The sequence below is a fragment of the Phoenix dactylifera genome, unplaced genomic scaffold, assembly GCF_009389715.1.
Source record: "Phoenix dactylifera cultivar Barhee BC4 unplaced genomic scaffold, palm_55x_up_171113_PBpolish2nd_filt_p 000057F, whole genome shotgun sequence".
NCBI lineage: Eukaryota > Viridiplantae > Streptophyta > Magnoliopsida > Arecales > Arecaceae > Phoenix > Phoenix dactylifera.
Genome location: NW_024067671.1, coordinates 103,108 through 173,662, shown reverse-complemented (window position 1 = coordinate 173,662; position 70,555 = coordinate 103,108). Strand labels below are relative to the sequence as shown.

The following is a 70,555-nucleotide window of genomic DNA, read 5'->3' as shown; positions in this document are numbered from 1 at the left end:
GCTTCATACTCTGAAAATTAAAAACTACTTGTTGTTGCTTCAGATGCTGGTGTATAATGTTAGTAGCTACCAAAACTATTTCTGGTGGTCTTGTGGACAATTTGAATATTGGAGTTACGAATAAATTTGAATTTAGTTAATACAATGGCTTCAACTGGCAAGCCAAATGCCAAATCATGAGTGAATAGAAATTGGATAATGTACATTTTCCTTGATTGGCAAAATGCTTTTCTAGTGAGAGAACAGGCTCAGACAGGAGTAGAGCCAAAAGCACATCCATATGTTGATCCAGTTACAGAGCTAGTGAACCAAGGTAGTCCCCTATTTGCCCTCGCCCAAGCCATCTTCCACTTCTGTTGTTCCCTCTCCCTCCTCGATGATCACAATGCCTAGAGTTGTCACCCTCTCGACTCTCTCCTCACCCCCCTCCTTATTGTCGTATCTTTTTTTAGGCACCGCCATCACGGACGATCAGGATGGTGGAGACCACGGCCGTGGTCCGCCCTGCAACTCTTCACCCGAACACTCCTCGCTACTGCCACAGGAGCGCAGGGCTGAAGTGGTGATTGAGGCGGCAAAGCGGGTCAAGGTGGAGGGTGACTAGGCGATGGAGATGGTCCCCAAAGAGGGTGACCGGACCATCATTGCCAATGCTATGGTACTAGCCCTGGGGATTTGGTCCGATCACTCCTGCTGCGACTCCTCTCTCTTTAACAATGGTCAGATTTTCGATTGGAAGATTTATTTATATATTTTATATTTTTTTATATTTTTCCCTCACATGTGGACCGAATTTTTTTTTAATGGGCGAGCCTAACATGTGAAATTTTTAATAATGGAGTTAAAGAATGCGGAGACAGAGTTCGAACTCAGGACTTCTGCTCTGATACCAAGTTGAAATCACCATTTGTCCCAAAAACTTTCTTGTTGGATCAAGCGCTTACCACCATACCAAAAGCAATTGCTATTAGTAGAGGCGCAACTTTATTTTCTTAAGCCGAGGCTGACCACCGCAGGGCACCTCCCACGGCTATCAACAGCAGAGCTGAGTTCCGTACTAAGCGACAGATGGGCAGAAGGGGCTTCACAATGCGCCTCCATAAGCGCATCGACAGGCTGGTCTGTCAAGCATCGATGCCACCATATGGCCCCCATAAGCCACACGTGGCAGAGAACCCCTAAAGGGGGGCTTGAAAAAATCTCAATAATTCTCCCCCCCAAGTGATACCCCGACGGTTCGAACTTGCAACCTCGCTCTGATACCATTTCAGAAATCACCATTTGTTCCAAAAGCTTAAGCTGATAGGATGAGGTAGATTTATTTATATATTTTATATTGTCCTTTAGAAGGAAAAACATGAACAAAGGATTGGAATGGAATGTGATAGTTGAGGAGAAGCGGAAAGGACTTCAAAGAAGATCTTTCACGAGGGCGTCCTAACAACGTTGGGTGGTGGATAGGCCTCAAAAATATATTGGGTCGGTATGGTAACTCAAGAGATCCAACTAAAAATTTTTGAAGTAAAAAAGGTATGAGTGCAAATCGGTCATAATGGTACTCCTGTAACTTTGCCTTGATATATTTACCAAATTACATCATGTTTGTTAAAATTTGAAGGATGAAAAGTGAGGACCCACTACAAAAGAAAGGATATCTTCCGGCGGTTTTTGGGTCTCTACCGACGCTTTTAAGCGTCGGCGAATTTCCAGCCCATATACCCCAAAGCGTGGGTCAGACGTCGGGCAGGTGGGCGTGGGTCCGCTTTTTGCCGACGCTAAGAGAAAGCGTCGGCAAAAACATGGATTTCCCGACGCTAATAAAAGCGTCGGCAAAAACGACATTCGCCGACGCTTTAAAGTGCCAGGAAAGCCCAAAGCGTTTTGGGTTTTCGCTGACGCTTTAAAGCGTCGGCAATTGTATTTTGGCCGACGCTTTTCTTAGGGTCGGCGTAGGCTTTAAAGCGTCGGCGTAGGCGTACCACAACTTTTATTTACCGCGTATGACTCTGTTCTAGTGGAAGCCGGCATTGTTGTATTACTAAACCGAGATAGGTTGACTTCTTAGTTAGCATCTTGAGATTCTTCCTTAGAAATCTCAACATGTCATCGATCCTGCCTGTGAATTTTCTGTTAGTTCAACGGCGAAAGATTGTTTCTGTTGTATCTTAGGAAAATCATATCCTGTGGAAGCATCGATGAACAGTGCGCTGAGCCACCAAGATTCCTTGGTGCAGAGAACTGATCAGAACATTGGAGCTCTACGTCTGCACCATTTCTGTGCTTATTAACTTGTGAGATTTGTTCTTTAACCAAACAAGCAAAAATTAGGAAGAGCAATTGCTGAATGCTGGATTGTTTTCCTAGATGCAACATGTAATTGTTTTCTAAATATGCTTACCATTCTCTTCCACCAAACATGCCTAATTTTCATGTAAATGTTATTCCATCCGAAACTGCAAGCTCTTCTACAAATCTAATCAACAATCCACCATACCACCTGGCACTTGCTGCATAATCTTTTTTACCATACAAACACCATCTTCTCTCAAATCTGGAAGTAAAAACAGTGATAATAAATGTAATGCACTTATAAATAAATAAATGATGGGATAATTTACTTCTCGAGCCTCAACACCATATCAAGACAGAGGTGCCAGCCAGCAAACTAAAATACAATTGGTCATGTCCAATTCATCAATCATAATTTTCTCCGAATTGTATTAGCAACACAATCACATTTCCATCATTGTAGTTTGTACTGGCATGGTCTAAATCAGATTTCCAATGAATGAGTCGATAAAAGTAACATTTATATATGACCAATCATTCATTCGAGCAAGCTCTAAAAAACTCTTTAACCGGTTTGCAGGAAATTTATAAGAAAATGAGTTCATATTGAATAAAATAAATTGCCCTACACAAAAACTATCTATAGCTTGATTGGAAAACATATTTGGGCATCATTGTCTAGAATTTACATAGTATTTTATTACATCAACCACAGTTACTGAGACAAGCAAAACATTTACTTGGAGTCCTTCAGATGTTTTGGTAATGATCTCCAAATAAATGGATGGTATACACCTACAATAAAATGGCACATATTAGAGGTTCTAAGCAATTTAAAACAATCAATTCAAAATTCACAAGAATCCCCCCCCCTTTTTTTTAGCAAAACAGAGGGAAGGACCACAATACATAAGAGTTCCAGATGTTTGGAGCACTTAAGAAGCTTCATTACCTTAGGCATTTCAAAGCCAAGTAGCTCAATTTCCCACTGAACATAAGCTCCTTCAGGAACACTAGAAGGCCTGTTCATGAAATCTCATTAGTATTTTCAAGTGTTTTGTTCAGAAACCAAGATAGCCAATTGGTTTAGAAAATTGACCTTGTAAACTTATCATATGCATAATCTGGAGGGCAAGTAACAAGCGAGATCTCTTCAGGAAGCATTAAACGAACACAAATCTCCATACTGAAAGTAACAAATCTTGCGTTAAGTTCCTAGGAATACTCTTGACCACTCCTATGAGTAGTGAAGCCAAGGGAGAGAGGTTAAAATGTTAGGACTCAATTCCCTCTTTACTTACCAAAAGTGCAGGTGTGGGAGCAGATTCAGGTTCAAATGTGGGGAACCAGGTCTTTTATAAAAAAAATAATAAGAAGATGGAGGGACAAGTTTCCAAAGGATATCAAGAAGCAGGTGCAGTATCCCACGTGAAGACTTCTACTACTGAGGTTCCCTCTTTGAGACTATTCTTAGTGTTTTACAGTAAAGATAAAGAATCAGGATAAATCTCATGTCCATGCTGCATATTAATCTATGCTACAAGCCTATATAGTGTATACATGGTACATAACTAAACATTATCCCAAACTAGTTGGGCCCGGCTAACATAGTTTATACCTATATTAAAACAGAATACGATCCATACAGATACAGTGGGATGCATTGCAATCATAGAATACCTATATTAAAACACATTCATCAACCATCTCTGACAATAAAAATGGGTGTTAATATTCGTAAGATTATAGTTAGAGATGACTAACAAAATATTGGTAGATGTTAGAGAATACTAGTTTTCAATCATAGAAACCAACATGATTCCAAAAATATTATCACCACACACATACACAAATAATTATCCTTCATACGTATTGGGAGCCCAAACTACAAAGTCCTTATGAATACCTTGGCATCTTAAATTGATCGTAAGGACATTCTTGAGGAGATAAATTTGCTTCAATAAACTCGCACTTCACATCCTATCCCCATTCCATCCGAAAACAAGCCACAGATTTCATACCAATTTGGAGCCTGCCCTAACTATGATAATTTCCGTTCCTCAAATATGTCTTTGTTTCTAGACCTGCTCAGATCTGTAGATATAATCGAAATGTGGAGAAGGATATCGAGTATAAATTGAACTAACCTTTCTCCACCATTTACTTTTCAAACAATTTGAGTTCTCAGTCAAGGGAAGGGGCGAAAAGAAACTGGCATATTAAAGAATCAATTAACACTGGAAAAAAATGGTACAGAAGAAAATGATACCTCCAGCAATTCCACGGAGCTTGGGGATTCGACGGTAGAGGGGCAACTGTCCACCCTCGAAGCCCTTACGGATGCCGAGCCTTCTCCTGACTGGCGGCGGAGAGCTGCAGAAGGCGGAGGATGGCTGGGGTGCGGGCGGCGGCGAGGGCGCGGAGGCAGGGGAGGGCCTCGGCGATGCTGCCAGAGCCGTGCTCCATGTCGACGACCACGTAGTCGTAGCCGACGAGGCCGGCGATCTCGGCGAGGGTCGGGGAGGAGCGCAGGAGGAAGAGGCCGTAGAGGGTCTCGCCGGCGACGAGGCGGGACTTGAGGATCCACGGTTCGGGGGAGAGAGGGGCGGAGTCGGGATCCAAGGAGGCGGCGAAGAGGCGGGCGAAGACATCATCGCCGGAGCCGTTCTTTTTCTTGAATCCGGAAGGGATTAGGGAAGGGGGGGCGATGATGATGAGAAGGCACCTTTGATGGGTTAGAGAGAGAGAGAAGACGAGGAATGGGCGAGAGAGATGTGGGTAATACTACTGGTTAAATAGAGAGAGGAGGGCGGTGGTCGTGAAAATGGAAACCCGGAGAGAGGAGGGAGGAGGGATGAGAGAGATGAGGCTCAAGGGTAGAGAGAGAGAGAGACTGGTGTGTGAGGGTGGCTTCCGACGGGGGCCTGCGACGACGCTTTTTAGCGTCGTCTTAGGTCGGAGACTACACCGACACTTATTAGCGTCGTCTTCTGCCGACGGTTTTTACAAGCATCGGCAAATTTTGACGCTAGACCGAAAATTGCCGACGCTTGTAAAAAGCGTCGGCAAAAAAGCGTCGGTAAAACTAACTTTTCCTGTAGTGACCACCTAATAAAGAACAAAAAGAAATAGCATCTTATCAAAAATTATTAGTATATTTGGATGGCATCTCATCCTAAGGGCTTGTCCTATAGGAAATCTAGGATTCAAAGACATCATGAATAAAGGCATCAAGAAAATTTTGTTATTAGTGATCTGACGTGATGATTCTGCTCGCAGAATTTTTACTAGCTCATTCGTCTAGTCATGGTCGCCTCTTACAGCAGGGGAGAGAAATTAAAATTAGCATCCAGGGGAACTCTAAAAAACCTGGGCATCTGCAACATTGAAACATGGATTGGGATGATTCCTAGTTTGGAGCGTTTTAGTCGAGTTCCGTGGTCTGCCATGAACCTCATGGAGTCGAGAACGTAATCCTTTTATCTTGGTCTTTATTTTCATTTTTGGGCAAGATTTACCTCTGATGAGAGCCTAATGTAGTGGAGAACGTGATCCTTCTAACTTCATCTTTATTTTCATTTTTTGTTCTTAAATTCCTTTTTTTTTGTGGAGCGCTACTTGTTACATGAACTAATTCTCTCTTGGGAAGATGGAGATATAAGGAAAATATCATTTCCAAAGAGGAGCCTGCATGTTGCCTTATCAGTTTGAAATAATTTGTGTTGGTAGCCCTCTTTACAGAAGTGGTACTATTTTCTAATGGGATGAAGAACAGGAGACATGAATGGAAATTGAGGTTTTCTGAATTAATTGGAGCAAAGAAGAAAATTATATGATGCTTATAATGCCTACTGAATATAAAGAGTATATTTATATTCCAAACAATTGGTAAGATATCGCAGTCATCTAACGGTGCATGTTAAGGAAACATCTGCAATGAATAGAGAAGGATTTTTTTTCTGGAAAAATCTATTTTCTTTGCTATATGTTCACCTCTGTCTACAAATGGATATACCTGTTGCTGGAAATTGGACCCGGGGGCAATCTTCGGTCGAGGGAGAGGGAGCTGCGGGTCACCACGGCGGGGCGGCGACTAGTCGGCGGGCGGCGTCCTCCGTTTGGGGTGGCCGGAGAGAGGGAGTAGGGGGTCCTCACGGCGGGGCGGCGATCCGTCAGCGGGCGGCGTCCACCATCTGGGGTGCCTGCAGGCAAGCCGGTGGCCGGGTTTTCCGGCGCCGGCCCTCCGACGCTCAAGTCAGGGAGGGGGCAAAGTGTGTAGAGAGGAGATAAACAGTGTTTGTAGGGCACGGAATCTCCCAACCCCCTCCTGAGAAGCCAAGGCTCCCTTTTATAGGTGGGGGTCGGTTTACCTGTGATGTAACAGGGCGAGGCCATAGTACGGCTCGGCATGTGGCTCAGGTCGGCGCACGGTCAGGCGAATCATTGTGCTGATGTCGGCGGTGAGGGCGTCGTACGACCCGAACCAGTACGCTACCAGGCGAATCATTGCATTGGTGTCGGAGGTATGGCCGAGATCAGAGACTTATCATGGTTGACCAGACTCTGCTGGGCTAACTTGCCGTGGAGAGCTGAGAGTCCGTAGATGACAGGAGCCATACGCATTAAATGTGGAGTAAGCCAGAGATCCGCATTAATTGCAGAGTAGGCCGGAGATCCGCATTAATTGTGGAGTAAGCCGGAGATCCGCATTAATTGTGGAGTAAGCCGGAGATCCGCATTAATTGTTGAGTGAACTGGAGGTTTACAGTAGCCATGCGCAATAAATGCTGAAGCAGCGGCAGGATATGGTCCTCAGTTGGACCTCGGAGGAGTACGGCCGTAGTAGGTGGCTGACAAGGGTAGACCTTGAGCATCAGGATTTTTCTAGGTCGGAGGTCTCGAGGTCGGATGTCTTGAGGTCGGGCGTTCCGAGGTCGGACGCCGACTTTGGCTGTTCAGGGTCGGCGATTGTGCGGCTTCTTGGGGGCATTCGTGTCACTTGGGGGGAAAAATCTTATTCCCCCAACACTACCCCCCGACTTCCGAGTTCGAGCGGCTTACGGGCTCGGACGTGGGAAGTAAAGTCTATCATTAAAATTGGGGGGCGAATCTCGTCCGCGCCCTCGTGTTTCTCGGAGTTTTTATGGCGAGACCTGCGCCCTTGGGCGTTTCGAGGTTGCTTTATTCAGCGAACTTATGGTGGAGCTCGTATCCTTACGTTTCTCGGAGCGGATGTAACGGGGGTGGCGTCTCTTGGATCGCCAAGATCGCTTCGTGCGGCGGACCCATGATGAGGGTCCTCGGGCTCAACAAGGCGGCGCCTCGATCCCGTAATCGAGACTCCCCGCTTATCAATGAGTGTGCCGTTACGGGGTTCAAAACAGACACGCGGCATGACCTAGGGTCGGACGCTTCCGATCTCGTATTACTGGATCATGGATCCGGCGAGGTGGAGGCTACATCGGGGCTCCACGTGCCCCAGGGCCTTATTAAATGAGGGGAGCGGAGGTGCCGTCCGCTCGTTCTTCAAGGCGATTCGATGCTGCGGACCCATAATGAGGCCCCGAGGTCCGATGGGACAGGGCTTCGATTTCGTACCCGATTTATTGATTCGGAGTGAATACGGTGCCTCGGCCTCCGAGGTCGACACGTGGCGCAATCTGGTCGGGGGATGGGAACCGACCCTGCCGATTTGGGCCGTCAAGGGGGTCTATATAAGCCCCTCGAGTTTGCCCTAAAGGTTTTATTTGGCTGCCTCTTATTTTTGTTGTCTTTCTCCCTTGCTTCCTTCCTCAACCAAACCTCGCCGTCGGTGCCCGGAGCGATTTCCGGCGATGTCCCGTAGGTCCCTACCCTGTGATTGCTAGGGTTCCTCTTCTCTTTTCCTCCCAGTTTTCATCCTCTACTTTTAATTTTATTTCGCTCTCCTGTGAAATGGGTCTTGGTCCGGAGGAGGTAGGGTCAAGTCTATCAGGGGAGGAGTTGGAGTTAATCCACTCCCGGTTTTTCTTCCAGCCAGGGTTTCGTCTCGAAACTGCGGGGCCGGAAGACAGGGTGACGCAGCCGCCCCCAGGTCGAATCGCGGTTTACCGCGAGACGCTTTGGGCCGGCCCACGGTTCCCTGTTCACGAGTTCGTGAGCAACTTGCTGGTCGAGTACCAACTCGTCCCAGCACAGCTCGCTCCGAACTCGTGGAGAACCATCATCGGGTTCCTCTCCCTGTGTCTCGGGCATGGGATCCCGATTACCGTGAGCGTCTTCCGTCGGTGTTTCTTATTGAAGAAGAACCCGGCGGACGCGGAGTGGCTATACTTTGCCTTCCGAGGCGGTATGTCGCTCTTTCACGGGGCCCCTTCCTCTATACATGAGTGGAAGGGGAAATTTTTCTTCCTCGCGTCCGAGGCGCCATGGGGGTTCAATCCGAGGTGGGGACATCCTCGGTTGAAGGCCCTCAACAAGCTCTCCGAGCCCTCGAGGAGGGAGCAGAGGACCCTGGACTCTCTCCGAGCCCTCGGGAAGGGCTACGACCTGACCGAGCTCCTACGGGAGGACGCCCTGGCGAGCGTGGGTTTGAGCTCGGCGCGCCCCGAGGGTAAGGGTAGTTACATTACTTTCTTTCCTTGTCCTTTGTTTTTACTGCCACTGGTCTGACACTTGGTGAAATTTTTGATTTTAGATATTCCCCATATGCCGACCAGCAACACATCACTTTTTTCCCGCCTGAGGAGGCGAGAGGCCGAGGCCGGGGGAGCTATGCCCCAGCCTCGGAAGAAGGCGAGGTCGGCCGGCGCTTCCACGTCGGCCGGGACGAGTGGCCTTGAGGCGGGGGCCTCCACAGCCGACCCGAGGCGGGCGCGGGTCGTCAGCGATGCGGGCCCAGCGGCCCCTCCTTGCCTTGCCCCCATTGCCCAGCAGGAGGGCCCGGCTTCGGGTTCCTCACAGCGCTCGGGGCCCGAGCCGACCAGGGGCCCTGAAGCAAGCGGCCCCGAGATCCCGAGGCCGGACGTGCCGAGCTCCTCAAGGTACTTTCAAGAGGAGTCGGATGAGCTGGACTCCCCTATCCCCGAGGGGAGTTCAGCTATTCATGATGCTGAGGTCGCACGCGCCGTGTTCCGGCGTGCGATGCTTCCGGCGGACCGGGCCGAATTTCGGAATATTTCGCTGGAAGAGGTCGTTGACAGTACCTACTGCAACACCGCCCGGGTAAGTCCTTTTCTCGATTTCCTTAAAGTTATTAGCGAATCCATATGTTTTTAACTCACGATCATTTTGTCTCTTTCTTTACAGCATGTTCACGAGCTCGACACCCTGGTGTTCATCGCCCAGGGATGTCAGGAAGAGACCCGGCGGGTCAGCCGGCAGTTGGAGCCGGCTAAGAAAAGGATCGCCGAGCTGGAGGCGGCGTTGGCCGAGGCCGAGACTCGGCGAGAGGCCACCGAGGCCAGGCGCCTCTCTACGGCGGAGGCGCTTGAGGAGGAAAGGGCTGCTCACGCCCTGACCAGGTCGGCCTTGCGCGCTTCGGAGGCGCGCTTGGGGGAGGTCCAGTCCGAGATTGCGGGCCTCAAGTACGAAGACGGAGTCTCCCGCCTTAAAATCGAGCAGCTCGAGGTTCGGGAGAGGAGGGCGCTCGAGCGAGTCGAGAACGCCGTGGATCTCTTTAAGGGGTCGCAGGAGTTCCGCGATATGCTCGAGGAGGAGACGGTGGACGGGTTCCTCCGGGGCTTCGAGAATTTTCGGCTGCAGATGGCCCGGTTCTGCCCCCAGTTCGACCTTTCGACGGTCCGTCCGAGGATGAACCTGGGCTACGGGTCCGACACGGAAGACCTTCCTGCCATTTTGACATCCGAGGCAGGATTGTATGAACAAGACCCCGCCGAGCCTTCGACGAGGGCGGCCGAGACGGACGGCGTCCCGGAGGCGGCACCGGCGGCCGAGACGGACGGCGTCCCGGAGGCGGCACCCGAGGCCCCTGCCCCCGACCCTGAGCCTGTGCCGGCTGAAGGTCCCGAGGTCATCACTGTGCCAGACGACCCCGCGGATGTTGCTGCCGCCGCTTAAGACTTGGCGTATTTTTTCATGTCAGCGGACGAGATTGTGGAGGCACAGGCGGAGAAGATGGATCCTTCCCTGATAGAGATGCTAAAGAAGCGTGGGCAAGACAAGTTAGGGAGAAAGAAAGGTGCTGACTTGAAACGGGAAGGGGGATGGCATGATCTGGAAAGTGCTAAGCCAGTTGGAGAAGACCCCGAGCCTGTGCTGGCTGAAGGTCCCGAGGTCATCACTGTGGACGACCCCGCGGATGTCGCTGCCGCCGCTTAAGATTTGGCGTATTTTTTCTTTTTCATTGTATCCGAGGTCGGCTCTTGGATGGCCGACCTCCAATTTTGTAATTGGCCTTCCGGCCCTTTGTCAATGAAAAAATACTTTTGTCATTCTGTGCTCGTCTTTTCCTTTTTTTGTCGTGAATGAGGCTAGAGCCTTAGCTAACCGCCTCGACGACCTCTAACTTTGTATTTTAGTTTTCGGGCTGCTTAACGAAGTTGCCCTTTTTCCTGAGTTATATCTTGGCCTTTTCGGATTTTAGTTATTCCGACCAAAGGGAGCTCCGAGCTTAGGTTTCTAGAAAATTTCTCTAAGTCCTATAACTCGGATCTTAGAATCGCAGAATCTGCCATGCCTGGCCTTTAGGCTACTAAGGCATCAGAGTCGGGCCTTAGCCCTTCAAGTAAGACCGGGCTAGGTCTGTGCGTGCCGTTATTCGGGGGGTCTAGTCGGGTTCCCGAACTCAACTCCAGATCCTTCGCGGGGAACGTGGGCTAATAATCAAGTTATTGCCGAAGGTTTTCATAGTTATCATTCTCGGACTCTGCCGAGATTTCGGTGAGCAAGGCTGGGATTTTCAAAGATTGCCTTGGTATCTGTGTTTGGCTGGTACACTCGCGGCCGGGACCACTTTCTCAGCTAAACATCGGAGTTTACGCATGGGGGCCGTGTTGGGCCCTAATTTATGAAGACTTTGTACAAATTGTGGAGACTTGATGAGCGGAGCATGCATAATGTGGTTAGGAGATCGGTCTTAAGCCGACCCATTGGAGAAGCTCGGCTTTGGGGCGAGATAAGACTCCAACGTTGGATGAGATTCCGCTTAGCAGTATGTAGATAAAATTTGACAAGGAGGGCGTCGAGTTAGATGTACCTCTTGCCTTCTCAGAGTTATGCTTCACATGGTGGAGTAGGTTGCCTCCCTTCCTCGTCGACCTCCGGAGTCATTTTTGACTTTAAGGGGGCTCGGGCTTCTCACGGACCCGACGGCACCCGCTGAGGTTGAGAGGATTTGGGGAGACTTTATTGATTTGTAGCTTTTTGCGAGGTCGAGGGAGCTTGAGACCCTATGGTCGGACCTCGGGGCGCCCCAACCTTGGTCGAGGGATCTCGCGTCAGGTCGGCGGGTCTGTGGACGCTTTGCTGACCTGTGGTGCCTCCCGAGGTCGAGGGAGTTTGGGACTCTACGGTCGACCCTCGGGGCATCCCGACCTTAGTCGAGGGATCGTTCGTCAGGTCGGCGGGTCTGGGCACGCTCTACCGACCTGTGACGCTTCCCGAGGTCGAGGGAGTCTGGTTCTCTACGGTCGACCCTCGGGGCATCCCGACCTTAGTCGAGGGATCGTTCGTCAGGTCGGCGGGTCTGGGCACGCTCTACCGACCTGCGACGCTTTCCGAGGTCGAGGGAGTCTGGTTCTCTACGGTCGACCCTCGGGGCATCCCGACCTTAGTCGAGGGATCGTTCGTCAGGCCGGCGGGTCTGGGCACGCTCTACCGACCTGCGACGCTTCCCGAGGTCGAGGGAGTCTGGTTCTCTACGGTCGACCCTCGGGGCATCCCGACCTTAGTCGAGGGATCGTTCGTCAGGCCGGCGGGTCTGGGCACGCTCTACCGACCTGCGACGCTTCCCGAGGTCGAGGGAGTCTGGTTCTCTACGGTCGACCCTCGGGGCATCCCGACCTTAGTCGAGGGATCGTTCGTCAGGTCGGCGGGTCTGGGCACGCTCTACCGACCTGCGACGCTTTCCGAGGTCGAGGGAGTCTGGTTCTCTACGGTCGACCCTCGGGGCATCCCGACCTTAGTCGAGGGATCGTTCGTCAGGCCGGTGGGTCTGGGCACGCTCTACCGACCTGCGACGCTTTCCGAGGTCGAGGGAGTCTGGTTCTCTACGGTCGACCCTCGGGGCATCCCGACCTTAGTCGAGGGATCGTTCGTCAGGCCGGCGGGTCTGGGCACGCTCTACCGACTTGCGACGCTTCCCGAGGTCGAGGGAGTCTGGTTCTCTACGGTCGACCCTCGGGGCATCCCGACCTTAGTCGAGGGATCGTTCGTCAGGTCGGCGGGTCTGGGCACGCTCTACCGACCTGCGACGCTTCCCGAGGTCGAGGGAGTCTGGTTCTCTACGGTCGACCCTCGGGGCATCCCGACCTTAGTCGAGGGATCGTTCGTCAGGCCGGCGGGTCTGGGCACGCTCTACCGACCTGCGACGCTTTCCGAGGTCGAGGGAGTCTGGTTCTCTACGGTCGACCCTCGGGGCATCCCGACCTTAGTCGAGGGATCGTTCGTCAGGCCGGCGGATCTGGGCACGCTCTACCAACCTGCGACGCTTTCCGAGGTCGAGGGAGTCTGGTTCTCTACGGTCGACCCTCGGGGCATTCCGACCTTAGTCGAGGGATCGTTCGTCAGGCCGGCGGGTCTGGGCACGCTCTACCGACCTGCGACGCTTTCCGAGGTCGAGGGAGTCTGGTTCTCTACGGTCGACCCTCGGGGCATCCCGACCTTAGTCGAGGGATCGTTCGTCAGGTCGGCGGGTCTGGGCACGCTCTACCGACCTGCGACGCTTCCCGAGGTCGAGGGAGTCTGGTTCTCTACGGTCGACCCTCGGGGCATCCCGACCTTAGTCGAAGGATCGTTCGTCAGGCCGGTGGGTCTGGGCACGCTCTACCGACCTGCGACGCTTTCCGAGGTCGAGGGAGTCTGGTTCTCTACGGTCGACCCTCGGGGCATCCCGACCTTAGTCGAGGGATCGTTCGTCAGGTCGGCGGGTCTGGGCACGCTCTACCGACCTGCGACGCTTCCCGAGGTCGAGGGAGTCTGGTTCTCTACGGTCGACCCTCGGGGCATCCCGACTTTAGTCGAGGGATCGTTCGTCAGGTCGGCGGGTCTGGGCACGCTCTACCGACCTGCGACGCTTCCCGAGGTCGAGGGAGTCTGGTTCTCTACGGTCGACCCTCGGGGCATCCCGACCTTAGTCGAGGGAATCTTGCGCCAAGCCGATGTCTCATCGTCCTGCGATACTTCCCGAGGTCGAGGGAGTTTGGGACTCTACGGTCGAGCCTCGGGGCATCCCGATCTCAGTCGAGGAATCTGAGGATCACAAAACGACCCAACATTAGAAGAGAATTGTAATCATTGAAATAGGCGATTCATTCGCAGAAAAGAGATTGAATCTATGGTCCCGATCGTCTTAAACCCCATGGGGTTTCATTGGTAGTACACTCGTAGATTCTCAGAGTTCCAGCTTCGTGGGATCAGAGTCCCCTCCAGGGACTTCAATTTGTACGCCCCTGGTCGTTGTACCCGGGCGATTTGATACGGCCCTTCCCAATTTGGGGCGAGCTTTCCTTGCTCGGTCGGTTGAGAAGCCTCGGCTCTTCTGAGGACGAGGTCCCCCACTTTGAAGAGCTTGGGCTTGACTCTGGAGTTGTAGTATTGGGCCGTTCTCTGTTAGTATCTTGCCATACGAACCCGGGCGACCTCTCGTGTCTCTTCGATGAGGTCCAAGTTGCCCCTCAGCTGGGAGGAATTGGTGTCAGGGTCGTAGTGCTCCACCCTTGGAGAAGGAAGGCCGATCTCTAGCGGGATGACGGCTTCAGTGCCGTATGCTAGGTTGAAGGGGGTCTCTCCTGTGGGCAGTCGGAAAGTAGTCCGATACGCCCAGAGGACGTTGTACAAGTCCTCGACCCATTGTCCTTTGGACCGATCAAGCCTAGCCTTGAGTTCCTGCAAAATAGTGCGGTTAGTTACCTCGGTTTTCCCGTTTGTCTGGGGATGAGCAACCGAGGTGAAGCGGTGGTCGATGCCGAGCTCAGAGCAAAATTTTCTGAAATGGACATTATCGAATTGCCGACCATTGTCGGATATAAGGATACGGGGTAGTCCGAATCTGCAAATTATGGTCTTCCACACGAAGTCCCGCATCTTTTGCTCGGTAATCCGGGCGACGGGTTCGGCCTCGACCCATTTGGTGAAGTAGTCGATGGAGACGACGAGGAACTTTCTTTGTCCGGAGGCTAGGGAAAAGGGCCCCAGGATGTCGATCCCCCATTGGGCAAACGGCCAGGGGGCGATGATGGAAGTCAGCAGGGCCGAAGGTCGGCGCTGGATATTGGCGTTTCGTTGACACCGATCGCACCTCCGGACGAAATCCGTCGCATCTTTCTGGAGCGTGGGCCAGTAATATCCTTGCCGCAGGATCTTATGGGCCAGTGCCCGACCCCCCAGGTGATTTCCGCAGATCCCTTCATGGACCTCTCGGAGGGCATAGTCCGCCTCGGAGGGGCGGAGGCATCTGAGAAGGGGAGAAGTAAATGATCGTCGATAAAGCCTATTCTCGTACAAGACATACCGGGGGGCTTGGCGCTTGATTGGGCGAGCCTCCGTCTCGTCATGAGGTAGGGTCCCGTCTTGGAGGTAGCAGACGAGCCCATCGATCCAGCTTGGCTCGGAGTCGATGCACATGGTGGGCTCGGGTTCCTCCGTGCTGGGAATTTGAAGATACTCGAGCGTTGTTCCCTTGGGAAGCTCGCTCATGCGGGAGGTTGCCAATTTGGACAGCTGGTCTGCCCTGAGGTTTTTCGCTCTGGGAATGTACTGAATATTGAAAGAATTCAGGGCAGACGTAAGTTCCCGCACCTTTTGGAGATACTTTTGCATGGATGGCTCTTTAGCTTCAAAGTCTCCTTGGATCTGGTTCACTACCAGCTGGGAGTCGCTGAAGGCCGTCAGGTCTTCCACTTTCAGTTCTTTCGCCAGCTTGAGTCCGGCGATGAGAGCCTCATACTCGGCTTCGTTGTTCGAGGCCGGAAATTCGAGGCGCAAGACTTGCTCGGCCACCCCTCCATCTGGACTGGTGAGGATAAGTCCAGCTCCGCTACCCCCCGAGGTTGAAGATCCGTCCGAGTGCAGGACCCATGGCTGCCTCGGGGCTTCCTCCGCGGATACGGGTGGCAACTCGGGGTCGTCCGGCAGGGTACATTCCATGATGAAGTCGGCGAGTATTTGGGCCTTGATAGCCGGCCTGGGCCGATATTCGAGGTCGAATTCCCCGAGCTCGACCGCCCATTTGGCGATCCTCCCCGCACGATCCGACCTTTGCAATATTTGCTTCATAGGCTGGTCGGTCAATATAGCTATTGTGTGGGCTTGGAAGTAAGGCCTGAGTCTCCGAGCCGAGATGATGAGAGCGAAGATGGTCTTCTTAAGTTTAGAATATCGGGTCTCAGCATCCCTGAGAACCCGGCTGGTGTAATAGACCGGCTTTTGGAGCTTGTCCTCTTCCCGGACGAGGACTGAGCTCACCGCGGTCGGGGAGACGGCCAGGTATAGATAAAGAACCTCGCCCTTCTGGGGCTTGGTGAGCAGCGGGGGAGAGGCCAGAAGGCTCCGGAGCTCTTCAAAGGCTCGCTGGCATTCTTCTGACCACCGGAAGTCTTTCGGCCGTTTGAGGCTTTTGAAGAAAGGGAGGCAGCGCTCGGCTGACCGAGAGACGAACCTTCCCAAGGCGGCAACTCGCCCTGCGAGCCGCTGCACCTCCTTAACTGTCTTCGGAGGCGACATCTCTTGCAGTGCCCGGATTTTCTCCGGGTTGGCTTCAATTCTGCGCTGGGTCACTATGAAACCCAGGAACTTGCCCGAGGTGACCCCGAACGCACACTTCGCCGGGTTGAGCTTCATTTGGTATCTCCTGAGCTTGGTGAATGTCTCGTTGAGATCGGCTATGTGGTGTTCCGCCGCTCGGCTTTTTACCAGCATGTCGTCCACGTAGACTTCCATATTTCGGCCGATCTGATCTTTGAAAATTTGGCTGACCAGCCTCTGATAGGTGGCTCCAGCATTCTTCAGGCCAAAGAGCATCACCTTGTAGCAGTAGGTGCCCTTGTCGGTGATGAAGGCCGTCTTTTTCTCGTCTTCCGGCGCCATTCGGATTTGATTGTACCCTAAAAAGGCGTCCATAAAAGTTAGCAGTTGGTATCTTGAAGTGGAGTCGACGAGCTGGTCGATGCTTGGGAGGAGGAAGCTGTCTTTCGGGCAGGCCTTGTTCAGGTCGGTGTAGTCCACGCACATACGCCATTTTCCATTGGCCTTCTTTACGAGGACTACGTTGGCGAGCCAGTCCGGGTAGGAGACCTCCCGGATGAAGCCGGCTCCGAAGAGTTTGTCCACCTCCTCAGCAGCAGCTCGTTGCCGTTCCGGGGCGGAGCCCCTTTTCTTCTGCTTTACAGGCCTGCTGGTTGGCCTCACCTGGAGTCGGTGGACCATGACCTCAGGGTCAATTCCCGGCACGTCCGCAGGCGACCAGGCGAAGACGTCAGTATTGTCCCGCAGGAAGCTGACGAGGCGATTCCTCTCGCGGGCGCCGAGGCCGGAGCCGACCTGCACAGTTAGCTCGGGAAAATTTTGTTGTAGTGGAACTTGAATAAGAAGCTCACCGGGCTCTACTTGCTTCTTCCAGAGGGTGTCCCTCGCATCGAGGGTTTCTATGGGCAATGAGGGGCCTGTTGGCTGAATTGTCGCCTCGGTCGGTTGCTTTACTCCGTGGGCCGCCATGTAGCATTGCTTAGCGACCAGCTGGTCTCCGCGGACCTCGCCTACTCCTTGGCCGGTGGGGAACCGCATGAGCAGATGGTGGGTGGAAACCACGGCCCGAAGGGCGTTTAGCCCTGGCCGCCCAAGGATGGCGTTGTAGACCGAGGGCAGACGGACCACCAGGAAGTCCGTCCTCACAGTGCTCTCCCGGGGGGCGAGGCCAACCGTAACAAGGAAGCTGGCCTCACCTTCAACCGGGACCGAATCTCCGGTGAACCCGACCAGCGGGGCATTGATTCTCCGGAGATGTCCTTCTGGCAACCCCATTTTTTGGTAGGCATGATAATACAAAATGTTGGCTGAGCTTCTATTGTCAACTAGGACACGCTTTACACCAAACCTATTTACAATCATTGAGATGACCACAGCGTCATCGTGAGGGGTCTCAACCCCTTCTAAGTCCTCGTCCAAGAACGAGATGACTTCATCAGTGCGTGGGCGCTTCGGGGGTGCTCCCTGGGCGGCCGTTCCTGCCGAGGCCCTCCCAATCATGTTGATGGTGCCGGCAACGGGCCTGTTGTCGTCCGGATTTTCGGACGGTATGGTGTTCTCCGCCGGCCTCCTTTCCTCACGTCGGTTCCTCACGAACCGGTTGAGTACTCCCCGACGGATGAGCGCTTCTATCTCGTCCCGGAGCTGGAAGCAGTCCTCCGTGTCGTGCCCACGGTCTCGGTGGAAGCGACAGTACTTCCTGGGATTACGGAAAATTCCCGTGTCTCGCATAGGAGGCGGGGGTCGGAAGAAGTCCCGACCCTCGATTTCCATCAGGATCTCGGCCCGGGGAGCATTGATGGGTGTGTAGTTATCGTACCTCCCTGGGTGCGTTCGAGGCCGTAGCGGGGACCTCGGTCGGGGAGGTGTCCTCTGCTGAGGTCGCCCCTGCTGACGGGGCGGGCTCCTCAGTCGGGGGAGATTCTTCTCATGGCGGGGGGATCGGCTCCTCTGTCGGCCGCGCTCCTCGCGGCGCTTCTTCTGCTTCTTCGAGGCGGGCTCAATTGCTCCCCGCCTAGAGGCGACTGCCTCCTCGGCCTTGGCATACTTCCGGGCCCGGGCCAACATCTCAGTGAAGTCGGCCGGGAAGCTCTTCTCGATGGAGAAGAGGAATCGGTAGGAGCGAACCCCAGTCTTCAGAGCCGACATGGCTATCGACTGGTCGAGCTCGCGGACCTCCCATGTGGCGGCGGTGAAGCGGTCCAGGTACTCTTTGAGGGACTCCCCCTCTTTCTGTTTGATGTCCAGGAGGGAGTCTGACGTCCGTCGCTGGCGCCGGCTGGCAGCAAAATTGGTGGCGAACTGCCTGCCGAGCTGCTCAAAAGAGGATACCGTGTTCGGCTTCAGTCCAGAAAACCAAAGCCGAGCGGTCCCTCGGAGGGTTGCTGGGAAGGCTTTGCAAAGTATGGCCTCCGAGGACCCTTGTAGGGCCATGAGGGCCCGATAGCTCTCCAAGTGGTCGAGGGGGCCGGTAATTCCACTGTAGGGCTCCACCTGAGGCATTTTGAACCTTGCGGGAACCGGCTCATCCTCGATCTGGCAGGAGAAGGGGGACTTGGTAGTGAACTCAAAGTCTCCCTCCTGCCTCGCCTTCTTACTGTGGAGCACTGTAATTTGGCGCTCCAAGTGCTCAACCTTTCTGTCGAGCTCCCTCACCCGCGGGATTGTCGCCGTGGTTTGCGCCGGCTCACGGCGGTCCGGGGCTGACTCAGCCTCAGAAGGCTGGAGTCTTCTGTTGAAATCTTCCCCCGGTAGCTCTCTCTGGGGGGAAGTCCGCTCTTCGTTGTTGGCTCTGGAGGAGCCATGTAAATTCTGGCCGGGGAGAACCGGGCCGTTGGGAGGAAATTCCGGCGGGACCTGGGCCCGCGGGGGAAGCGTTGGTAAAGCTTCCTCGCGTCGCAGGCCCTGAACGGCGGCGGCCAGGGCCTGGACTTGTTGTACTAAGGCATTGAACTGTTTCGGCTGGACCTAAGGAACTGGGTCAGCCGGAGTTGGAGAATTCTGGACGGAGCGTCCAGGACTTTGCGGGGGACGCCGGGAGACGTTGGAGGCTCCCTTACTTCTCAACTTCATGACTGCTACTCGGACCCTTCCTCTAGCGCCAACTGTTGCTGGAAATTGGACCCGGGGGTAATCTTCGGTCGAGGGAGAGGGAGCTGCGGGTCACCACGGCGGGGCGGCGACCAGTCGGCGGGCGGCGTCCTCCGTTTGGGGTGGCCGGAGAGAGGGAGCAGGGGGTCCTCACGGCGGGGCGGCGATCCGTCAGCAGGCGGCGTCCACCGTCTGGGGTGCCTGCAGGCAAGCCGGTGGCCGGGTTTTCCGGCGCCGGCCCTCCGACGCTCAAGTCAGGGAGGGGGCAAAGTGTGTAGAGAGGAGATAAACAGTGTTTGTAGGGCACGGAATTTCCCAACCCCCTCCTGAGAAGCCAAGGCTCCCTTTTATAGGTGGGGGTTGGTTTACCTGTGATGTAACAGGGCGAGGCCATAGTACGGCTCGGCATGTGGCTCAGGTCGGCGCACGGTCAGGCGAATCATTGTGCTGATGTCGGCGGTGAGGGCGTCGTACGACCCGAACTAGTACGCTACCAGGCGAATCATTGCATTGGTGTCGGAGGTATGGCCGAGATCAGAGACTTATCATGGTTGACCAGACTCTGCTGGGCTAACTTGCCGTGGAGAGCTGAGAGTCCGTAGATGACAGGAGCCATACGCATTAAATGTGGAGTAAGCCGGAGATCCGCATTAATTGCAGAGTAGGCCGGAGATCCGCATTAATTGTGGAGTAAGCCGGAGATCCGCATTAATTGTGGAGTAAGCCGGAGATTCGCATTAATTGTGGAGTAAGCCGAAGATCCGCATTGATTGTTGAGTGAACTGGAGGTTTACAGTAGCCATGCGCAATAAATGCTGAAGCAGCGGCAGGATATGGTTCTCAGTTGGACCTCGGAGGAGTACGGCCGTAGTAGGTGGCTGACAAGGGTAGACCTTGAGCATCAGGATTTTCCTAGGTCGGAGGTCTCGAGGTCGGATGTCTTGAGGTCGGGCGTTCCGAGGTCGGACGCCGACTTTGGCTGTTTAGGGTCGGCGATTGTGCGGCTTCTTGGGGGCATTCGTGTCACTTGGGGGGAAAAATCTTATTCCCCCAACAATACCTATGATGAGTCCTAATCATTTCAGTGTTTTTAGGTTTTCTTTGCCAGAATTTCCAGAAAGTTTTTACGGAAAATATCGACTTAGAAAATTAATATTGAGAAGCTTTCGTTTATGTTCGTAGATCCATCAACTGCACATTTAGCATTAAATTGTTTATTTTGTTGTCCAAGTTGAAGGCCTATCTGCTTGCTGGTGAAACCGGGGTATACCGGCCAAGACCACGGCCCTTTTAGTATGATGCTTTTTTTGATGAGAGAGGAGCAAGTTCAAGCTTAGCTTATCAGATACCATCCGTAACCAAGTTGGACAGACTGAAACTATTCACAGAGGCAGGAATTTTAAGTGACCTATCAAAAATTAACAACTGCTCATGTAGGGTGCCTTCTTGACTCATAGGTCATGCTGTTTATGATGTTTATAATGAGTTTCTCTTTGATATATATTTTTCCAAATATGTATTTTATTTATATGCACTTGAATTTCTCAAATAGAATTTGTAGATCCGTTATCTGTTCGTTATCAGTCGTTTCTACGCACTCACATAACTTGTTGGAACTTTAAATTGTTTTTTCCTGTAGCCAACCTGAAGGATACGCTGTAAGCACTGAGAAAAACCTATGTTTATCTCAAGTAATTTATGCGATCAGCGTCTATCATGAGAAACTGCATCTTTTCACTGCTCCATAGGTGTTTTAATTTGATGCCAATTTCCATCAACATTTCCTATTGGCAATGGTTCTGTGCTGGTAGCATAGACTTTTGTTTGCGTGGTCCGGATCTAGATTGGTTTTGAGACTATCTTTGTTGTTTCTGGGTCAAAGTCTGCTCATAAACCAAGAGAGAAATATTGGACTTTTTTTTTGATTTTAGGGTTATCAAAACCTTGTATTTGATGATTAGCATTATTTTTTAGGTTTGTCAGGATTTTGTGGGCTTTCTTTGCAAATATCTGCCTAAATAATCTTTGATATAGAGATATTTGAATATTTAGAGTTTCGTTTTTTTTTTTTTGGTTTTTAGTTTAATTTTTCTTTGAAGCTTTTGCTTTGAGTTTTCTTACTACTTGTTCATTCTCTTCTCCCTTTTTGTTTGATTTCTGTTTTCTGTTCCAGTTTCTATTTCTTTTGTATGTTAGAGCTAATTAATATAGATGGACAAAAAAAAAAAAAAGCTCATTCTTGGAATTTTCATTTATTTATTCCTAAGATACTTCTTTTTGACTGTTTTGTGAATCCTAATTTCGGTCGTAGCCTTATATTATCCCATCTCTAATGTTTTTTTTGGAATATCTACGGTGGCCCCAAGAATAACTAACAAATAAGTCCAATGCCTGGTACCAATACAAAATACAAAGAGACACATAACTACTATTGACAGTCTAGTTGTGAAATTTGTGATTATTTTTTCAGTGATATTGTCACAGTGTAGGATTTTTTTGGTAGTTATTAGACTAGTCATTCCAGGTGATGTGCCTCGTGGAGCTTACAGATTGAGCTTGCATCTTGACCTTATAGAAGTTATATGGAACTGAATATTCCCCCTTTTTCATCTTTATTTGGGAGCATTATTTCAAGGATCAGTTCGGGTTCGTTAGTTTCCATATAAAATGTATTTATTTTTTTAGGATACTTGGCATATCCAAAAGTTTATATTTAGTTGGAGGGAGTGTCTTAAATTCCTCACTGCTGTGAGTGTGCTTTCTGACCTTATTGAAGTTTTTAATATGGAAACATAATATTCATCTTTAATCAGGATTTCTTTGTGTTAAGTAGTTTCCTCAGAAATGGAATTTATTTATTTAAGAAACTTGAGATATCAAAAATTTTACAATTACGTTTTGGAAGTATCTTAAAGGACATAAAGGATGTGTCCTTGTTCTGCAAGGAATCTATTTTTTTCAAGATTAAAGAAATTTAGTACCTTATCTGGCAAAAGGTACATGCAAATGCATTCTTTTCTTAGTAAAGTCAAAAAACGTTTTCATCTAGATTGCAACGCCCGCTGCGGTCCACATAATAGATCTTCAGTATTCTCTTGGCAGGAAGTACAGCTCATATGGTGGAAGCTAAGAGTTTTCTAAAATTCAGTCGTTATAATTTCTTTTTTGTTCTTTCTTCTTCAATCCTTTGTTTCACTTTTGACTTTTGTGAATGGTCATACAAAGGTTTATGATGATCCCATATAAAGTTGAAAGGTCCACCTTTCCACTTGAAGAAAGGTTTAAACACTTGGCTGTGCTTATATTGCGGTAATTCTTATTGTTTCTAATACCTCTGGTATCACCAAACAAGCAGTTTTGGTGCACAACAATTTCAGTCTTCTTTATATTACACCCTTGTATTAGTTCCTTCCTGGGATGTTAAAATATGAGTCATATACATAAAACCTTGGTTCTGTACTCATCTCCATTGTAAAGCTTGAGGATCACCCTATGATGCTTCATGCTTGTTGAGAAAAGCAAACTGCTGAAGAGGCTTACGTGACATAATCTATATAATTGGTTTCAAAATTTGAATTAAAAGACATGAGTGCTTCACCATGTATGGAACCGTTATGATGAATACAATCTGCAAGTTTCTGGGACCATTATATGAGATTTTATCTCACAGTTACACCTGATATAGGAGAGTTATCCAACCTGAAAATTTATTACTGGAGCGCATAGAAACTAATTGTTAGTTAGATTACTGCAGGAGCATGCAAGCTTATGACAAATGCTCGTTTTGCACTTCGTGGTAGGAGAACGGTTTCTATTTTTTGATGATAAAAGAATATTTATCTTCTGAAAAATGAAAGGCTGGAAAAAAAAATTTTAAGTTTCTTTAGAGGACTTGATTCCCTCACATAACATGATTGGATCTTGTTTACATGTGCCAAAAAGCAACCTACACTTGAATTTAAACTGGTAGATTTTGTGGATCAGAGGCCATAAGAGGCTTGTATCTTTTCCAGATGACTACATTATAGGCCGTTGGTGAGATCCTTTAGATCAACCTTTTTCAGGGCTTCTTACTTGCACCAGTTCAGGATGCCGTGGCGGGGCTGGATTTCACAGGCCACTACCAAGCTTTGAGCAAATTAGGAGCTACAAAACTGTTACTAGATTCCCTTATGGTTCCTCTCTCCTGTCGGGGGCATCCCAGCCAAAGGTTTCTCCCATTGGAAGCCGAGGCCTCCATGCAAGCCGGGTCATTTATGAGTCCACAAAAGTTTCAAACCGTCCATTGTCGCCTCATCTGCCTCTGAAGAAGCCACAACTTAGTGCGACATATTCAATTTCCCATCGTATATTTGGAGCTTCTGTAGCGTCACTAATCCTTCTAGTTCCTGTTGCTATGAAGTTCAGCCACATGTATGATGTATGAAAGCCAATGCTTGCCGTAGCTTCTGGTGCCTATGCCGACTGTGGAGCAGTAAACTCGTCTGATTCCCAAAGAAAAGATAGGTTTCCTAAAAGATGAAAAATGGAAAATGAGTGTTCTTGACTCCATTTCAAGGAATCAATACCGATTTAAGTGGACACTCCAAATGATAATGATAGTAATGAAACTCTTTTATTGTGGCCATTCATACAGGAGTTACCCCTTTCTCTCTCTCTCTCTATCTTTTTTTGGGAGGATAGAATATGGGTGCAACCAATAAAATTAAAAAAAAAAAAAAAGAGACAACTTAAAAGATAAGATGCAGGCATGCGGCTCTTCTAGATGAAACTTTCAGGAACATGTGCTTCGAAGGAGGCAACTTTCACAAGAAAGCATATCTGTTCAACAAATAAAATTCTAAGCAAATCCGGCCTGGCCCACTTGGCCTGGCATGGCCTAATGTTGTACGGGGATTGGAAGTCAACTTAGGTTCCGGCAGACTTCAACTTATAAAAATCAGCGTGAGTTCGGGATCCAATCGCAAAGAAAACGTTCTAGAGACTTTTAAAGTCAGTCCACCCCCTCCCCACTTTTCATGGGTTTAAAATGACAATTACGCGTTTCCCCACCCACCGTCCCAAGTTCCAACGGGAGATTCCTCACTCTTTTCCGCTATTCTTCACGAACTCTTTACTTGGGATTCTTCTGCAAGTGGCCAAGTCGAGCCTGAGCTCGCCACCAACTCCCTGCATCACATCAATCCCTTCGTGCCGCGTGGGATGAACCCGAGTTCCTCGAGTCTTCGTCGAAGACTCCACCCAAGTCAATCATGCGGAGTCTCTAGCCTCTACCCAAGGCCTCTCCTCCTCCATTCCTTCCTTCCCCCTATAAACTGAAGCTTGTTCCCTCCAAAAGCCAAATAGCAATAGATGGCGAAGCGACGAGAGGAGTCCGAAGGCGGCGGACCCATCGGCAAGTTGCCGGAGGGCTGCATCTCGCACGTGCTCTCCCTCACGACGCCTCCTGATTCGTGCAGGTCGGCCCTCGTCTCGGCCGCCTTCCGCTCCGCGGCGAACTCTGATGCTCTGTGGGAGCGGTTCCTCCCGTCCGATTACGAGTCGATCCTGTCGCGGGCCGTTGATCCGGTCAAGTACTCGTCGAAGAAGGAACTCTATTTCCGACTCTGCGACTCTATTCTCGTCGATGGCGGCACGATGGTGAGTTATGTCACAGTATGATTCCGAAAGTCGTATCACTATGTGAAGTCATATAGTTACAACAGAAAATATTAAAAAAAAATATGAATTTGTTTTGTCTTCTTCTGCAGAATTGGAAAAAATATATATTTTTGCCTAATTATAGTGTTACCCTTTAATTATGGTGTTACCCTTTCGATTATTTCTTTTGTTCAACAAAGCAATTTTGCTCCTGTGGCAAAACGGCCTAGACGTGGACGACGCCTAACTTGTCATCAAAGGAGCGATGACGCTCGTTGTCACCACATCTCTTTCAAAATTTCAAAAAAAAAAAAATAGTTTTAATTAAAATAAATGTTATTTTTGTTAACGGTGTTAAAAGAACCGTTACATTAGAAGCATTTGTATAAAAACAGTATTTTATGAGGGTACAAAAATAAATATAAATTTTAAGAGGATATTCACACAAATTTGAATTTTAAAAAGGGTATTTATGCAAAAAATCTTATTTGAATTTATTTTAGAACTTTTTGCATAAAAACCCTCTTAAATATTGAATTTTGCATGAATTTTTTTTCCAAAATTGATATTTAAATATATATCCTTGTAAAATATTTGTTTTACTATTCTACTCTTTTTTAATCCTTATATTTGCATACATCTAATACTGTTAAAAAATTAACGATTTTAAATTAAAATGACTAAAATACCTTTAATGGGTAGATGTACAAAAAATATTTATAAGGCGATCGCGATGGAGAAAAAAAAAGTAATTTTAAATTTTTATTTTATTTTAATTAAAATAAATATGGTTTTTATTAATGGTGTTAGAAGAACCGTTATATTAGGGGCATTTGTGCAAAAATAGTATTTTATGAGGATACGGAAATAAATATAAATTTTAAGAGAGTATTCAAGTAAATTTAAATTTTTAGAAGGAAATTCATGCAACAAATCTTTTATTTTAAAACATGACATTTGTGGAGTAGAATATGATCGGCATGATGATTTGTATTTCCCTTGGAAAATTATAGAAATTAGCAAAAATGTTCAAAAAGCATGATTCTCGATTACTTATGCTCCTAAAATTATGTTCAAATGTCATGTAGTAGCATCTGATTAGAATATTTTTTATGCAAATTTTGGTTCGAATATGGCATATTTATTGAGCATACTATTCCTTAAAAATGAGAGAAGTGTTTGGCTAACAAAAAGAAAGTAACCCTTCAAACCTGGAAGATACTTAAGTGAGAAGTGAAACAAGCACTTGTTCCTTCTGTTTATATCAAGTAATTAAGAAAGTGTTTATTTAGACATTTCAGTTGAGTAGAATAGAGATAGCAGGAGAGGTATGATGTATTACTTAAAGGAGGCCATGATTTTTCTATGATCTTTGTTTCATTTTTTCTTCTTCTAATTTTTGAGAGGAGAGAGAAACTATCTGTTTGATATATATAGAAATATTGATATACAACGGATTATAATTTTTGTTACAAATAGACATCATGTAGATCCTGAATGTCACATCTGCCAATTTTTCTTAATTTATTGCAAGGAGTGTGCTTTTATTGTTTTGTTCTCTTTTTACATAACGATTTCTGTTTTTTTTTTTTGAAAAATTGCAGAAAATTTTGCAATTTATGGATTATTGCAGCATATTCCATATAGCTTTTAGAAAGAATTAAATAAATACCTGTGCACTACTCTGGCTATGTCTACTAATATTGGCTTTTTGTGCACTTTCCCTTGCTTCAAGAAACTAGGAGTATGATATTGATGGTTTTCTTATGTGTATAAATTTTTTTTATTTTTTATTTTTTTTGCTTTTCTTCTTTTTTATCAATACTTTCGGGGTAGCAGAGCTTTGGATTGGAGAGATCAACTGGACGTAAATGCTACATGATATCTCCAAGAAGCATGAATATTACATGGAGTAACACACCACAGTATTGGAGATGGATTTCTCTGCCTGAGTCAAGGTATTTGCACAATCCCTCTATTTTTGAAGAAATTTCTTTTAGATTGTAATAATGAAATTTTAGCAAGTTGTTTGGGTGCATGCGTGCTTTGCATGGGTAAGCAAGACATATACCATTTGCTAGGTTCTAAAATAATGACGAGGTGGGCTTTTTCTTGTCAGTTTTGTACTTCCATTCTTTGACACTGTAGAGAAGAAGTTCGAGATCGATCTTGATATTGCATAGCCACAAAACCGATCACTGTCTAATGCTATATCCTGTTTACATTTTGCTGAGTATAATAAGAGGTTAGAACAGCTAAACTATAGCTTTATTTTCTTCTTGACCTCTCTCTAAATATTCTACTTTTTTGTGAGCTATTTTAGTGTGTTTGGTTTGCTGAGAACCTAAACACACCGTCTTGATGCGATTTTCAATCAGCTTTTTGACTCCAACTTCCCACCAAGTCTTGAAGCTTAAGACTTGATGAGAGCTTAATTAACTGTACAAAGAAATGTTGAAATTTTCTCAGTACAATATCATTTACGTTTGATATGCAAAACATAAAAATTTCATGCGGATTTTCATGATTTCACTTAGCTAAATACATGCATAGATACATACAAATACACAACAATCAAAAGTAATTACCGAAAAAGGGTGAGAAACCAACAAGTTAACATTTAGAATGTTATTGGTTGCAACATTCTAATCTCACACAAATGGACTAAAACTAGTCAAACCCTTAGAGACAAGAACCATGCTGAAAAGATCTCTTGGCAGAAAAGGCTTGTGATATTCATGCCATAGTGGCGCAGGGAGAAACAAGTCAATAGGCTGTAGATGGCATGGACGGGGGCAAACTCATAGCTCTAGGGGATTGGCTTGCTCAAGGTAGAATTAAAGGTAGAGGTATGAGCATTTAGTTCATCCACTAGCATGCAACTAGCACCAAGTGACAAGCTGGGACATTATAGCATGGCATGTAGTAGATGATGAATATGAGAAAGAAAAGAAAGGTAGAATGGAATAGCATTTCTGTTCCCTTTTCTACATGCTAGAAACACATGATGTTAAATCATTGTTTTGTTTGCCTTCCTTATCTATAACAAAAACTGCAAGAGAGAGTGAGAGTAAGGAAAAAAAAAAGTCTGAACATAGGAGTAGACATGGAGTAACGAACTTTATGATATATACTTCGAATTTTGGAGATTAATGGCTAAGATTATTGATTTGAAATTATATGAAACTGGTGCCGGTGATGCTGGCGAACTTGCCGGTTGTGGAGTCGGTGGAGCAGACTTCTTAGCGGCAGCTTGGCCTTCCCACCGGCCTTCTTCTCTGGTTGAAATTTCACGGCCGAAGCCGGCTTCTTCTCATCGGCTGACTTCTTCCCCGCGGCTTTTGCCCCATAGCCGCTCCTTCTCGTAGGGGTGGCGGGGTTTTTTGAAGGTGGCCTATGTACAACTCATTAATACAGCTAACAATACAGCTCATATACAGCTAACATCCTTCCTCAAACTCAAGATGGCAACGAAGATGCTAACTTAAGTTTGCTAACCAAATCACGATGACGTCCCAGTCGATGGGCCTTCATAAAAATGTCAGCAAACTAATCCACAGAAACAACATGTATCAACTAAAGAGTGTCTTGCTTGATATGATGCCGAATGAAGAGTGCCTTAGCTGTATATGAGTAGCATTTTTAGTTATATATGAGCTCTATACATGAGCTGTATATGAGCTGTACATAGCCACCTTCAATTATAAAAGGTGGGCTATGGCATTGTTTGTAAGTGAATAAAAGAATACATCCTTCTTATCTCTCCTCTCTCCTTTATGTGATTCCTTCTCTCCTCTCTCTCTTCTTTTCTCTTTATGTCAAGATCGACTATTGGATCGAGAAGTCTTCAAGGTCTTTAGTCTTTGTGCGAGGGTTTCAATTTTCGACCGGATTAGAGGGGGGTGTGGTGAGAAAGCGTCGGACAAGGAGGTTGGTGTTGTCAAAAATGATAGTTTTTTGAGGTTTTTGGATGATTTTGCGGGATTTGAGCTGGTTTGAAGCATATTCGAGGTTGGAAAGTTGCTGGAGGGGGAATTTGGTGGTTGAGTGGGGGTCGAGGGAAATCCCATGGTTTTTCTTGTTTTTTGCGACCGTTATTTGGCATTTGTCGGCGTTCTGGTTGCTGGATTCAGGAGATTCCATATATGTGGGAATTCACAAGGTTTGGTGAGGTGATGCCGAATCTCTTGATAGGAAACCTAGAGATTTGGTGTTTTGAGAGGGAAATGAGGGAATTTGGAGATGAAAAGGTCGAGTTCCTAGCATCATTTGGGTGATTCTAGTGGCTAATTGTTCTAGAATCGAAGAACCATGAGGTCTGAGTTTGAAATCAGTGGAGTCTTGGGAGGAATTCTGAGATCTCTGCGATGACGTTGTCTTTTTGGTACTCTACTTTTGGTAAGCCTAGAGGACCCTTGCCAAGTTTCGGTCGGGAAGCGAGGCAGAGAGAGATTCTTTTCCATCTGAGAAGGGGTGACTTTACACTCGAGCTTTAGCCAGATAAAGATCAAGGCTTCCGTTTCGAAAATGGGAGAAAGTCGGTGCCGGGAGCAGGTTTCTAGGGTTCGCTTTCGAGGGAGTAAAAGCGACAAGTGGCAGCAGAGAGCAGTGGTAGCCCTCAGATGTTAGTTTAGGCCTTCTTTGGCCTCATCTTAGTGATTAGCACTATTTTTGTGCTCTTGTAATCCTCTATGAGCCTCGCAATTATCGCAAGGCCAGTTCTAATCATCTTTGCTAGAAGGCCATGTCTGATGAACTCCAAGTCCTTCATGATACTCATACATGGGATCTAACTGACTTGCCTTCTGAAAATGTTGCAATAGGATGCAAGTGGGTGTATAAGATCAAGACTCATGCTGACGGTTCAGTAGAATGCTACAAAACTCGTCTTGTGGCTCGAGAATTCACATGGGAGTACGATATTGACTATAAAAAAACTTTTGCTCCAATAGCACGTCTTACCACTTTTCGTTCTTTACTTCTAGTTGCAGCTGTTAAGCCATGGAAGATGTATCAGATAGATGTTAAGAACTCTTTTCTCAATGGTGATTTAACTGAGGAAGTATATCCACAGCCTCCTTCAGATTTTGCTCATCCGTCTGGAAAGATCTATCGTCTTCGTAAGGCGCTCTATGGCCTTAAGCAGTCTCCTCGAGCTTGATTTTTCAAGTTCAACTCAATCTTGACTCAACAAGGTTTCACTCATAGTGCATATGATTCTGCACTATTTCTTCGCCGATCTGAGGCTGGTGTTGTTCTTTTCTTGCTATATGTGGATGATATGGTTACTACTAGAGATGAGTCTCAGAGATCATGCACTTTAGCAGTTTCTTGAACATCAGTTTGAGATGAAGAATTTAGGATCTCTCAGCTACTTTCCTGATTTGAGGTGACATCCAGCTCAGATAGCTACTATCTTTTTCAGGCTAAGTATGCTTTCAAGTTATTGTCTTGTACTAGGTTGACAGATAGCAAGACTGTAGATAATCCTCTGAAAATGAATGTTAAGCTTCTTCCTACTGATGATGAACTATTGATAGATGCGACTTTGTATCGGCAGTTGGTTAGTAGTCTCATCTATTTGACCACTAAACATCCTGATATTTCTTATGCAATCATCCTGGTTAGTCAGTTTATGCATACACTACACTCTACACACTATGTAGCAGTCCTATATATCCTTCGGTACGTTACGGATACATTATTCTATGACCTTTGTTTCTTAGCCCACTTCACTTTGGATATTCAAGCCTATTTCGATGCTGATTGGGGCTGGCGACCCTACAGATCGTCACTCTACTACTGGCTATTGTTTCTTGCTTGGTTCTTCTCTTATCTCTTAGAAAAGCAAGAAGCAGACAGTTGTCTCTCGCTCTCGTACAGAGGCTGAGGATCATGCACTGGCAGATACTATCTTTGAGTTCTTATGGCTTCGATGGCTACTGCATGACATGGGTGTTCTTTTAACCAACAGTTTCTCTCTTCATTGTGATAATATGAGTGCCATGCAGATTGCTCATAATAATGTGTTTCATAAGCGAACGAAGCATATTAAGATAAATTGTCACTTCATTCGACATCATATCAAACAAGGCACTCTTCGGTTGATACATGTTACTTCTGCGAATCAGCTTGCTGACATTTTTATGAAGGCCCACCTATTGGGGTGTTATCGTGATTTGGTTAACAAACTCAAGTTGGCTTCTTCACTACCATCTTGAGTTTGAGAGAGGATGTTAGCTGTATATAAGCTATATATGAGCTGTCTACGTGAGTTGTATATGAGCTGTACATAGCCACCTTCAACTATAAAAACGGGCTATGACACTGTTTGTAAATGAATAAAAGAATATATTCTTTTCTCTCTACGTCCCTCGTTCCTCCCCTCTACAACTCTCTCTCCTCTTCTTCTAAGTTTACAACTGATGGAACCAAACCACAACTAAACTCTTTTAGCTCAAGCTTTGGATGAAGCTGACTAAGTTGCTGAGTGACTTGATGAGTTAATTGATCCAGGGATCCGAATTTACATATTTTAAACGGGGCTTTAGTCGAGTTTTTTTTTACCAGCAATTTAAAAGTATAAAGATTCCTATCATAATTTTTCTATATCCTTTCATTTTTTTGCCCTCCAATAGATGCCTTGAACAAGTAGCAACTTGCTCACTTGAACTGGTCAGGGCCGGCCAACCCTTAGGCAACTGAGGCGGTCGCCTAAGGCCCCGGCCCAAAGAAGGCCCACCGCAGGAAATGCCTCAAAGACAAAATGGAAAAAAAAGGTCCTTGTGAATTCGCCTTAGGCCGGCCCACTGTAGGGAAGGCCTCAAAGACAAAACGGCCTTAGGCCCCCAAATACATTGGGCCGCTCCTGGAACTGGTAATGCTTCCTTTTTCAGCATGGTTTTTCCAAAATATAACATAGTTTGATGTTTGAATTGCCTCAAATACTACTGGATGTGGTTCATATTATCATCGCAATACCTTATTCAACGTGGAAGTTTGCTTTGCTTGGCCCCAGGTTCGCAGAAGTGGCTGAGCTTCTAGCTGTTTGTTGGTTGTTTATGAGCGGCAAGATTGACTGTCGACTACTCTCTCCTAAAACAACCTATGCTGCTTATCTCGTCTTCAAATTGGCCTCTAGGTCATATGGACTTGGCCCCCCTCGCCAGTTGGCATCAGTGAAGCTAGGAGATTATGCCTTGGAGACCGATATCTGTTTGCAAGATGATGAGGACAGTGATGATGATGATGGTGATGATGATGATGACGACGACGGCAACGACCACCACCAAGAGGAAGCCCAGCAGCGCCAGCAGCAACGGCAACAACCCTTGAGGGATGATGGGTGGATGGAGATCGAGCTGGGGGAGTTCTACAATGATGAGGGGGATGACGGTGATGTGGAAATGAGTTTGGCGGAGGTGAATGCATTGCATTGGAAGAGTGGGCTCATCATCCAGGGCCTCGAAGTAAGGCCCAAAATTTGACTTAATTGGATGCTGTTGCTATTGTTTTCTACTGCTTCATACCTTGAAAAAACTGTTTGCTGTTGCTTTAGATAATTAGATGCGTGCTGTATCATGTTAGCAGCTACCAAAACTCTTTATGGTGGTCTTATGGACAATCTACATGTTGGAGTTTTGAATAAATTTGAATGTAAATAATCCGATGGCTTCAACTTTTGTCCATATCCAAAGGAGGAAAATACTGGCTTTAACTGTTATATTGATCTTCAACATGATAATATGGAGCTTTTTAGTTACTCATGGAATTTTGACGTAGTGAATCCAAAAGCAGGACCCTCCAGGTTTGCGCATTAAGATACCAGAAATACAAGAGTGTAGACTGTAGAGGTTTAAATATATAAACAAATTATTCAAACACCCTGTCTACTTTGATCAAATTGCACTCATATCTCTTCGGCTTTAAAAATGTTTAATTGGATCCATTAGGTTACCGCTGTTGAAAAACTTTTGCCTAAAAATTGCTATATCATTGTTTTATAAAAATAAATTCAATAAAATAAATTCAGAAGATTGAAAACTCTTTGCCTGAATCGAGGCGTATGACATATACCGTCCTAAAAATGTGATTCACCCCTTACGTGCAGATTTGCGGCGATTTTATCCCCAAGGTACAACGACCCGGCTCAACCCGATCCTTCTCTAACAAGCACGATCCCTAGGTGGTTTGACCCAATCGACTCCTATGCCCCCAAAAAAGATAAAAAGAAAAAGAAACAAAATTTGAAGAGTGGAAGAACTCTGTTTGAAAAAGAAACTCTCAAAAAATAGAGTCGCTGAAGATGCCTGAAACATCGCATTCCTACAGAAATTAAAACCAACATTCTTCTAAAAGAGTCACAACTCTTCTAAAATAAGCGTCGAAGGAGATAAGAGTTTTAATGTTTTTAAAACATATAAAATTTAGAAAATAAAGCTAGTTAAGACTCCAACAACCATACCAATGCAATCCTATTATTCATTTAGAGTAACAGAGTAGTGTCGACAACCCGTCATATGATCATTTAATTATTTTAAGACTAAAATATTCTTGGCATCAGTTGTTTGATGACCTAAAATTAGGCTCCAATTTGAGTGAAGGAGCATCCACATCCTCCGGCAAAACCAGCTTGTGCCGCCTTCTTAAAGTGCCCCCTTTGACAAGGTTGGTGGCTTCCTCGCACTCCACTCGTAAGCCACATCATAATTGAGCTATAATGATGGGGTTGACCAAGTCAGGCTTTACCATGAGTCAGTAAAAAATGGATAATATACATTGTTGTTCTACGGGAAATACTAGGTTTGGCCATTTTCCTTTCTAAACAAATTACATCTCCATTGAGCGAACCAGCTCAGACGGGAGTAGAGCCAAAAGCACATCCACACAGTGATCCTGCTTCTCTGAGTTTCGGACTTAGCGAGTGCTGGAGAAGAAGAGGAGAAGTTGCCGACTACTCGAGCCAGCTTGCGCCATGGTGGCGACGATCTGAGCTAGATGAAGATGGGGGACTCGTAGCAGGGAGTTGATGGCTGAAGCCTCTTAAGAGGCTAAAGTTTGGAGTGGAGTGTACTGTAGGCTGGGTGTTTTATTTTTCTTTCTTTATTTTTATTTTTTTTCCTCCTCTTTTTCTTTTTCACCCTCCCCACCTTCTCTCTCCCTCTCATTCCAAACTTTATTAAAATATTAGTACTTTTAATATATTTCTCAAAAAAGATATTCTATAACTTTCTCTAGTTTTCTCTTGACCCATGCATTTGAGTCAAGCTGAACAACTCAACTCAAATCCAACGCTAATGTGGCAGGATTCTCACTTTTTTTTCATTTAAAGAGAGAGTAGAGAGTGGCCAGATTGAACTTGGATCAAAAATTAATTGACATAACTAACATACTTACTAATTAAATTCTTATATATTGTAACTAATCTTAACAAATTACTATATAAAATAATTTAATAAATTAGTTGTGTTATAAATAATTGCTTAACATTTCTTTAGTTTCAAATAGTTATTGCTATTACTAAACCAAACAATCACTAGATAATTACTCTATTACTTCCAGCATTTCTAAATAATTTTTAATTTGTTTGTATTTTGATATTATATTTTTAAGATATATTGAAAAATATAAAATAACATTTTTTAAAATTTTGTAGATATTTTATAAAATTGTTTCGGTCGGATGCAGTACAAGAGTATGACAATGGCGGTGGATAAGACGGGATATCCGAGATTGATCTTGGCCATTCAGCAGTCGGCAGGAGCAACTATGATTTTTCTGCAAGTAGCCAACTCGAGCCTGAGCCCGCCACCAACTCCCCTGCATCACATCATTCCCTTTGTCGAAGTCTATCATCTGGAGTCTCTAGCCTCTCCTCCTCCATTCCTTCCCTATGAAGCTTGTTCCCTCTGAAGTCAATCCTCCGTGCCGTGTCGAATGAGCACCGCGTTGGGACAGAGACGGCCAGTGCCTTGAGTCTTTGTCGGAGTCAATGATCGGTAGTCTCAAGGCCTCTCCTTCTCCATTCCTTCCCCTAAAAACTGAAGCTTGTTCCCTCTGAAAGCCTAACAGCAATCAATGGCGGGGCGAGGAGAGGAGTCCGAAGGCGGCGGGGTGCCGGAGGACTGCATCTCGCACGTGCTCTCCCTCACGACTCCTCGTGATTCGTGCCGGGCGGCGCTCGTCTCGGCCGCCTTCCGCTCCGCGGCGAGTTCCGACGCTGTGTGGGAGCGGTTCCTGCCGTCCGATTACCAGTCGATCCTGTCCCGGGCCGTTGAACCGGTCGAGTACTCTTCGAAGAGGGAACTCTATTTCCGCCTCTGCGACTCCATTCTCGTCGATGGCGGCAGGCTGGTGAGTTCAAGCGGAATGATCCCTTCTCTCCTGCGTTTCTTCCTTCCTTCCTTTCTGTTTTTTTTTTTTTTTTTTAATTCAGAAACTGCGGGGTTTTTCTCTAATGCCATGTAGTAGCATCTGATTAGAATATTTTTTCATATAATTTTTGGTTCAATTATGGCATATCCATTGCGCATATTATTTCTTATAAAAAAGGGAGAAATGGTTTGCTGAAAGAAAGGAAGGTGACTCTTTGTATTTGGAAGATACTACATCGAGAAGTGGAAGAGGCACTTATTCTTTTGTTTATATCAAATAATTAAGAATAGTGTTTATTTAAAAATTTCAGTTTAAGTAGGAGGAGCAGGAGAGGTATGTTGTGGCGCTTAGGGAGGGCCATGATTTTTCTATGATCTTTCTTTCATTTTTCCTATTTTTTGGGAGGAGTAAACTTTCTCTCTCCAATTTGTTTGATATATGTAGATAGATTGATAGATATCTAATTTTACTATTTATTACAAGCAGACATTATGTACATCCTAAATGTCGCACTGCCAATTTTTTTTAATTGATTACAAGGATAATTTTTGTATCATTTTGTTTTCTTTTGACATAGTCATTCCTCCCTCTCTCTTTTTGAAAGATAGCAGAAAATTTTGCAATTTTTAGATTATTGGATCATATTATGTAGAAAGAATCAAATAAATCTTTGAGCACCACGCTGGCTCTGTCTACTAATATTAGCTTATTGTGCACTTTCCCTAGCTTCAAGAAACTAGAAGTGTGATATTGATAGTTTCCTTATGTGAGTAGATTGATTTTTTTTCTTGCTTTTCTTTTATTTTTTCAATTCTCGTGGGATAGCAGTGCTTTCAATTGGAGAGATCAACTGGAGGTAAATGCTACATGATATGTCCAAGAAGCATGAGAATTATATGGGGTGACGAACCTCGATATTGGAGTTGGATCTCTCTGCCTGAGTCAAGGTATGTGCACCACCCCTCTACTTTTGAAGAAATTTCTTTTGGATTCTAATAACGAAGTTTTAGCAAGCTGTCTGGGTGCATGCATGCATGCATGTGTAAGCAAGAGATATGCCATTTGCTGGGTTATAAAATAAAGACGACGTGGGCTTTCTATTGAATTCTTTCTACTTCAATAATTTGACATTGCAGAGATAGATCTCACAAAACCGTCCCAACAATGCTATATCCTGCTTGCAATTTTTCTGATTATAACAGGAGGTTAGAAATGCTAAAATATATCTTGGTTTTCTTCTTGACGTCTCTCTGAATATTCTACCTGAGCTATTTTACTGTGTTTGGTTCTCTGAGAACCTAAAAACACTGTCTTGATGCGATATTCAATCAACCTTTCGTCTCCAGGTTCTCACCAAGTCTTGAAGCTCAAGACTCAAGGAGAAGTAAATTAACCGTACAATGAGACACTACAGGAAAAACTACCTTTTCCGACTTTTGTCTGCCGACGCTAAGTAGAAGCTTCGGTAATTTTTGCTGAGCGCCAAAATTTGCCGACGCTTTTAAAGAGCGTCAGTAAGTCTGGCTTCCGGCGACGCTTATAAGCGTCGCGAAAGGTTCCGCCAACGCTTATAAGCGTCGTCGCAACCCGTAAATTGGGCCGACGCTTTTAAGCGTCGGCGGAAGCAAAAATCCCAAAGCCATCTCCCTTTTTTTTTATTTTTTCTCTTCCCAACGACGCTTTAGAAAGCGTCGTCGGAGGCCATTATCCCCCCTCCCCTCTCCTCACTGCAAATTCCTCCTGATCCCTAACCCATCTAGCTGCCCCCCTCCCCTTCTCTCTCCGCCGCTCGCCCCCTCCCCCCTCCTCTCTACAAATCCCCTCCCCCCTCCCGATCCCTCAAACCCCCTCCCTTACAAATCTCTAACCCCCTCCCGATTCTCAATCAGATCCCTTCCAAGAAGCGAGAGAGAGAGAGAGAGAGAGAGAGAGAGAGCGGCCACCCAGGTCCCCGATCCCTCTTCTCCGGCATCGATGGAGTTCGATGGAGCTTCTTCCCTCTTCTCCGGCGTCGGCTTCATGCCTTCTCAGGCCACTAGGCCCCCGATCCCTTCTCCTTCTCCCCCGCCAAGGTATCCATCGCCTCTCTCTCTCTCTCTAGAGATCGCGATCTCGATCCGCGCCCTCCGGTCCTGGCAGTCTTGCCCGGAGCCGGAGTCCAGCTCTCCGGACTGGATCTGTGCCCGCCCGGATCGAGCTCCTCCATGCCTCCCTCGACGACCTCCACCAGCTCCCCCAGGCCCAGGACACCCTCTGTCGCCGCTCCTCCACCCCCTGGACCGCCCGCCTCCTCGACGACTTCCTCCGCTTCGCCGACGCCTACGGCTCCTTCCGATCCGTCCTCATCTCCCTCAAAGAAACCCAGTCTGAGCTCCAGACCGCCATCCGGTGGCGCGACGAGGCCCGGGTCGCGTCCTCCGTCCAGTCCCATAAAAGAATCCAGAAAGATCTCGCCAAGCTCGTCGTTTCCATTCGAGAAGCATCCAGATCGCCCGCCCCCGCGTTGGCGGCGGATGCGGCGGAGGCGGAGATGGCGGGGATCATGAGGAGGCGACGGCGGCCACGGCGATGGCTTCGGCGGCGGTTTTCTTGGGTATTTTTATATATTTTTTTTTCTTTAAAAAAATTTATGATGACGCTTTAAAGCGTCGCTAATTTAACTGCTTGACGGATTTTAGCGACGCTTAAAAGCGTCGCTAAAAATAACCTTTAGCGACGCTTTTCAAACACGTCAGCAATTTTTTTTCCACCCCGACATAGCCGACGCTTTGGTGATGCTTTGAAAAGCGTCGGGAAGAAAATTACCGACGCTTATAAACGTCGGTAAAAGCCTCAAAAAGCGTCGCCAAAGCCCCTTTTTCTTGTAGTGAGATATAGATATTTTCTCAATACGACATTATTGATGTTTGATATGCAAAATATAGAAATTTCATACAGTTTTTCAGGATTTCACATAGCTAAATACATGAATATATACATATAAATTCCTCACAACAATCAAAAGTAATTACCAAAAAACGGTGAGAAATCAACCAGTTCACACCAATGGACTAAAACTAGTCAAACCCTTGGAGAACAAGAACCGTGTTCGAAAGATCTCTTGAAATAGGAAGGATGGGACTACTAAAACCTATGCAACAAGAACAAGCATGAGGGCTAAGGAAGGTAGAAAAGGCATGCGATATTCATGCTGTAGATCGCAGGGAAAAACAAGTCAATAGGCTGTAGATGGCGAGGAGGGAGCAAAGTGGCTCCAAGTGAGAGGCAGAGATATTACAGCATGGCATATTGGCATGTAGCAGATGATGAATATGAGAAGGAAAAGCAAGAATGGAATAGGGTTGCTACTCTCCTTCCTACATGTTAGAAACACATGACGTTAAATCATTTGTTCTTTTTCCCCCCTTATCTATAATTGTTGCCCAGTAGATACAACCCAAGAGGGGGGGGTGAATTGGGTCTTTTAAAACCTTTAACCTATTTCTAAAAGTTTTGATTAATTATGCTAAGTTGTATAGATGCACAGTGAAAGTTAAACTTAGCAACTGTTTGATGTATAGAATGTGACTTGATTGAATATGCTTGCAACTAAAGAATTCGCGGATAATAGTTAAGCAAGCAATTTATCTAAGTGAGTAATTGTGTAAGTTAGACAATGACAAGAAGCATTACAAACACAATAAACATATAGTGGTTCGGTGCACCCCAGCACCTACATCCACTCCCCAAGACCTCTTGGGAATTCCACTATAATCCTACATATTACAGCCGGTTGTTTTACAAGCTCACAACCCAACTTGTTGTTTTACGAGCGCACAACGAACTCGGTCGGTTTTTCCAGGCTCACCGACTAGAACCACCCCGATTGTTTTTCCGGGATCACAATCGAACCCTTACACGTTGGTTTTACCCTCGGCTCACCAACCAACCTAACACCGTTGGTTTTCCCTTTGGCTCACCAACAAACCTTAACCCCTTGATTCAATCCCTTGATTGAATCAAGTTACAAGATATTAAAACAAAGGTTTAAAACAAATCAAAGCTTCTTAAACAAGCAAGTAGAACAGTATAACCAAATAGAGTAAAGAGAAGCCCACAAACGAGTTTTGAAGATGAAGGAGCTCGGCTTCTTCTTTACTTGACCCTCTTCTATTTTGGCACGAAGTAGAGGATCACCGAGGCAGCACACGGATGTAAGCTTTGGGATTCACTTGGATGCTCTTCTTCTCTCTATTTCACTTTGAATGGCCCTTTTGTGCTTGTGGGAGATTTCCCTTAATTTCTTTGAGATCTCTTTCCTAAATGTTCTCTCCCACTTCCATTTTTTTCTCCCCTGGCTCTCTTCTTGTTTTTATAGCTTTAGATGGCGTGGAAACAAGAATATAGCCGTTAGAGACAAAAATAGAGCCGTTGGACACAGTCTGCACTTCCTGACAATATTACCGTTGGGATCGGAGTCGACTCGTCTGTTGCAGGAGTCGACTCGTGCTTTACTGGAGACGACTCGGCCACTGTTCCAAATTTGAATTATTGTGCATCCTCGACTGGGAGTCGACTCGTCTTAATCCGGAGTCGACTCGCCAACATCTGGAGCTGACTTGGCATCTTCGGAGTCGGCTCATCCCATGAATTCAGAGGACATACTTTCTGATTTTCTTCCTCGAGTCGACTCGGATTCTCTTGGAGTCGACTCGGCTCTCAGAGCCCGAAAACTGATCCTCTGCATTTTTGGCTTGTCTGGTCTTGGAGTCGACTCAAACTGTTCCGGAGTCGACTCGGCTCTCAGTTTCCGAAACACAGCCTTCTGCCATTTTGGTGTAGCGCTGCCTTGGAGTCGACTCGAGTTGTCTGGGAGTCGACTCGGATCTCAGAGTCCGAAAACTGCTCTCTGACTTTTTCCTTGTGTTCCACTGAGAGTCGACTCTCGCTTTCTTTGGAGTCGACCTGCCAACCATTGGAGTCGACTCGCGTTCCACAGGAGTCGACTCGAATCTCAGGGTCGAAAATCGCTCTCTGACTTTTGCCTTGTTTTCCTTAGGAGTTGACTTGCCAGCTATTGGAGTCGACTCGAATTCTTTAGGAGTCGACTCGCCTCTCAGGGTCCAAAATATCTTTTCTGTCTTTCTGTCTGTTACTCCCTGGAGTCGACTCGTTCTACTCTGGAGTGGACTCGACAAGCATCGGAGTCGACTCGAAGACTATTCTTTTGAATTTTTCTTTGAATTTGCTCCTCCAATTTGAATCCTTTGAACTTGAGACTTGGGCCAATAAATTGTAGCTTTCTTCCAACTTTTCTTGAGAGCTTTGGAGGCCTTCTTGTGTTTTTCCAACTTGCTATGTTCCTTGCAAAATAAATATCTTTCTCCTTGCAACACAAACATTAGTATTTATACTTCAAGGTTTTGTGATCATCAAAATCAATCTTTGGGTCATCAGTCTCCCCCTTTTTGATGATGACAAAACTTGGAGTATATGCAATATAAAATATATTGTGTTCTAGAAGTAATACATAGCTAAGTTACATGAAGTAGAAAACATATATATTTAAAAACATACTTCATGATAATGCTTTAGATTTAATCAGCTTAACACAATCAACATATTTCAATTTAAGCTGAGTTGGTGTTCAATGCAAAACACAAAGCATTATGAGCATATACTTAGATATTTCTCCCCCTTTTTGACAACATCAAAAAGATAGTGAAACATTAAGCACAAAGATAAGAATACTCAAATATTTCTTTTCCTTATTGTACTCTGATTTGCATGTCAAATTATTGCAAGGATATGAATCATAAAACTCAAGGCAATAATATTAGAATCAGATTAATGAGCATAGATCAGAGCCAATTAAGATAATTTCAGAGCAGAATACATCGAATGTGATTTCAAGAAGTTTCTAATTTGATACCACAGATAGTTTTCTAATCAAGTATAGGTGGAATCTTCCTTAGGTTAATACAAGAAGTACCACAAATGATATTCAAGGAAACACATGAGTGGAAATCTAACCTCTCTTTAATAAGTATGAAAGCTTGTTCATTTAAGACCTTTTGCCCAATCTATTAAGTATTTTATCAACATGAGAGCAATTAAATTGATTTTCAGAGTAAAAGATCAAAACTTATATATTTGAAAGACATATCATCATGTTGGATCATTAATTCTTAATGACTTCAAGGTTCTTTTATGATAATAAGAGCATTGGGGCACAAATACCAAAATATGAATTCATGCAATTTATGATTCATCTCAGAGCTCTTTTAAAGACTTTCTTTTGTTCTTTTAGAAAATAAGCACAATTTGATACATAAAAAAATATGAATTGGCACACAATTTAAGTTCTAAAGAGCAAGCCAATTTGGACTCATTAGTAAATTTCAAAATAGATTTTCTAAGAGATACTAAAAAAAAATTCAACACGTTATTCTCCCCCTTTTTCATTAAGTTAGAGGCTCTTAAGATCAACTGTTTGACTTGCAATTTGGTTCATGATGTATGCATAAGAAATATTAACCAAATAACAATCCTCAAGGTGTATCATAAAGATTTTCAGATTTAAATTTCAGATGATACATATTGGAGAGTATTAGGATCACTTTTCATTTAGTATTCTGTCTCTCTCCTTTAGTTATAGATTTATGCGATTAAGTTCCATAATACCTCTCCTTCTGAAATTTTCTTTCTCCCCCTCAATTGATTATTCCATTTAACAGTTTAGAGTTTGAAGATAATGTTCAATAAAATTGTGAATCTCAAAAATATGTTTTCCATAAGTTTCAGCTTATTTTCATAAGACTCAAGGTATGAGATAAGACAACCTTTATAGAACTCTTCTCAAGGCATAAACTTATAATTAAAGCAAGTATTGCATTATAAGGAGGTTCATCAAAATCAATCCATAAAAATCAAGGTATGCTTCAAATTGAAGTAACTTTAGGATAAGATATCTAAAGCTCCCCCTCAAAAGATGCATACTTCTTTAATCATTCTTTTCTTTTGTTGAATTTCAGATTTTAATGTTAAACGTAAATAAACCTGAAACTTTATGATATCAAGAATGTAGAGTGATCTAGAATTATTCAAAATTTATAGTAATCACTCTTTCTAATCCTTTAAGAACAAGTTATGCTTTCTCCTAATCTTAGAGAAAAATGTATAGAAATATTAATCAGAAAATGATTCATTTGAAGCTCAGTTTCTTTCAAAGGCATTTACATTTTCTTTCTTTTAGAATCATTCGAGTGAGCTGAAATATTTCTTGCTTTAAGATCATTCACTCTATTCTGTCTTTAATAATGTAGGAGAGAAAAACATATAGATGATCATTGAAATATATATATTTATAGAACTCAATTTCTTAATCACAGTTTTTCAGCAATGTATACATGAAGCCCAATAGATTTTTTAATATCAAAATAAAATCATATATTTAAAAATATTTACTTGCAATCAAGATCATTGAAAGCCACATCATTTAGGCCAATATTAGTATACTTTGAAGATAAGAAATGATATGTTTCGGATGCGTATCGGAGCAATCAACCAAAGGCATCAAAATTAATTCTGTTTTTCTTTCATTAAGATTTTATTTAGAAATCATATGGAGTTTAAGCTTTTATACAAAATCAGATTCTGAATTACATAGGATTTTCAATTGAGGCTTTCAAAATCATAATTTGAGATATGTATCTTCCAGATTGTAGCTCATCTTAAATCATTACGTTTGAAAACACATATTTCAAACATATAAGAGCATATTCAGAGTATTTGTATTTATGTTGAGTTTTGGTATGAGTTAGAACATTATATACCAAAGTTAATCAAGTTGAAGGATAAAAACAACTCAATTCATTTTGCCTAAATAGAGATATCCTTCTCTTCTCCTTTTTACAAATTTATTCAACTTTCAGGTTTTAACGATGATTGTTAACGACAAATCTGAAAATTTCTTTTCAATAATACCAAACAAAAGATGTTATGTAGCATTTCAAACATTCAATCAAATTGTCCAAGTATGAAGCATTACAAAATATTGAGAACCCATAATTCAAGACATCATGCCACATGCAAGATATATTATGTGTTAAGTCATGCATTAAAATAATAAGAACAAGCATATCAAGGATCAAAATCAATTCTTTTCAAATAAACTCCCCCTGTTTAAGTATTATCTTGCAATGATTTCATCCTTAAAGTGTGTTTTCAAGTGATTAATAAATTTGACTTGATTCTTCTTATATAATTTCATTAACTTTGTCTTTCATTTTTACTTTCTTATGCTCTATACTCTATTTGCTCCCTATCCGGTGGAGTTGGGAAGGGGCACGAGGTACTACCACTAGCCTCCCTCTTGTGCCGTCCCTAATATGCCCTACACCGAATAGTTGGGTCAAATAGTGCCGGGTACTACCACTAGCCTCCCCATTGGCACCATCCCTATGATGAGCAATATAGAAAGGTTAAAATGTTTACTTCAAATTCTCTCTGTTTAAGTGTAATTAATTATGGATTTTATTCCTTCCAAATGTGCCGAATATATTATGCTTGTTTTGCTTTTCCTTAAGATTGAAGTATTTGCCTTTTACTTAGATCTTTACTTCTCTTGAATAATGTTCATTTTCTTTTCTTTATCTCTCTTTCATTTTGTTATTCTCAAGTAATTTACATGAAAGAGCAGAATAAAGAAATAATCAAATGTATCATATAGAGGTATATTATGCAAACAACATTTTCATTATGCCCAAGAATTCGTAGCTTCTCACAAGTCATTCTAAATCAAAGTTTTAATCATATACTTGTGTATTTCATGGTTATGATATATCCATAGAAATATTTTAGTTTGAGCAAACCATGAAACAATTTCCAAAAGCATAAGTCAATTAATACATATATGGACATGATATCAAAAGATTAACAATTAATGATTTTAATCATGTCATAATAAGATTTAAAGTTATTGACTTTGTTCAGCTAATTTATGAGAGAGATATCTAGAATTACTTATTCATTATATGTTCTTCAAGCCAAACTAGATTTCTTATGTGTGAACTTTTGGCTGAAGAAGATCCTCTCTCTTGTTTGCATGTGAATGTTTATTGTATCTTATGTGGAGGTGTCCTTCAAGCTGAAATCACTCATTTTCTTGCTCAAGGATTCTGCATTATTACTGTTGCTGGGGGTCCAAACCGAGAATGATTGGCACAGCGGTGTGAACGGGGTTTCTTTTGAATCGCTTTGGTTGCGCTCCACCTTCCGCCGGGAAACCTGCAAGCAAGCCTCGCACCACCACTGGGGTAGTGGGGGCCCTCCGACGATCAAGTTAGAGGGAATCGAAGGAGAAGGAGAGGTAGCAGGTAAGATGATGCTATGGAGAATCTTGCTTACCCTCCCCCTTCCCCCCCCAGCCCCATATATATCAGGCTGGGGGGTTTTTCTGGGGATTGGTCATCGTGTGGCACGATGGGGTTGCCACTGACATGGCCGTTACAGGGCGTCGTGGGGCAGTGCCGGGTACGGCCATGGCAGGGCGTAGTGGAGCTCCGCTTCGTACGGTTGTTACAGGGGATCGTGGGGCAGCGCCGGATTCGGCCGTTGCAGGGAGTAGTGGAGCAGGGGGCCGCGGCGTGCCTCAGGAGAACAGTCTGTTGTTGTCAAGAGATTGCCGACCCGAGGTCGGATTGCTGGATCAAGGGGCAACCGACTCGGGGTCGGACTGCGGAGCCGAAGATATCCGACCCGAGGTCGGATTGTTGGATCAAGGGGCAGCCGACTCGGGGTCGGACTGCGGAGCCGAAGATATCCGACCCGAGGTCGGATTGCTGGATCAAGGGGCAGCCGACTCGGGGTCATACTGCGGAGCCGAAGATATCCGACCCGAGGTCGGATTGCTGATCAAGGGGCAGCCGACTCGGGGTCGGACTGCGGAGCCGAAGATATCCGACCCGAGGTCGGATTGCTGGATCAAGGGGCAGCCGACTCGGGGTCGGACTGCGGAGCCGAAGATATCCGACCCGAGGTCGGATTGCTGGATCAAGGGGCAACCGTAGTCTTCCTGGGCGCGCGTGCCGGTCACGTGGGGCATGGTGGCTAAGTTCCCCCGTAACAGTAGCCCCCCACTTCCGAGCCTGGAACCAGGAGGGGAACGGGTGAAGGGAGTGATGCTTCGAGATTGCCGCCATCCCTCGGAAAGGCGCGCACGCTCCGAGCTCCCCGCCCCCTTTTTTTTTATGGCGTATGGCGGTTGTCGCTGATCTGGCGGTCTGCGGATTTCGGCAGACATCCTTCCTTAATGGCGTCGATTCGCCTTTGGGGCGAGAACGATCCTTCGGTAGCCAGGCGTCCTCTGGCGTCACCGAGGCATCACCCGCCTTTCTGCCTATTTAACCGGGGGCCCTCCCCCGTCCGCCTTTCTCTTCACAGGCATCCTCGAGTTTCTCCCTTGTGCTGTTGCCGTTGTCGTCGGACTGTTCGTTCGCTCCTCCTTTGACGCTATCGGAGCCGTTCTTCCTTCCCTTCCGGTGAGTTGCCCCACTCTTCAATTTAGGGCTCTCCGTACTTTCTCCTTTCGTATTAGTGTACCCCAGTCGTTCCGGTCCCTTCTCCCCTCTTGACCCCGTCCTGACCGTAGATTCTCTGGCCGTTAGGGATGGACGAAGTAAGAGCGGACCGCATTCAGTCGGAGCTGGTCCCCGAAGACCTAGATAGGTTCGTGGCCCGGTACCACCTTCCCGAAGCCTGCAACGTTACGCTCCCGGGGCCTGAGGAGAGGATGTCCCATCCTCCTCCAGGGAAGGTCGCCATTAATGAGGACATCCTTCGGGCTGGGTTCCGCTTTCCCCCCTCGGACTTAGTCGTGCAGGTGCTTCGAGGTTTAAGAGTGGCGCCGACGCAACTGGTGCCGAACTCATGGCGTACCCTGACGGCCTTCCAGGTTCTCTGCCGCATGCACGAGGTTCCCGCCACCCTGAACGTCTTTTGGGAATGCTACGGCCTGAACGGCCACCCCCGGGACAGAGGGTGGTGGTGCTTTGCGGCGCGGCGAGGGTGCGGCCTCGTCAAGGAGGCTCCTTCCTCCATTCATGGCTGGAAGGAGCGTTTCTTTTTCATCGACGTAGATCCCTCTTGGGGAATCGGGACAACCTGGGAGACGCCGATGAAGTCCCCGATCGGCCTATCGAGGTTGTCAAGGGAGGAGTCCGATGGCGTCGCCGTTTTGAGGGGGTTGGTTGCCGAGGGCCGGCTCCCCCCAGTGGCTCGCCTTATTTCCGAGGATGCCTTGGTGAACGTCGGTCTGAGCTCGGTCCCCGCCGACCGTGAGCCCGCCATCACTTCTTCTTTTTTAGCTCTTTTCTCCTCTTTCGTTTCTTCTTTCCATCAGTTTCTCAGTTTCTAACCATCTCGTTCTTTTTGCAGAAATCGACGACGTCATGCAGTCGGACAAGGCAATGGCTGTTAGTAGGGCGTCCCTACTGGAAGCGGTCCGGAGGAAGAAACGGACTCCTCCGAGCGAGGTCCCACCGGCGAAGAAGCCCCGCCAGCAGGCGACTCCGACGCCGACAGACGGGTCCGGGCCCACCGATCAGGGGGACGCCGCGGGCTCGGACCGACAGTTGACGCCGTATCAGCCCTCCGGTGATGAGACTACCGCTTTTCCGGAGGTGTCATCCGGGCGCGCCCGAGACGGCCGGGTCGGACGCGGTCGGTCCCCAGCCCGGCCTTCGACTCGGTCGGCCTCGGATGATACGAGGAGGGGCGCGCCGAGGCCTCGGCCGAGCGGGACCCTGTCGATTTCTGGCGCGGCCCCCGCCCCGAGCACGGTCGGCATGACTCTTCCTCAAGCAATGGGTAAGGGTAAGGCCGCAGAACCATCGTCCGGCTCCGGGGCGAAGTCGGGGTTGGCCTTCACTTTCGCCGGCGCCCGAAACCTCATCGAGACGGTGCTGCTGGAGGGTGACCGTAGGCAGGTCCGGCAGATGAGGATCCCTGAAGTCGGAGCTGCCAGCTGCGTCTGCCTCATGTCGGTGAGTGTTCTTTTGATCGCTTTCGTCATTTATAGGCTCTATTGATCCCCGTCTGACGCTCTCATTTTTCCTGTCTCTTAGCTCGCCCAGTACATGATCCGTCTGGAGGAGAGCCACGAGGAACAGGCGAGGCTCCTGGCGAAGGCCGAGAGCCGACTGAAAGCTGTAGAGGAGGGAGGCCAGGCTGCGGCGGGGAGAACGACCAGGGACCTCGAGACGAGGCTCCAGGTGGCCGAAGAGCGGGCACTCGGCTTCGCCGCCCTCGAGAGGCAACTGTTGGAGGCTCAGGAGCAACTCAAGGTTGCCTCGGGTCTCGAAAGCGAGATCAGGAAGGCGGAGGAGCGAGCCGAAAAGCAGTCCCGGAAGGCTGCCGACTTCCGGGAGAGGTGGGAGAAGGCCCAGCAGTCGGCCGACAACGCCCGCAACCGAACCCGATCTCTTGAAGCCAAGATGGCCGAATTGGAGTCGGCCTTGGAGGGGACTCGTGCGAGCAACCAGGAGCTTCATTCGCGCCTGGAGGAGGCTGAGGCTGCTCGCATCGCTGCCGAGGCGAAGCACATGGAGGCTCGGGCCGATCTGCTGAGGGTCTCCTCCGAGGCGGACGAGCGGATTGTAGCGAAGGTCATGGAAGCGAAAGCTCAGATTACGGAGCGAGCGGAGGCGGCGCTGGCCGAGAAGAGCGCAGAAATCGGGCGTCAGGCGGTACAGGCCTATCGTCAGTCCGCCGAGTTCATCCGTGACATGTCGGATGCGGGGTCCGACTCCTTTGCCTTAGGCTTCGATGAAGGCCTGGCAAGGGTGTCCACTAAATACCCCGGAATTGACCTGAGTGGGGTCTCCCTCCTCGACTCCCCTCCGATGCCATTGCCTGCCGGTTCTCCAACCGTCTCCTTACCCTTCGCGGACGTGCTCGCCGTTCCCGATCCAGGGGTTCCTCCAAGCTGACCCTCTGTACTTTTTCTTTGTTCTTTTCTTTGTATGTTGGCGTTTTGACATGTTGTATGGGTCTCGGCCCTGATGCAACGAAAGTTAATGCAAACAAAGTGTTTCCTCATTTCACTTTCGTCCTTCCTTTTTTTAACTTTTGGTAGCGTCTCGCCGACTCCTGACTCTTGAAGTTCCTCCGGCACTAGGCCAGGCATCCGAGGGTTAGGCCTCAGGAAATCCTTCCGGCGCTAGGCCAGGCATCCGAGGGTTAGGCCTCAGGAAATTCTTCCGGCGCTAGGCCAGGCATCCGAGGGTTAGGCCTCAGGAAATTCTTCCGGCGCTAGGCCAGGCATCCGAGGGTTAGGCCTCAGGAAATTCCTCCGGCGCTAGGCCAGGCATCCGAGGGTTAGGCCTCAGGAAATTCCGCTCATTGGTCGGCCAAGGCTGGCGCAAGCCGAGGCGACCGGTCGGGGCTTCAGGCTAGTCTGCTCCCGGAATGATCATCGGGTTAGCCTGGCATCCGAGGACTGAGCCTCGGGGAATTCCGCTCGTTGGTCGGCCAAGGCTGGCGCAAGCCGAGGTGACCGGTCGGGGCTTCAGGCTAGTCTGCTCCCGGGATGATCATCGGGTTAGCCTGGCATCCGAGGGCCGAGCCTCGGAGAATTCCGCTCGTTGGTCGGCCAAGGCTGGCGCAAGCCGAGGCGACCGGTCGGGGCTTCAGGCTAGTCTGCTCCCGGAATGATCATCGGGTTAGCCTGGCATCCGAGGGCCGAGCCTCGGGGAATTCCGCTCGTTGGTCGGCCAAGGCTGGCGCAAGCCGAGGCGACCGGTCGGGGCTTCAGGCTAGTCTGCTCCCGGGATGATCATCGGGTTAGCCTGGCATCCGAGGGCCGAGCCTCGGGGAATTCCGCTCGTTGGTCGGCCAAGGCTGGCGCAAGCCGAGGCGACCGGTCGGGGCTTCAGGCTAGTCTGCTCCCGGGATGATCATCGGGTTAGCCTGGCATCCGAGGGCCGAGCCTCGGGGAATTCCGCTCGTTGGTCGGCCAAGGCTGGCGCAAGCCGAGGTGACCGGTCGGGGCTTCAGGCTAGTCTGCTCCCGGGATGATCATCGGGTTAGCCTGGCATCCGAGGGCCGAGCCTCGGAGAATTCCGCTCGTTGGTCGGCCAAGGCTGGCGCAAGCCGAGGCGACCGGTCGGGGCTTCAGGCTAGTCTGCTCCCGGGATGATCATCGGGTTAGCCTGGCATCCGAGGGCCGAGCCTCGGGGAATTCCGCTCGTTGGTCGGCCAAGGCTGGCGCAAGCCGAGGCGACCGGTCGGGGCTTCAGGCTAGTCTGCTCCCGGCATGATCATCGGGTTAGCCTGGCATCCGAGGGCCGAGCCTCGGGGAATTCCGCTCGTTGGTCGGCCAAGGCTGGCGCAAGCCGAGGCGACCGGTCGGGGCTTCAGGCTAGTCTGCTCCCGGGATGATCATCGGGTTAGCCTGGCATCCGAGGGCCGAGCCTCGAGGAATTCCGCTCGTTGGTCGGCCAAGGCTGGCGCAAGCCGAGGCGATCGGTCGGGGCTTCAGGCTAGTCTGCTCCCGGGATGATCATCGGGTTAGCCTGGCATCCGAGGGCCGAGCCTCGGAAAATTCCGCTCGTTGGTCGGCCAAGGCTGGCGCAAGCCGAGGTGACCGGTCGGGGCTTCAGGCTAGTCTGCTCCCGGGATGATCATCGGGTTAGCCTGGCATCCGAGGGCCGAGCCTCGGGGAATTCCGCTCGTTGGTCGGCCAAGGCTGGCGCAAGCCGAGGCGACCGGTCGGGGCTTCAGGCTAGTCTGCTCCCGGGATGATCATCGGGTTAGCCTGGCATCCGAGGGCCGAGCCTCGGGGAATTCCGCTCGTTGGTCGGCCAAGGCTGGCGCAAGCCGAGGCGACCGGTCGGGCTTCAGGCTAGTCTGCTCCCGGGATGATCATCGGGTTAGCCTGGCATCCGAGGGCCGAGCCTCGGGGAATTCCGCTCGTTGGTCGGCCAAGGCTGGCGCAAGCCGAGGCGACCGGTCGGGGCTTCAGGCTAGTCTGCTCCCGGGATGATCATCGGGTTAGCCTGGCATCCGAGGGCCGAGCCTCGGAGAATTCCGCTCGTTGGTCGGCCAAGGCTGGCGCAAGCCGAGGCGACCGGTCGGGGCTTCAGGCTAGTCTGCTCCCGGGATGATCATCGGGTTAGCCTGGCATCCGAGGGCCGAGCCTCGGGGAATTCCGCTCGTTGGTCGGCCAAGGCTGGCGCAAGCCGAGGCGACCGGTCGGGGCTTCAGGCTAGTCTGCTCCCGGGATGATCATCGGGTTAGCCTGGCATCCGAGGACCGAGCCTGGGGGAATTCCGCTCGTTGGTCGGCCAAGGCTGGCGCAAGCCGAGGCGACCGGTCGGGGCTTCAGGCTAGTCTGCTCCCGGGATGATCATCGGGTTAGCCTGGCATCCGAGGACTGAGCCTCGGGGAATTCCGCTCGTTGGTCGCGCGCCTATCACTTGCCGCTCGACGGGGTTTCTCCGTGGCCAGCTGCGATCGTATTTCTCCTCCTCTCGACGCGTCGCCTGGGGAACACCAGAAGACTATTAAATGCCAATTGAGGCGTTATCTGGGAAATCGGATCGGCCAGTTGCTGCTTGCGAGGAGTGCCAGTTAAGCGGCCGCGATACGCGCGTTCTTCGAGGCGGATGCGGCCTGGGCGCGTGCGGAGATACGCGTGCCGTGGGATACACGCCGCCCGGAGTGTCCTGCATGAAGAATGCAATTAAGGAGAACGACGCTTAGGAGGTCGTGGGAGGATACGCCTCGAGAGCCGGAACGGCTCCGGATTCGATGCGCCCGCATTTATTGGAGCCACCCGCATCGGAACGACCGGGGGGCCACAGTTTGGCTATAAATATAAGGGCAGGTGCGGTGGAGCCTGCCAAGCCGGAGCTGTTCAGGTTGCCATGGATCGTGGACCTCCTCTCCGGTGCGTGGCTGGGAAGCCCCTGCCGGAAGAACGGGAGGTGCGCCCCTCGCGACTTCTGCCAACTAGCCGTTTCATCTGGGATCAACGGGAAGATTCTCCCCGGTGGAACTCCGCTCTAGGCATTTCATCCGGGATCACATCCCCCCTCTTTTCCGTCCCACCTCCCGATTGAGCTCTGCGCCAGACGCTTCATCCGGGATCGCGCCTCCTCGCGCTCTTTTCCCTTGTATTCCTTCCCTCCCCTTCTCTTGGGGATGGCCGGAATATCCTTTGGAGGTGGCGTTCCTCTAGGAGCAGTGTGAACTCCTCCTTCGTCCACTTCTTCTTCGTCCGCGCCGGCTCTTCGTCTTTTGCGTGAGGCGTCGATGGCGCCTCCGGGGAGAAGCACCCACGCCCGGTGGGATTGCAGCTGCTTCGGGTGGAGGGTTCGGGATCCCGGATCTTCAACTCTACGGAGTCCCCACCTCTTCCTTACTTTCTTTACTCCCCAATCCCCCTCTGGGAATTCTTTGTAATCACACGAACACGCCATTGCGACCAGGAATTATTGAAATGAAAAGGACTATACATTTTTTGAACTGTCTTTCTGGCTTTGTCTTTCTACTGGTAATACACCCGTAGGTTAGCGGAATTCCAGCTCCTTGGAATTTCTCGACCATCTAGGGCCTCCAACTGGTAGGAGCCAGGTCGGTTTACCCAGCGAACCCTATACGGGCCTTCCCAATTTGGCGCCAGCTTCCCACCTTCCGCGGGTTGAGAGGCTTTGGCTCGCCTTAGCACCAGATCTCCGATTCTGAAAAGTTTTGGTCGGACCTTGGAGTTATAATATCGGGCCACCCTCCGCTGATACATCGCCATCCGAACCTGCGCCATTTCCCTCGCTTCTTCCAAGAGGTCCAAGTTTCCTCGGAGCTGCTCCGAATTGGCCTCGGGTCGGTGCGTAGCCACCCGGGGCGAGGGGAGTCCGAGCTCCACGGGGACAACCGCTTCCGTGCCATAGGTTAGGCTGAAAGGCGTCTCCCCGGTAGGGGTCCGATGCGTGGTCCGATACGCCCAAAGGACGTTCTCGAGTTCTTCGACCCAAGCTTGCCCCGTCCGACCGATTCGCGCCTTAATTCCTTGGAGGATTGTCCGGTTTGTCACCTCGGCCTCACCGTTGGTTTGGGGATGCGACACAGATGTGAACCGATGCTCGATCCCGAATTCCTCGCAGAAGTCACGGAAATGCTTGTTGTCGAATTGTCGACCATTATCCGAGATGAGGACCCGGGGTACCCCAAATCGGACAATGATGTTTTTCTTCACGAACTTCCGGACTTGCGCCTCCGTGATAGTGGCCAGCGGCTCTGCCTCCACCCACTTGGTGAAGTAGTCGATTGCAACAATCAAGAATTTCCGCTGGGCGGAAGCGACGGGGAATGGTCCGAGGATATCCATTCCCCACTGTGCGAAGGGCCAGGGTGCGGTGATTGGTGCCAAGGGGACAGAAGGGACTCTCTGGACGTTGGCGTGGCGCTGGCAGGCGTCGCATTTCCGTACGTGATCCTTTGAGTCCTCCAACAAGGTAGGCCAATAATAGCCTTGCCTCATGATCTTGTGCGCCAAGGACCTAGCCCCCGAGTGCGATCCGCAGACGCCCTCATGGACTTCGCCGAGGACGTAGGCCGCCTTCGAGGGGCGGAGGCACCTTAAGAGGGGGGCGGTAAACGAGGTCCGATACAGCCTCCCTTCATAGAGTACGTAGTGGGCGGACTTCTTGACGAGTCGCCGAGCTTGATCTTCGTCTTCAGGGAGGATCCCTTCGGCGAGGTAGGCGACGAGCGGGTCCATCCAAGACGGCTCCGGATCAATCGCCATCACCGCTCCAGCCTCGCCGATGCTCGGGGCATCCAGGGTCTCCAGGTAGATTGCCCTCGACAAGTTGTGCGCCTCTGCGCCCACCAAGCGGGACAACCTGTCGGCCCTGGCATTTTCACTTCTGGGGACTTGCTGGATGTCGACACTGCCGAGGTCGGGAATGAGTGCTTGCACCTTCCGGACGTAGTTCTGCATGGTCGGGCTCCGGGCCTCGAACTCCCCACGGACCTGCCCGACCACCAGCTGGGAATCGGTGAAGACCTTCAAACGCCGGATGCCGAGCTCCCCGGTGAGTTTGAGTCCTGCGACTAGGGCCTCGTATTCCGCCTCGTTGTTGGTAACTGGAAATCCAAACCTCAAGGCATACTCGGCTATCACTCCATCAGGACTGGTAAGGACCAGCCCGGCCCCTCCACCCTCGGGGTTCGACGACCCATCGATGTGAAGCGTCCGGGTCGGGAGGTCGAGGCTGGGCGTTTCCGGCGGTCTAGGTTCCGCCTCCTGCACCGTGCACTCAGCGAGGAAGTCCGCGAGCACCTGGGCCTTGATGGCGGGTCGAGGCTGGTAGCGGATGTCGAACTCACCGAGTTCTACTGCCCACTTCACCAGCCGTCCCGCATTCTCGGGGTTGCTGAGGATCTGTCGTAACGGTTGATCAGTTAAGAGGGTGACAGAATGGGCCTGGAAATAGGGGCGGAGCCTCCTGGTCGCGGTCAGCAGTGCGAAGGCGATCTTTTCGGCCTTCGTATACCGCGTCTCGGCGTCCCGTAGGACCCGGCTGATGTAGTACACAGGCTTCTGGAGCTTTGCCTCTTTCCGAACCAGCACCGCACTGACCGCGGTTGGGGAGACCGCCAGATAGAGGTAGAGCATCTCCCCTTCTTGCGGCTTGGACAGTAGGGGAGGAGACGCCAGGTATTCCTTGAGCTGGTCGAATGCTGCTTGACATTCGGCCGTCCAGAGGAAGTCTTTTGGGCGTTTTAACACCTTGAAGAATGGTTGGCAGCGTTCGGCCGATTTTGCCACAAATCGTCCGAGCGCGGCGACCCTTCCAGCGAGCTCCTGAACTTCTTTTACTTTGGTCGGAGGGGACATACCTTGGATGGCCTTGATTTTGTCCGGGTTGGCTTCGATACCCCGTTGGTTGACAATGAAACCAAGGAACCTCCCGGCCGAAGCGCCAAAGGCGCACTTCGCTGGGTTCAGCTTCATGCGAAACTTCCGTAAGGTGGTGAAAGTCTCCTCCAGATCCACGATGTGCTGGTCTGCCTGGTGGCTCTTCACCAGCATATCGTCCACGTATACCTCCATGTTCCGGCCGATTTGCTCTTTGAAGATTTTGTTGACGAGGCGCTGGTAAGTGGCGCCAGCGTTCTTCAGACCGAAGGGCATTACCTTGTAGCAGTACAGCCCCCGGTCCGTTATAAAGGCAGTTTTCTCCTCGTCCTGTGGGGCCATCATTATCTGGTTGTAACCGGAGAAGGCGTCCATGAAAGACAGCAGCTGATATCCGAAAGTCGCGTCGACCAGTTGGTCTATCCGCGGAAGCGGGAAGCTATCCTTATGGCACGCCTTGTTCAGGTCGGTATAGTCGACGCACATCCTCCACTTCCCGCTCGCCTTCCGGACAAGTACAACATTTGCCAGCCACTCGGGGTAACTCACCTCCCTTATGAATCCTGCCTCCAAGAGTTTGTCTACCTCCTGGTCGACCACCCGGATCCGATTCGGGGCACAGTGTCTCTTCTTCTGCTTCACTGGCCGGTGGGTCGGGTCGACGTTGAGGGCGTGAGAAATGACCTCCGGGTCGATCCCAGGTACATCGGCCGCCGACCAGGCAAATACATCGGCATTGGCTCGGAGGAATTCCACCAACCGGGCCCGAGCTCCCGGGTTGAGATTGGCGCCGACCCGGACCACCCGGTCCCGGCGGCCTTCCTCGAGGGGAACTTCGACCACACCCTCGGCCGGCTCCCCCTGCCGCAAGGCCACCTCGTCTCTGGCATCAAGGGACTCGACGCTTAGGGCTTCTGCGGGCTTCTTCCCTTTGAGGGTCGCTAGGAAACATTGCCGTGCGGTCGGTTGGTCGCCTCGGACCTCCCCGATCCCGACCGCCGTGGGGAATCGCATGAGCAAGTGGTACGTAGAGACCACCGCGCGAAGGGCGTTCAGTCCGGGTCGTCCGAGGATAGCGTTGTAGGCCGAGGGAACACGGACGACCAAGAACCCGAGTCGCACCGTGGCTTCTGCGGGAGCGACGCCCGCAGTCACAGGCAGCTCAACGACACCTTCCGCCGGAACAGCGTCACCGGTGAATCCTATGAGGGGGATGGATATTTTGTGCAACAATTGTCTGGACAAGCCCATCTTTTGGAAGGCCTCGTAAAACAAGATATCAGCTGAGCTTCCACTATCCACAAGAACACGCCTTACATCATAGTTTGCCATAGTGAGGGAGATCACCATGGCGTCATCGTGGGGGGTCTGAACCTCCTTTACATCCTCATCACAAAAGGTGATTACATTGCCGACCCTCTGCCTCTTTGCAACGGCCGCCCCTGACGCTTCCGTCGAGCCCCCTGAGTTCCTCACGGGCCGGGGGCAGCCCCCAGTGATAGCGTGGATCACGCCCGCAACGGGTCGACTCCGCTCCCGAGGCTCCGGAGGGGCCGGGTCGGCCGGACGCGGGTCTGCGGGGGGACGTCAGTCGCTCACATATCGACCGAAATGCCCCCGGCGGATGAGAGCCTCAATCTCGTCCCGAAGCTGGAAGCAGTCCTCCGTGTCGTGGCCGTGGTCTCGGTGGTACTCACAGTACGCCCGGGAGGGCCTCTTCCCAGGGATCCTCCGCATCTGTCTCGGGGCCGGGAGGTCCTCCCGCCCCTTGATCTCCATAAGGATCTGGGCCCGGGGGGTTAGGAGAGGGGTGTACCGGTGAAAACGTCGGGGCGGAGAACGAGGGCGTGGGGCGCCGTGGTTCTTCGCCGGCGACGGGCTTCTGCGCCGACGCTGAGGCGTCGGGCTCCTCCTCTGGCGTGCCTCTTTCCGCCTTTTCTTCCCAAGCTTTTGAGGGATCTCGGCGGCCTCCTTGCTCCGGTGGGCGGCCGCCTCCTCGGCGTCCGCATACTAGTTCGCCCGGGACAACAGCTCTGGGAAGCTCCGCGGCAGGCGTTTGTCCAGGGAGAAGGTGAGTCTGCCCTTCCGGAAGCCACGCTTCAAGGCTGAAAGAGCTACCTCCTGACTCAAGTTCCGGACCTCCAGCGTAGCCCTGTTGAAGCGGGTAAGATAATCCCGCAGGCTTTCTCCCTCGTTTTGCCGGACATCAAAGAGGGAGTCGGAGACCAGTCGCCGCCGGCTACTGACAGCGAAATGAGTGATGAAGAGGCGAGTGAACTGGTCGAAGGACCGGATTGAGTCAGCCTCCAGCCCGGCGAACCATGCCCTCGCCGGGCCACGGAGGGTTGCCGGGAAAGCCTTGCAGAGAAGGGGATCTAATGCTCCGTGGAGGAGCATAAGGGTCCTGAAACTCTCGACGTGATCCCATGGATCCGCCGCCCCGTCATAGGGCTCGATCGCCGGCATTTTGAACCCCGGCGGATTCGGGGTCCGCAGGATCCTCGAGGCGAGCGCCGGCTGGGAGGAGATCTCTAAGTCGGCGAAGGGATCTTTGGAATGGCCCTTCAGGACCTGGAGTTGTCGGTGGAGATCGTCCACCCGCCGGTCCAGGGAGCGCGACCGGTGGGTGGGAGACAAGGAGCGGCGAGAAGGGGACCGACTGGAGCACGGGTTCCTCGAGGACTGGGGGGTCTGGGAACGCGCCCGGGCCCGCCTCTCGTACCCCACGCAGCTCCGGTGGGAAGGTCCCGGTAGAATGGAGCGTGCTCGAGAATCCTCCTCGCGCCGGCGCTCCTCCCCATGGGAGAGGAAGGAGCGCGGGTTGAGGAGGACAGGCGAACGCTCAGGCAGCAGCGGCTCCTGAGCCCGCTGCGGCGCCCGGGACATCGCACCCTGCAGTTTCTGCACCGCCTCCGCGAGGGTGCGAACCTGCTGGGTTAGCTGGTCGAACTGGGCGGCTTCGACCATCTGAATGGGCGGTGGGGCGGTGGAGTGTTGCTGAGAGCGTGTTGGAGATGCAGCGGCCTCCCGGCCAGTGGCGCGAGAGGCCCCGCGACCAGAAGCATTGGAAGCTCCACGACCACCTCGCCGTGCCATTACGATCGCTCTGAGATCCGGCCCTTCCTCTAGCGCCAACTGTTGCTGGGGGTCCAAACCGAGAACGATTGGCACAGCGGTGTGAACGGGGTTCCCTTTGAATCGCTTTGGTTGCGCTCCACCTTCCGCCGGGAAACCTGCAAGCAAGCCTCGCACCACCACTGGGGTAGTGGGGGCCCTCCGACGATCAAGTTAGAGGGAATCGAAGGAGAAGGAGAGGTAGTAGGTAAGATGATGCTATGGAGAATCTTGCTTACCCTCCCCCTTCCCCCCCAGCCCCATATATATCAGGCTGGGGGGTTTTTCTGGGGATTGGTCATCGTGTGGCACGATGGGGTTGCCACTGACATGGCCGTTACAGGGCGTCGTGGGGCAGCGCCGGGTACGGCCATGGCAGGGCGTAGTGGAGCTCCGCTTCGTACGGTTGTTACAAGGGATCGTGGGGCAGCGCCGGATTCGGCCGTTGCAGGGAGTAGTGGAGTAGGGGGCCGCGGCGTGCCTCAGGAGAACAGTCTGTTGTTGTCAAGAGATTGCCGACCCGAGGGGGGCAACCGTAGTCTTCCTGGGCGCGCGTGCCGGTCACGTGGGGCATGGTGGCTAAGTTCCCCCGTAACAATTACCAAACTCTTTTTCTTTCTTGAAAGAAAGTCTTTAGTTTCTTTAAGATACAACCCATTCATCCAACATATTTCTAACTAGATGACTCAATTTAAGATAAGATAATAGTTGAATATTGAGTCACTTTACTCAAGAGATTGCCTAAATATAAGCAAGCACATATCACTTGAACTAAAGAAATAGTTTCATTAACCAAGATAGTTCAAGGACAAGCATGTGAGGCAATGGAAAGATTTATCAAGGTCAAATCAATTTCTTATTTCCAAAATCAATTTAGTTTAGATTCTATTTGCTTAAGATAATTATCAAAAGGATATGTTAGCTAGGTTCTAATCAACTTATCTTAAACGGTTGTTTCTTTCAAAATATGATTCATTAAAGTTGGATTGAAGTCTTGCATAAGGTCACATAATAAGCATACATTCAGGTCTACTCGCTGTATGATAAAATAATTATTCTATCATGCTTCAATACAGCTTTAAACAATAGATCTACTTTGCTCATCCTTTTCAAATTCTACAAGATGGGGTCATAGATATACCTTCTTCATGCCAATCTTTTATAAGGGTTTTCTTGTGGACTAACTTTGGTCAATGAAGATCCCCCTTTCTTGTTTGTCTTAATTTGGAGTTTGAGAGAAGATATTAATTCATTCATCATATATATTTCAAACTCACCTTACATGAGCTAAGTAAAATCTTCATATAACTCTTCATTAGTAGAACCAAAAATGATGTCATCAATGCATACTTTGAGCAAATAAGATATCACAAATTCTTCTTTTTGATGCATAGATTTATCACTATTACTTTCTATCAAAAAGGTTACTTAAGCTTTTATATATCATGCTTTTGATGCTTGTTCCAAATCACATATTGCTTTATCATATATGTAATGTGTAATCTTTAAATATGGTGGTTATTTTACATAGATCTCCTTTTTTAATGAAATAACCACAGAGGAGTGAATTCTACACATTCATTTGACAGATTATAAAGCTCATGAAGCAAACAAATGATAATGGTGATCTTTACTTCTAATCATGCAAAAATCTTATCAAGATCTATTTCATCTTTTCTTGATTTAGTCTTTTAGTAGTTATCAATTTTTCTTCATTAAGTGCATATCTGAAAAATCCAATTTTGGTTCTAATTATTAACAAGTTTTTCAGATTGTTATATGTAAAAGATTAACCATATACATATATAATTTGTTTTTAGTATTTTGATAATAAATCATTAGTCTCATAAAGAATAAAATGAATTGATACCTCTACAACTAGAATTTTTCATGAATGTTCTATATGCATTGCTTGATGAATGATATCCAAGGATAGAAGTATCTTTATCAGATTTGGCATTATTTTCATAAGAGCATATCAAGTATAGTATGTACGACTGAAAAATATGAAAGATATGCAATGGTTCATTTTCCATTTTTCAGAAGATCATAAGGAGTTTTCATCAAAACTGGATCTAATAGAAATCGTATGTATGACAAGCAGTGATGATAGTTTTTTTTTTAAAAAAATCATTTAAGTAGATGACTATCATACACAATTGTCTTTTTCATTTCTTCAAGAATTCTATTACCTCTATTTTACTTATGATGTCCTTGGAGCTGAAATAATCGAGTTTAATATTATTTTCTGTATAACCTTTATCAGGATTTTGGTTTTCAACACTGTGCCATGATTCATAGTTTGGAAATCTTTATCATTTGAAGCACTTTCACACGATTCAGCAAATACAGAAAATATTTCAAGTTTATTTTCCAAGAACAAATCCAATGTAAGCTTTAGAAAACTTAGTGATGGAAACAACATCTTTAGATTTAGAAATGATTTTTGTTTGTTTCCTTCGTTAGCATGCACAGCAAAACTTTGACCTTTCAGAAGATAATCTACGTAACCCAATGGCAAGGTCTTTTGAGATTAAGTACATACTAGCATGAGTTGATTTTATATGCCAAAGATGGTTTCTTTAATCATGGTATTCATAGTGCATATATTCAAGTGCACACCAAGTACACATTATCATATCTATGATCAATAAACAATAATGCCATGGATAAAAACTCTCAATCAAGCATATAGAGAATTCATAGAGTTATTCTTAATAAATTGATTAATCATTTAGCAACTTATCCAATAATGAGTAAAGTATCCTATAAAATGAAGTGATTTGATTATATTTCCAAAAGTATTTTCTATATCACAAAATTGATCAATACATGCAATTCATATTTTAATCAAATACTAAAGCAAAAATAATGATGAGATGCAAGGATTACTGATTTTCTTATTATTATTATTAATAACTTTTCATAAGTATATTTTAAGTTTCTTTTATTCCATGGGCATCTTGGCACACCTATGTTTGCATCCTCATATTGGGTACCCAAGCTTGCTTGGGTCCTTGAGAGTTAGGACATATGGTTCCTTTTGGAACCCAAATCTGTTTAATAGTAATAACTTTACCTTTTAATTTAATTGTGTTAGAATGATGGGAAAAGTTGTTATGCCCATTCTTTTCATGTTTGAAATAAGTTATCTTATTTAATGGTTTGCTTGGTGAATTGATAACCTTTTTCTCTAGAGATTTATTGTTAAGTAAAGGAGTCAAGCCAAGTTTTGATTTATCATAAGCAACATATTGGCTTTCAAACATCATTTTTAATCGTTCTGAACTTACGGTGAATTTGTTGATAAAAGATTTTAATTGATTAATTTCATTGCTTAAGTTTTGATTTTCTTTAATTAAGCTATGATTTTTCTGAATCAATTCTTCTGAAAATGACCTTAAGCTTTTATTTTTAGAATTTAGTTTGTCGTGTATTTCAGCAATAGAATTTCTTTCTTTTGAAATTTCCAAATTTAGCTTTTTAAGATTTTTATTTTTCATAGCTAATTTACTACATTCACCATACAACTTATGAAAAGCATTTAAAAGTTCATCATAAGAAAATTCTTCATGAAATTCATTTGGTGTAAAATTAGATTCAGATTTTACCTTATCTTCTTGTGCCATAAAGCAAAAGTTAGTTACCTCTTGTAGTTCCTTGGAGCTAATATCATTATTGTTGCTCCTAGCTTTTATTTCCTTGCTTGACTCTTCCTTGGTCAAGACTTTCTTCCTTTTTATCTCTTTCTTTCTTTCTTGCTTCCTCTTCTTCTTTGTCTTTAGGAAGCTGATTTGCCTCGGAGTCGACTCGGTCCTTATTGGAGTCGACTCGGTTAACTTGAGGGTCGACTCTGGAATACTTGGAGTCGACTCGACTGAGGTGGGAGATTCAACACCTTTTTCTGCAATCTCATTGTTAGTAGGCAATTGAAGCACATGTGAGCTAATCTGAGATTTATCATAAATATTTTCTAAAGTATCCCAGATCTCCTTAGCAGATAAGCATGCAGAAATTTCATTAAACTTCGTTTCTTGAATAGCACAATATAATATGTTCATAGCATTAGCTTTCAATTGTGCTAAGTCCTTTTCATTAATAGTTTGAGAGAGTGTGTGAAGGTCATTTATTATGATTTTCCATAAATAATAGTTTTGTGATTGAATAAAAATGCGCATGCGTATTTTCCAATGTGTATAGTTTATGCCATTAAATAGTGGAGGTGTATCAATTGATTGTCCTTCTCCTAGAAAACTATCAATTTGAGTTGTCATGATCTTTGGCTCTAGTCGGTTAAGACTACAAATAATATTTGAGCACCTGCTCTGATACCACTTGTTGCCCAGTAGATACAACCCAAGAGGGGGGGTGAATTGGGTCTTTTAAAACTTTTAACCTATTTCTAAAAGTTTTGATTAATTATGCTAAGTTGTATAGATGCACAGTGAAAGTTAAACTTAGCAACTGTTTGATGTATAGAATGTGACTTGATTGAATATGCTTGCAACTAAAGAATTCGCGGATAATAGTTAAGCAAGCAATTTATCTAAGTGAGTAATTGTGTAAGTTAGACAATGACAAGAAGCATTACAAACACAATAAACATATAGTGGTTCGGTGCACCCCAGCACCTACATCCACTCCCCAAGACCTCTTGGGAATTCCACTATAATCCTACAGATTACAGCCGGTTGTTTTACAAGCTCACAACCCAACTTGTTGTTTTACGAGCGCACAACGAACTCGGTCGGTTTTTCCAGGCTCACCGACTAGAACCACCCCGATTGTTTTTCCGGGATCACAATCGAACCCTTACACGTTGGTTTTACCCTCGGCTCACCAACCAACCTAACACCGTTGGTTTTCCCTTTGGCTCACCAACAAACCTTAACCCCTTGATTCAATCCCTTGATTGAATCAAGTTACAAGATATTAAAACAAAGGTTTAAAACAAATCAAAGCTTCTTAAACAAGCAAGTAGAACAGTATAACCAAATAGAGTAAAGAGAAGCCCACAAACGAGTTTTGAAGATGAAGGAGCTCGGCTTCTTCTTTACTTGACCCTCTTCTGTTTTGGCACGAAGTAGAGGATCACCGAGGCAGCACACGGATGGAGAGGAAGCTTTGGGATTCACTTGGATGCTCTTCTTCTCTCTATTTCACTTTGAATGGCCCTTTTGTGCTTGTGGGAGATTTTCCTTAATTTCTTTGAGATCTCTTTCCTAAATGTTCTCTCCCACTTCCATTTTTTTTCTCCCTTGGCTCTCTTCTTGTGTTTATAGCTTTAGATGGCGTGGAAACAAGAATATAGCCGTTAGAGACAAAAATAGAGCCGTTGGACACAATCTGCACTTCCTGACAATATTACCGTTGGGATCGGAGTCGACTCGCGCGATCAGGAGTCGACTCGTCTGTTGCAGGAGTCGACTCGTGCTTTACTGGAGACGACTCGGCCACTGTTCCAAATTTGAATTATTGTGCATCCTCGACTGGGAGTCGACTCGTCTTAACCCGGAGTCAACTCGCCAACATCTGGAGCTGACTTGGCATCTTCGGATTCGGCTCATCCCATGAATTCAGAGGACATACTTTCTGATTTTCTTCCTCGAGTCGACTCGGATTCTCTTGGAGTCGACTCGGCTCTCAGAGCCCGAAAACTGATCCTCTGCATTTTTGGCTTGTCTGGTCTTGGAGTCGACTCAAACTGTTCCGGAGTCGACTCGGCTCTCAGTTTTCGAAACACAGCCTTCTGCCATTTTGGTGTAGCGCTGCCTTGGAGTCGACTCGAGTTGTCTGGGAGTCGACTCGGATCTCAGAGTCCGAAAACTGCTCTCTGACTTTTTCCTTGTGTTCCACTGAGAGTCGACTCTCGCTTTCTTTGGAGTCGACCTGCCAACCATTGGAGTCGACTCGCGTTCCACAGGAGTCGACTCGAATCTCAGGGTCGAAAATCGCTCTCTGACTTTTGCCTTGTTTTCCTTAGGAGTTGACTTGCCAGCTATTGGAGTCGACTCGAGTTCTTTAGGAGTCGACTCGCCTCTCAGGGTCCAAAATATCTTTTCTGTCTTTCTGTCTGTTACTCCCTGGAGTCGACTCGTTCTACTCTGGAGTGGACTCGACAAGCATCGGAGTCGACTCGAATTCCTCAGGAGTCGACTCGAAGACTATTCTTTTGAATTTTCCTTTGAATTTGCTCCTCCAATTTGAATCCTTTGAACTTGAGACTTGGGCCAATAAATTGTAGCTTTCTTCCAACTTTTCTTGAGAGCTTTGGAGGCCTTCTTGTGTTTTTCCAACTTGCTATGTTCCTTGCAAAATAAATATCTTTCTCCTTGCAACACAAACATTAGTATTTATACTTCAAGATTTTGTGATCATTAAAATCAATCTTTAAATCAATCTTTGGGTCATCAATAATGTTGGAAAAATGCAATTAAGAAATAATGATGCCGCAAACTTTTTTTCCCTCTTTGTGTAATTAAATAGGATATCACTTATCAAGCAACAATAATTTCTACAATCTACTCAAGCAATTAATAAGCAAAATAATCAAACAATCCACACACAAAAAGCAACACAATTTTTTAACCTGAAAAATCCTTCTATGTGAAGGAAAAAACATCATGGGAGCTAGTCCTGCTAAAAACTTCCACCATTTAGAATAATAGAATTACAATAGATTTTCTCTAGTTCAACTAGAGGCTGTACAAACATCAACAAGATTTAATCTTACCTTCTATAACAAGAACATTCATCACCAATAAGGCGGATTTCAACAATAAACAGCAAAATAGAGAATAGATCTCATCCAGTGTTGATACTTCAAATAATCAATAGAGAAGAATTTTCAAAGATCCAAACCGTTCAACCTGTAGCTCTCAATGTCGAGAACAATATACTGAAATTTCAGCCAAATCTAGATACAATCAACTATCCGATCATCTGACAAAGAGCACATTTTTTTTCTCTTCTTCTTCCTAGTTTTTCCTTTTTTTATCTTTCGTTTTTCATAGAGGCCCACGCACCACGATTTCTTTGCGATTGACTCACCCAAGCCAGTGTTTCTTTTTTATCTTTATTTTTTTTAAATTCAAATGAGGTGGGTCCCATATGAGGAGGGACCACACTAACAAATCCCCCCTCCTGACTCATGTGGGAATTCCACCAAGCCCGTTTTCTCTCTACAAGCAATAATTTTTTCTATGGGCAAGATTTTAGTCATTAATCTGACCCATTATCGTCAGTATGGATTTTTTTCAACACAATAACTTCATCTCCAAAGCATTCCGAGCCCAATGATATCGCACATCAATATGCTTGGATCTTGAATGAAATATTGGATGTTTCGAGAGATGGATGGCACTTTGACTGCGCTACAAAAAAATCAGGCATTTTCGACTCTTTTTATTATCTAGATTTCTCTTGTCACAATTAAGCATATAATTCTCTTGTTCTTGGCCCAACTCTTGTAGAAAATTTTTTATCCACAAAAGTTCTTTATCAGCTTCTGTAACTGCAATATATTCAGCCTCTATAGTGGACAAAGCAATATATTCTTGTAACTTAGATTGCCATGACACTGCTCCTCCTAAAAAAGTCATCAAGTATCTTGATGTGGACTTTCAAGAATTTATATCACCAACCATATCTGCATTTGTGTACCCATCCAACACAGGTTTATCATTACCAAAATATAAATAGACTCTAGAAGTACCTTTGAGATATCTGAGAACCTATTTAACAGCTGCCCAATGTTTCCTACCAGGGTTCGAAAGAAACCGACTTACAACACCAATTGCATGAGCAATATCCGGCCTTGTGCAAACTATAGCGTACAACATCAAACTGCCAACTGCAAATGCATAAGGAATTTTTTTTATTTTTTCACCTTTCTGACTTGTAGGACACTGTTTGGAACTTAACTTGAAGTGACCTGCAAATAGAGAGCAAACTGATTTGGACTTGTATATATTGAACCTTTCTAACAGCTTTTCGATATATCTTTCTTGAGATAACTAAAGCTTTCTATTCTTCCTATCACGAGTAATTCTCATGCCAAGAATTTGTTTAGCATGCCCCAAGTCCATTTTAAAGAACTTGCCTAACTCTCTTTTCAATCTTTCAATTTTCTTAGCACATGGCTAACAATTAACATGTCATCTAAATAAAGTAAGAGAATAATAAAATCTTCATCAGATAATCTCTTCATAAACACATAATGACCAGAAGCAGTTTTACTATATCTATGGTCCATCATAAATAAATCAAACTTTATATACTACTTTCGAGATGCCTGCTTAAGCCCATACATACCCTTCTTTAATCTACACACGAGATGCTTTTTGCCTTTAACTATGAACATTTCTGACTGCTCTATGTAAATTTTCTCCTCTAAGTCACTATGGAGGATGATAGTTTTCACATCAAGTTGTTTAATATCCAAATTCATGCTTGCAGATAAACCAAGAATAACTCAGATCAAAGACATCTTGACCACAAGTGAGAAAATTTCTTCAAAGTCAATACTTTTTTTCTGAGCAAAACCTTTTACAACCAACTGTGCCTTGTACCCTGGCTATGAGCTCTTTTCTTCAATCTTTAACTTGAACACCCACTTATTCTTGAGTACTCTCTTACCTTTAGGTAGTTCCATCAACTAAATATGTGGTCTCATGCAAAAATTTGTTCTCCTCCTGCTTGGCTTTTAAGCACTCTCTTTTTTGTTCATGATTTATAGTCTCTTGGTAGCATTCTAATTCTTCCTCCATTGGTGATCATCACATACTCATGACCAGAATATCTCTGAAAAGGTCGGTGCTCTCTAGTAGAATTTCTTCACTAAGGCTCAACTGGTGGTTTTGGAGAGGCTTGCTCAACATTCTCATCCGGCATATCATTGTTAGGTGCGGGCTCATCAATTGTGTTACCATCATCTTCCTATACATCTTGTCTATTGTCATCATTCATCATGATTGGAGGAACCCATATCAACATAATTTCTTGTGACAGACTTCGACTTCTCAGCTTTTCTAAAATCTTCAATAGTCTGGTCTTCTAGAAATACAATATCTCTGCTTCTAATGATTTTCTTATCAACTGGATCCCATAATTTGTAGCCAAACTCTTCATATGCATAACCCAGGAAGATACACTATTTAGACTTGCCATCAAGCTTGGATCTCTCATCTTTAGGAATGTGAATAAATGCCTTGCAGCCAAACACTCTCAAGTGATCATATGATACATTTTTCTCTATCCATATTATTTCTGGTACGTCGCCTTTAAGTGGAACTGATAGAGAAAGGTTGATCAAATCCACTGCAGTTCTCATTGCTTCATCCCAAAAGGATTTAGGCAATTTAGCATAAAAGGGCATACTCTAAATTCTTTCACAAATAGTACAGTTCATTCTCTCAGTAACTCCATTATGTTGAGGTATTTTAGGAATAGTTTCTTCAAGCCTGATGTAATGATCTTGACAATATTTTTCAAATGGATCTCTATATTCACCACCATTATCTGTTCGAATACGCTTCAGTTGTCTTCCTATTTCTCTTTCAACACTAGTATTAAAATGCTTGAATACATGGAGCACCTAGTGCTTAAATTTTAAAGCAAAGGCCCATGCTTTTCTAGAATAATCATCAATAAAAGTAACAAAATATAAAACACTACCAAAAGTTCTAGCATCCATAGTGCAAACATCTAGGTGAATTAAATCCAAAACATATAATCTTCTATATGGAGGAGATTTATAAAATACAATTCTATGTTGTTTGTCAGCTAAACAATGAGTACAAAGTCTTTAAGGATGTACTTTTTATAAAAAGGAGTTCCTTTTTGGCTGGAATATTAAGTTTTTTCTCACTCATGTGTCCAAGCCGCTTATGCCATAATTCAATAGAGGAGTTTTTAACTGCATTCACCTCCCCCTTACATAAATTTGATTCCATCATGTAAAGTGTGCTTGATTTCTTTTCTCTTGCTACTACTAAAGAACCTTTGATAAGCTTCTATTTTTCTTCACCGAAGTGGTTGTGGTAACCTTCATTATCAAGTAGTCCTGTAGAGATAAAATGGAGGCAGATATCTGGAACATGTCTCATATTTTTCAGCAATAGTTGACATCTAATGCTGGTTTCTAAGCAAACATCTCACATGCCCACAATCTTAGTTACTCCATTATTTTCCATCCTTACACAGCCAAAATCATCACTAGTGTAGGATGTGAAGAAGTTCCGTCGAGAAATAACATGAAAAGAGACACCTAAGTCAATAACCCAAGTATAATCCTGACATGTAAGGCTTACACAAGCATCATCACAAATAATACCGACATCACCATCAGATGCAACTGTTGTTGTATCATTTTTTTCTTAATTTTCTTCATCTTTTCTCCTTGCTTGCTCTCTTATAAATTTTCTGCACTCTTTTTTCATGTGTCCTGGCTTATCATAATAAAAACATTTTATCTCTTTTCTGAATCTGGACCTTTTCCTTGACTTATCATGATTGTTAGAATTTTGCAAGATTCTAGTTATACTCCCCTCCCGCTTTTCTGTAACCAATGCCTATGACTGTGTAGTCACACCATGTTCTCTTATTCTGCTCTCCTTATTAAGCATACTATCTTTTACCATTCCCAATATTACCACACCACTAGGAGCTGAATTACCAAGTGATACAATCAGAGTTTTCTAACTATCAAGCAAGGAGTTGAGCAACAACAATGCTTGTAACTCATCATCTAACATCATTTTCGTAGTATTTAGCTGATTTACTACATTCTGAAATCTACTCAAATGCTCGGTCACAAAACTTTCCTCCTTATACTTCATATTCGCAAGCTTTCTGATCATAAATTCCTTATTTTGTGCGTCTTCCGCTTATAGAGACTCTCTAATTTTTTTAATAAATTATGGGCATTAGTCTCGATAGCAACATAATGAAAAACATTATCATTTATCTACTTGCTGATTAAACCAACCGTCTTTCTATTCATTTTCTTCTACTCTTGCCGAGTTTTGTCACTTAGTTTGGCACTATCTCCTTCAATAGTATCATACAAATCTTTGCAACATAATAAATTTTCTATTCGGAGCTTTCAAATTGAGTATTTAAAAGATATGATTTAACTATACTGCCACCCGAATGCTCTTCCATTTAATCAACACAAGAAAAAATTCAGCCACTAGCAACCTGCTCTGATACCACTTTGTTGAAAAAAATGCAATCAAGAAATAATGATGCTGCAAACTTTTTTTTCCTCTTTGTGTAATTAAATAGGATATCACTCACCAAGCAACAATAATCTCTGCAATCTACTCAAGTAATTAATAGGCAAAATAATCAAGCAATCCACACATAAGAGGCAACATAATTTTTTAATGTAAAAAACCCTTCTATGTGAAGGAAAAAAACTACGAGACCTAGTCCAGCTAAAAACTTTCACTATTTAGAATAATAAAATTATAATAGATCCTCTCTAGTTCAACTAGAGGCTACACAAACATCAATAAGATTTAATCTTGGCTTCCACGACAAAAACATTCATCACTAATAAGACGGATTTCAACAATAAACAATAAAATAGAGAATAGATCTCACCAAGTGTTAATGCTTAAAATAATCAATAGAGAAGGCTTTTCAATGATTCAAACCGTTCAATCTATAACTTTTAATATTAAGAACAACATATTAAAATTTCAGCCAAATTTAGATACAATCAACTATCCATAGAGTTTTTTTTTTTCTCTCTCCACGGTTTCTTTGTGATTGACTCACCCAAGATGGTGTTTCCTTCTTATCCTATTTGTTTTTTTAAATTCAAATGAGGTGGGTCCCGCATAAAGGAGGGACCACACCAACAATAACCAAAAAAAAAAAAGAAAATGCTACAGGAAGTGAAAGTAAGGAAAACAATATCTGAACATAAGATTAGACAGGGAATAACAAAATTTATGATATATACTTTGAATTGCTAAGATTAGTAGCTAAGATTGTTGATTTGGAATCATTTGAAATTGAATGCAACCAAACCATAGATTGACTCTTTCACGTTGAGCTTTGGATGGAGCTGACCAAGCTGGTTAACTGATCCATAGATCATGATTTACACATTTTGAACATGAGCTTTTGTCGAGTTTTTTTACCAGTAATTTAAAACTATAACAATTCTTATCATAATTTTTCTATATCCTTTCTTTTTTCTTTCCCTCCAATTGATGCCTTGAACAAGTAGAAACTGCCAACTTGAATCGGTAATGCTTCCTTTTTTAGCATGGTTTTTTCCAGATATAATATAATTTGATGTTTAGATTGCCTCAAATACTACTGGATATGGTTTATATTGTCACCGCAATACCTTATTCAACGTGGAAGAGTGTTTTGCTTGGCATCAGGTTTGCAGAAGTGGCTAGGCTTCAATTTGTTTGTTGGTTTGATATAGGCGGCAGGATTGACTGTCGACTACTCTCTCCTAGAACAACCTATGCTGCTTATCTCGTCTTCAAATTGGACTCCTGGTCATCTGGACTTGGTCCGCCTCCCCACTTGGCATCAGTGAAGCTAGGAGCTTATGCCTCGGAGTTCAATATCTGTTTGGAAGATCATGATGACAGAGATGAGGAGGAGGAGGAGGAGGAGGAAGGTCGGCGGCAACGGCAGCGGCGGCGCTTGAGGGATGATGGGTGGATGGAGATCGAGTTAGGGGTGTTTTATAACGATGAAGGGGACGACGGTGATGTTGAAATGAGTTTGATGGAGGTGAAAGCGTTGAATTCGAAGCATGGGCTTATCGTCCAGGGCCTCGAAGTAAGGCCCAAAATTTGACTTAATTAGATGCTGTTGTGATTGTTTCTACTGCTTCATACTCTGAAAAAAAACTATTTCTTGTTGCTTCATGTGCATGTTGTATAATGTTAGTAGCATACAATAGCTTTACCAATTGAATTGATTTTTGACCGGGCAAAATGGCGCTTCCTAGTTTCTCAATGGACCGAATGTAGAACCCTCCATGTTTCATGAATGAGCACATCATCCATAAGTTATGTTATTTAAGATACCAAAAATACAAGACTGTAAGATTTAAATATATGAAAAAATTATAGGACCACTCCCTCTACTTTGATCAATTTGCAGTCAAACCTCTAGCTTTAAAATTTTCAAATGGATCTTTTGAGTTCCCATACTGACCTAATGCTATCCTGCTATTTATCTGTGCTAATAAAGCAGTGTCATGTGTCC

At 46.5% G+C, this 70,555-nt stretch overlaps 3 protein-coding genes and 1 long non-coding RNA gene across 8 annotated transcripts in view; 3 read left to right on the top strand and 1 right to left on the bottom strand.

Moving 5' to 3' along the window:
* The window catches only part of LOC120104642 (F-box protein PP2-B11-like), a 10,409-nt gene extending 10,246 nt beyond the window's left edge, over positions 1-163 (top strand). Inside the window, exon 4 of the mRNA XM_039116128.1 lies at positions 1-163. This exon is cut by the window's left edge and continues 465 nt beyond it. The gene's annotated coding sequence lies outside the window, so the exon portion shown is untranslated.
* A 2,314-nt stretch (positions 164-2,477) lies between these two features.
* On the bottom strand, positions 2,478-3,628 carry LOC120104639. 3 transcript variants are annotated; one of them, XR_005507019.1, is made up of 4 exons: positions 3,591-3,628; positions 3,389-3,475; positions 3,242-3,311; positions 2,478-2,551 (listed from the first exon to the last, which is right to left on the bottom strand). It is a non-coding gene; the product is annotated as an uncharacterized LOC120104639 (long non-coding RNA). The 3 variants fall into 3 exon arrangements; XR_005507018.1 differs by lacking the exon at positions 2,478-2,551 and adding an exon at positions 2,982-3,084; XR_005507017.1 differs by lacking the exon at positions 2,478-2,551 and having other exon boundaries at positions 3,228-3,311.
* A 20,915-nt stretch (positions 3,629-24,543) lies between these two features.
* On the top strand, positions 24,544-32,657 carry LOC103717148 (F-box protein PP2-B11-like). The gene is made up of 3 exons (XM_008805429.4): positions 24,544-24,921; positions 26,761-26,879; positions 31,940-32,657. The coding sequence occupies exons 1-3, from the start codon at positions 24,634-24,636 to the stop codon at positions 32,406-32,408; spliced, it is 876 nt and encodes a 291-aa protein (XP_008803651.1). The 5' UTR covers positions 24,544-24,633; the 3' UTR covers positions 32,409-32,657.
* Positions 32,658-34,654: 1,997 nt separating this feature from the next.
* On the top strand, positions 34,655-70,212 carry LOC103717149 (F-box protein PP2-B10-like). Of its 3 annotated transcripts, none has more exons than XM_039116124.1 (4): positions 34,655-34,919; positions 34,993-35,274; positions 36,121-36,242; positions 69,712-70,212. In XM_039116124.1, the coding sequence occupies exons 2-4, from the start codon at positions 34,999-35,001 to the stop codon at positions 70,139-70,141; spliced, it is 828 nt and encodes a 275-aa protein (XP_038972052.1). In that variant the 5' UTR covers positions 34,655-34,919; positions 34,993-34,998; the 3' UTR covers positions 70,142-70,212. The 3 variants fall into 3 exon arrangements, with proteins under 3 accessions (XP_038972052.1, XP_038972051.1, XP_026664260.2); XM_039116123.1 differs by having other exon boundaries at positions 34,985-35,274; XM_026808459.2 differs by having other exon boundaries at positions 34,655-35,274; positions 36,124-36,242.
* The last annotated feature ends 343 nt before the right edge of the window (positions 70,213-70,555 follow it).

Excerpts from the sequence above, each read along its gene's own strand:
- LOC103717148 (XM_008805429.4), top strand. The coding sequence starts at position 24,634 with ATGGCGAAGCGACGAGAGGAGTCCGAAGGCGGCGGACCCATCGGCAAG. Across the intron at positions 24,922-26,760 it reads TCGTCGATGGCGGCACGATG|AGCTTTGGATTGGAGAGATC; the intron begins GTGAGTTATGTC and ends TCGGGGTAGCAG. Across the intron at positions 26,880-31,939 it reads ATTTCTCTGCCTGAGTCAAG|GTTCGCAGAAGTGGCTGAGC; the intron begins GTATTTGCACAA and ends GCTTGGCCCCAG.
- LOC103717149 (XM_039116124.1), top strand. The coding sequence starts at position 34,999 with ATGGCGGGGCGAGGAGAGGAGTCCGAAGGCGGCGGGGTGCCGGAGGAC. Across the intron at positions 35,275-36,120 it reads TCGTCGATGGCGGCAGGCTG|CAGTGCTTTCAATTGGAGAG; the intron begins GTGAGTTCAAGC and ends CTCGTGGGATAG. Across the intron at positions 36,243-69,711 it reads ATCTCTCTGCCTGAGTCAAG|GTTTGCAGAAGTGGCTAGGC; the intron begins GTATGTGCACCA and ends GCTTGGCATCAG.